This window comes from Bubalus bubalis, chromosome 22, assembly GCF_019923935.1.
Source record: "Bubalus bubalis isolate 160015118507 breed Murrah chromosome 22, NDDB_SH_1, whole genome shotgun sequence".
NCBI lineage: Eukaryota > Metazoa > Chordata > Mammalia > Artiodactyla > Bovidae > Bubalus > Bubalus bubalis.
In genome coordinates this window covers 40,291,258-40,362,454 of record NC_059178.1, presented here as the reverse complement: position 1 = coordinate 40,362,454, position 71,197 = coordinate 40,291,258, and the positions used below count along the sequence as shown (strand labels likewise).

Here is a 71,197-nt window from a genome sequence, read left to right as displayed (position 1 = left end):
ATTAAAAATCCTAGAGCTATCTGCTAAAAGCAGAACTAATTTTACTGTCTTTTAACTTATTTTAAAACTTATTGAAAAAGAAGACCCCCATGAAATAAAAATCAAAATAATAGAGAAAACAAACAAAGCCAAAAGTTGTTTTCCTGGAAGATTAATAAAATTGATAAACTTCAAGTAACACATATACAGAAAAATAAACAAGACTACCAATTTCAGGAATGAAAAAGGGGACATCACTACTGATCCTGTAGACAGTACATTAAGGGAATATTATAAACAACTTTATGCTAATACATCTGACAGCTTATATGAGTTAGATAAACTTTTTGAAAGACACTTTCCTTTATATCTCTGAAAAATAAACGAGACTACTTTCCCTTCTATCTCATTGACCATGAACTGAATCATATGACCATCTCTAGCTAGGCAAAGTGAGTTCATGGCAAAGGGAAACAGATAAGTCATGAATGGCTTAGCTCAATCACAACTTATTACCTATGGCTGAGTACAGTGTTGTTGTTGTTACTCAGTTCAGTTCAGTTGCTCAGTCGTGTCTCTTTTTGACCCCATGGACTGCAGCACGCCAGGCCTCCCTGTCCATCACCAACCCCCAGAGCTTGCTCAAATTCATGTCTATTGAGTCAGTGATGCCATCCAACCATCTCATCCTCTGTCATCCCCTTCTCCTCCTGTCTTCAATTTTTCCCAGCATCAAGGTCTTTTCCAGTGAGTCAGTTCTTCATATCAGGTGGCCAAAGTATTGGAGTTTCAGCTTCAGCATCAGTCCTTCCAATGAATATTCAGGACTGATTTCCTTTAGGATTGACTGATTTGATCTCCTTACAGTCCAGGGGACTCTCAAGAGTCTTCTCCAGCACCACAGTTCAAAAGCATCAATTCTTTGAAGCTCAGCTTTCTTCATGGTCCAACTTTCACGTTCATACATGGCTATGGAAAAACTATTGCTTTAACTAGACGGACCTTTGTCAGCAAAGGAACGTCTCTGCTTTTTAACATGCCGTCTAGATTGGTCATAGCTTTTCTTCTAAGGAGCAAGCATCTTTTAATTTCATGGCTGTAGTCACCATCTGCAGTGATTTTGGAGCCCCAGAAAATAAAGTATGTCACTGTTTCCATTGTTTCCCCATCTATTTGCCATGAAGTAATGGGACCATATGCCATGATCTTAGTTTTTTGAATGTTGAGTTTTAAGCCAGCTTTTTCACTCTCCTCTTTCAGTTGCTCAGTCATGGCCAACTCTTGTGACCCCATGGATTGCAATACACAAGGCTTCCTTGTCCTTCACTATCTCCTGGAGTTTGCTCAAACTCATATCCATTCAGTCAGTGATGCCATCCAATGAGCTCATCCTCTGTCATCCCCTTCTCCTCCTGCCTTCAACCTTTCCCAGCATCAGGGTCTTTTCCAGTGAGTCAGTTCTTGGCATCAGATGGCCAAAGTATTGGAATTTCAGCTTTAGCATCAGTCCTTCCAATGAATATACAGGACTGATTTCCTTTAGGATGGACTGATTGGATCTCCAGTCCAAGGGACTCTCAAGAGTCTTCTCCAACACCACAGTTCAAAAGCATTGATTCTTCGGCTTTCAGCCTTCTTTACAGTCCAATTCTCACATCCATACATGACCACTGGAAAAACCATAGCTTTGAGTATATGGACCTTTGTCAGCAACATAATGTCTCTGTTTTTTAATACACTGTCTAGGTTTGTCATAGCGTTTCTTCCAAGCAGAAAGCGTCTTTTAATTTCATGGCTGCAGTCACTGTTCATAGTGATTTTGGAGCTCAAGAAAATAAAGTCTGTGACTGTTTCCATTGAAAGTGAAAGTGTTAGTCAATCAGTCGTGTCTGACACTTTGTGACCCCATGGACTGTAGCCCATTAGGCTCCTCTCCCCGTGGAATTCTCCAGGCAAGAACACTGGAGTGCATAGCCATTTCCTTCTCCAGGGGATCTTCCCAAACCGAGGAATCAAACCTGGGACTCAGAGGATGGGGTTTCAAAACCGAGGTTTATAGTCCCTGCTCTCAAAAGAGTAAATTAGAGAAGAAAAACTCATTGTGATTTTATTTACTCTCTCAGAAAGAATTAGGAATGATAGAATGAATCCCAGGCAAAGGGTTTTGTTAAATTTTAACATTTTTAATCTGCCCAAGTACTTCTGTTCGATGTGTATGTTTTTAGTTTTCCAGCATTAATTAGATGTAAAAACACTTAAAGCAAAACAAAATAAAACAAAAATGCCTTGAGCTAGCTTTTATTTATTTATTGCTTTTTAAAACTTTATTTCGACATAGCTATACTTACAGAAAACCCACCTGCCAGTGCAGGTGACATAAGAGATGCAGGTTCAATCCTGGGTTGGGAAGATCCCCTGGAGGAGGGCATGGCAACCCACTCCAGTATGCTTGCCTGGAAAATTCCATGGGCAGAGGAGCCTGGTGGGCTGTGGTCCATAGGGTCACAAAAAGTTGGACAAAACTGAAGCCACTTAGCACGCATGCAAGCATACTTACAGAAATATACTCATATTGGTTAACAGATGCAATTTAACTTATCCTACACAATTTGGACCAAAAAACTTGGTACATGGCTTGCTTTTACAAAGAAAGAAAAAGGATTTTCAATCTGGTTTATTTTTTATCTATTACAAATGTATATACAAAATCCTCCATCAAATTCTGCTAAAGTACACAGCATGAACCTTGAGAAATTAAATTTTGGTTTGTCTCTGAAAAATAACATGAGCTAGCTTTTAGAGTCACCAAAGAGAGAACAGTTGGGAAGAGCAGCCAAGTAGGTTGGTGGCAATAGCCAAGTAGGAAAGAAAAAAGTAAAGATTTCAGAGACTTCCTAAATGAAGAGAGACGAGTCATCAGAAGTAGCAGGGGTTTTGGGGGGCAAAGCTCCAGTCAGAGAGTAGAGGAGTGCTATACCATCAGCTGCTAACTCGTGAGCTTTCTCATTCACCAGTCCAGCAGACTGAGGGCTCTTTGCAAAGGGAACTTTCCCGAAGAGGCAGAAAGCTGAAGCCTGAGGATCTTGGAATGCTTCTGAAAGGCTGGACCTGCACTTCTAACACAGACCTTAAACAACAGGGCTCTTTCTTTGTGGTTTCTGAGGCCTGACATGTGACCTAGCAAAAGCAGCAATCTGAGCAGCCCACACTTTATTCATTTATTCAACAAATATTTACTGACTTCTCTAGTCAATCCTAAAGGAAATCAACTGAATATCCTTTGGAAGGACTGACTTAGCTAAGCTGAAGCTCCAATACTTTGGCCACCTGATTCGAAGAGCCAACTCACTGGAAAAAACCCTGATGCTGGGAAAGATGAAGGCAAAAAGAGAAGGGGGTGGTGGAGGATGAGATGGTTGGATGGCGTCACTGATTCAATGGACATGAATTTGAGCAAACTCCGGGAGACGGTGAAGGACAGAGGAGCTGGGGTGCTGCAGTTCATGGGGTAACAGTCAGACCCGACTTGGCGACTGACCAACCACCATGTACCAGGCAGTCAATATTCTGGGATTACTATGTGGAGATACTGTGGTGAATAAGACAGGCACAGTCTCTGCCTTATGGACAAAAGGCAAAACAAACAAACAAAAAAACAGAGAAGTGAATAAATGAGATCACTTCCACCCAGTGCTATGAGAGAGGGGAGGCTTCCAGGAGGAAAGGTGGTCAGGAAGGCTGAGGATCCAGACCGCAATGAGCCTACAGAGCTGGAGAGTGGGGGTGGGAGCAGGGAAAAGACTAGTGGGGCCTTACAGGAAAATGTAAGGAATTTTTATGTCATAATTAAGGCAGTAGGGGAAGATTCCCCTGGAGGACGAAATGGCAACCCACTCCAGTATTCTTACCTGAAAAATCCCAGGGACAGAGCAGTTTGGCCGGATACAGTCCATAGGGTGGCAAACACAACCGAGCAACTGAGCACAAGCAGAGGTAAGGCAGTTAGGGATCCATTAAATGTCTTTACATAGGGGAATTAAGTTGTCTGATTTCTGTTTTTAAACGATCACTTTGGCAGCTGTTTTGTAATATAAACTGTCAAGCCTCAAGTCAGAAAATGACCACGCATTCTGCAAATTCAATGTGAGCTCACTGCCAAAGCTCTTGGTTAAGAGTCTCATCTTGTTTCCCTGACAAGTAATAAACTGGTCATAATAAAGTTGTATGGCATAGCAAGTAGTTGGCAAAGGTGAGAGTCATGCCTTGGTTTCAAATCTTGCTTCCCACTTACCAGTTATGAGCACTCGGCAAGCTATTTACTTGTGCCTCAATGATCTCAGCTGTGAAATCGGAATAACAAAAGTTCTTACTATCTCAGCGTTGTTGTGAAAATGAAATTACATGTAAAGCACGGTGATAGTGCCTGGTACAAAGTAATTAACATTCATAAATATTCATAATACTTCTTTCAGAGAACTACTGTGACGATCACATGACACAATGCATGTGAAAAGGCTTATGAAACCGTAAAGACTGTCTTAGTGGCAGAATTCTTTCTTTTTCTTGTCTTTCAAGCGGAACCCAGAAGGCTGGGATACCGGGGGAGGAAGGCGCGAGGCCAAGCGCAGCCTCAAAGCGGTCATTGTCGTTGGACAGCCCTTCCCCCGGCCCAGAGCGCATCTCCATGGCAACGTGGGGCTTCGCCTCCCCCCGCCTCCTGGGGCCCACAGACCGGAAGCAGTCCGCGCCGGGGGCTGCTGGGAAACGGCTTGTGAGCGGCGCTTCTGCGTCGGACGAGGACAGCGAAGCGGCTGTGGTTCCCGAGCCCGAGGTTTGCGCGAGTAGGGGGGAAGGGTGTGAGAGAGACGCTGGCCTGGGGGCTGCAGACTGCTTGACAAGAGTCAGCGAAGAAGCCTGGCGGGAACATTCCTCGGCTTCTTCCAGAGGCGCGGGGGACAGGCCGCGGTCTTCGTGCCCGGCAGTTGTGGGATGGGCAAGGGAAGACAGAAAGCCAGATAGGGCTTTCAGCACCCTCGAAGAGTCCTCCGTCCCTTGTGTCCTTCGCGACCCCCGACTTCCCCTCCCCCATCAGCCGGTTTTGTTCTATTTCGAGGCCCTGAAATCTCGCGGAGAGTTCTGGGATTCTTTTCGGGCGGAGGTGGGAGTGGGCGGGCTTCGCGCGGGGCCTGCCGGGACTTGTAGTTTAGCCGGCCGCGGGCGGAAGTGCCGCGGCTCGTTTGCTGTTGTGGCCGGGTGGCATTCGGTCTGAGGAAAGCCGCCGCCGCGAGTGCGGGAAAAGGGGGCTGAAGTTGTTGGGGTGGGGGCGCAGTTCACAGCGGCACTCTGCAGGACTGCGTGGGGAGGTCACCTGGGACGGGGCTCTCCGCCCAAAGACGGTCGGGACCGCGGGCCTGCGTTCGCCGCACCTCCTCACATCCCACTGCCAGGGTGCTGTTGGAGAACGTAAAAAGAAGAGAAATTTCTTTTCTATAGAATGCTTGAACCGTAGAAAGGTAGGGTCTTGGAATAGAAACAGATCTATAGGCCAAAGCTACATGTTTATAAGGCCGCCACACTCCAGAGTATTTAATTAAACTTGTGTGTATGTTACCTGGTAAGATCTTTTCTGATTCCTAGTTTTGGTAGGGTTACAGGAAGTTTTTGGAAATTGGCTTTCATATTCTGGGGCCTGTATGGGTGCATTGAGCAGCTGCGTGGCTCATTCTTAACGGGTGTTGTAGACAATGGCATGGGCATGACTGTGCAAATACCAAGGAAAGGGTTAGAAATAGCACAAGGTCTCCATGAAGGTAGTAACTGTGGAGATTGTGAGTCATTCAGTGTCAACGGAAGAATCTGCATCACAAAGGTGTTAGGAGAGTTCTTTCCCCTAGAATTTGCTGATTAATGCCTGTCGTTCCTAATTTAAAGGTATTTATGGTGTGGAGAGTAACTGAAAAATAATTAAATTTTATGGCACATAGTGGTTACTTTTTTCCAACATTATTATCTATTCCTGAGCAAGTGAATTTTTTTTAAACGTATATTTAAAGTCCTAGTAGTTCTTAAACATTTAAAAAATAACCCTTAAACGTTTTGTGAAAAAAATTTTTTTTAAACAGATAATAAAAAAGCAGTCCCTGCTTTTGAGATGACCTAAGTGTGTCAAGGAACACCAGTATTGAATTATAGATAATGTGTTCAAGGGTCAGATGCATTTAGATAACACTGAGAAGGGCTGGTTTTTAACTTAGATTCTTTTGATTGTTGAAATAAGTTGTGTTGATCATAGGTTGGCAAACTTTATCTCTAAAGGACCAGGGTAAATATTAAGTTTCTCATGCCCTATAGTGCCTATTGCAACTACTCAACTCTGCTATTGTAGTATGAACAAATGAATAAAATTATTTATGAGACAGATGATTTAATTTCATGTCATTTTCACATGTCATGGAGTGTTCTTTTGATTTTTTTCCCACCATGTACAAGTGTGAAAACTATTCTTAGTATACGCATTGTACAAAAATGGGCAGCAGGCCAGACTTGGCCATGAGCTGTAGTTTGCAAACTTCTGATTCAGGTTATTTATTGATTGGAATTTTTAATCTAGTAAAAGAATACATTTTTATTTCCTTTAATCATTCTGTGTCCAGGTTCTTAGAATATTTAGTCATTTATATATTTTTCATTTCTTGTGTCTCAGGAGTGCCTGTGAAGAAAACTGGGTATTTCCCTAAGGTATCTTGCCTTGATTGTCTTTCCTTGAAGTATTATAAATCAGGATGTCTGCACAGTCAGTGGAAGAGGATTCAATACTTATCATCCCAACTCCAGATGAAGAGGAAAAAATTCTAAGAGTGAAGTTGGAGGAGGATCCTGATGGTGAAGAGGGGTCGAGTATCCCCTGGAACCATCTTCCTGACCCGGAGGTTTTTCGCCAGAGATTCAGGCAGTTTGGATACCAGGATTCACCTGGGCCCCGGGAAGCTGTGAGCCAGCTTCGAGAACTTTGCCGTCTGTGGCTCAGGCCAGAGACACACACAAAAGAACAAATCTTGGAGCTGGTTGTACTAGAGCAGTTTGTTGCCATCCTTCCCAAGGAGCTACAGACTTGGGTTCGAGAGCATCATCCAGAGAATGGAGAGGAGGCGGTGACGGTCCTGGAGGATTTAGAGAGTGAACTAGATGACCCTGGACAGCCAGTAAGTTTCTTGTGTTAGGAGCACTGGCATAGCAGTATTCACAGCTTCTGGATTAGTTCTACTCAACTAAGTTAGAATTATGTTTATGCTTCCCCTCCCCGCCCTTTATTGTTTATGCTGCTTTGCCCTCTAGGCCTCTGCAGCATATGTTTTGTATGGTTTTCTTTGGTGTGTGTTTTAGTTTTGATTCTCATCAAATTCCTTCTCAACTGAACCAATTCCTATCATTTCCAGGTTTCTCTTCGGCGACGAAAACGGGAAGTGTTAGTGGAGGAGGTAGTATCTCAAGAAGAAGCTCAGGGATTACCGAGTTCTGAGCTTGATGCTGTGGAAAACCAGCTCAAGTGGGCATCCTGGGAGCTCCATTCCCTAAGGCACTGTGGTGAGGACCGGAACTCCGTATGGGCTGGAGAGTGAGAGTGTGGCCCTTTTGTCCAGAACTCTGCTTATTTTTACTGGGAGCAGGGAGGGGGAATAATCACCTTTACCTGATTGCTTAGACATAGACACATTGTAGGAGTTCTATTCTTATGTGATAACAATTGGTTTGCTAACCTTGAGTCTTTTATTCTTCAACATAACATCATCAACCTTTTCTTTGCTTTTATGTCTTTCTTTGAAGGCCTGCCCATTTCTGGTGGGCATTTGACTTACTCTGAGCCATAACCCACCTGTAGACCAGGTCCCTCTGTATTGCTTATTTGCCACCTGTTTCACATCCTTCCAGTTTCCTACCTAGTACCCTTGGTATAATAAGCTTACCTCTTCAAATCTAGTTTTTTGTTTGTTATCACCAAAATCTTTTAGAATTTTCAGCTTTTTTGGTTTTTCTTCAACATAAGTACAGAAAAATTAAATGGAAAGATTGTTCACTAATGCCATTCTTTCCCAGCATCTTGGCAGTTAATGCCACATATTTATTTTGATACAATCCTGTATATTCCTAAACCTGCTAGATTTCTTTTTCATATTTATAGGAATTAAAATGAAATTTTGTTTGCGACTGCTTTGGGCATCATTTCTTGAGGTAGTTGAAGGTAATGCTAGTGCGAGCCAGATGAGTCCTGAGTTCTGCCCCTTTGAATTATGGGGTGTTCTTCTCTGCAGTAAAGTTTGAGAACCAGCATCTTTGGTTTTGGAGGTGGCATCTTCTTGGGTGGCAAACTTCTCCCTTGCTTGAATTGTAGAATAGACTTCATTCTTGCCTCTTTAAACTGTAGAATAGAATAATTCCCGCCTCGTTTTAGCGTTCTGGTCTTTACCACACTTGGGGACTAAATTCTTTCTGTGCCATTTGTCACCTTCACACTCACTTCTCTGTTACTCAAGTCTCCAGACCTCACTCATCTCCTCTGACTCGTCAGTGTCTCTTGGTCAGCTTTCTTTTCTGTCTCTTTCTTAATCATTTGTTACAGACTTTCTCACTATGTACAAGTGTTTTGAGTGCTTCTGCTCACCCTTCAGTAACTATTCATCAAAGCTTGAAGTTTCAGGAAGGTCTTAAATGAGACTTACTCATACCACTCCTGCCTATAGGTAGATAATGGTATCTCATGTTGGCAATTCAGGCTGTTCTTTCATTGTGCATATCTAACAGGCCTAGAAGTCACAGCTCGTCTTAATACCATGACAAATACCAAATACAGCAAGTTGCTTTTATAGGAAAACTTCAGTCATTAAAAGAGCCTTGAATTTGTAAGTGTCATGTCCCAAGTTAACACAGGATGCTCCCGGCTTACCTTCAGCTGCTTCTTGTCTGGACTGCTGTATTCTCCTTATAATCTAATCTTGGCTTTGACCTGCTTTGTCTTGCTCATTTTAGAAAAATCACTGTCTGACAGATTGGTTACTTACACTTGTATTTTGATATAACTTCTCCCTTTTTCAAAGCAAAACAATGTGACTTCCTGATGGCAAATTTTGATTTATTTTTCTCCTGACCTTAGTTGCATCTCTGTGTCTCCTAACAAACTTAGACTGAAACATCTGTACTTTTTCCACCCTTCGATTTTTGACCACCATTGTGTAACCCACTCCCTGTGCTACCACTCACTAGTATACAGCCTTTTAATTCCTCATATGTTCTCATGCTCTCACCTCATTAACCTCATAATCAGTTGTCTTCATTTTTTTCTTTTTTGAGACTAGGCAGTATCATCACCAGTTTCATAGTGCTGTTTATAGACATATACAAGCTATTTACTTCTACTTCATTTTTTTAAACATTTTTTTTTTCTTCAGTTGTCTGTCCTCCCAGAATAGGAAGTAAGTGATAATTACATTTTCTGTTTATTTCAGATGATGATGCTAGGACTGAAAATGGAGCTCTAGCTCCAAAGCAGGAGATTCCTTCAGCAGGAGAATCTCATGAAGTTCCCGGCACTCTCAATATAGGTGTTCCTCAAATCTTTAAATATGGAGAAACCTGTTTCCCTAAGGGCAGATTTGAAAGAAAGAGAAATCCCTCCCGAAAGAAACAGCATATATGTGACGAATGTGGGAAACACTTCAGTCAGGGCTCAGCCCTTATTCTTCATCAGAGAATCCACAGTGGGGAGAAACCCTATGGATGTGTTGAGTGTGGGAAAGCATTCAGCAGAAGTTCCATCCTCGTGCAGCACCAGAGAGTCCACACTGGAGAAAAACCTTACAAATGTCTCGAATGTGGAAAAGCCTTTAGCCAGAATTCTGGGCTTATCAATCACCAGAGAATCCATACTGGGGAAAAACCTTATGAATGCGTTCAGTGTGGGAAATCCTATAGTCAAAGCTCAAATCTTTTTAGACATCAGCGAAGACACAATGCAGAAAAACTTCTCAATGTTGTGAAAGTTTAAGAAATTAAAAAAAAAAAGTCAGCACTCAGGTCTTTTTCTTCTGAAATGAAGACAAAATTAAAAACATGAAATGACATAGTTTTCCTATAGACTGTTAGAAAATCCACTGGGAAATGTAGAAAATCTTTACCCACTATTATCTTGAAAGGAATGGTGTCATACCTGCCTAGAAACTGAAATTTTAAACTTAATTCAGGTGTTAATGCCTAATCTTCCATGTGATATTTCTTATTATTTTTCCTAATGATGAGCTACCTGATCTTTGTCCCTTTGTTACAAAGTTTGCTTCTTAGACAGATATATTATTTGTGTTGGTCATCGAAATGTTCTTTGCAAGGATACATTCCCTTCTGCATTGAAAAGCAACATAAGAATTACAAAATCTGAAAACTGAAACCACTTTTTCCGGATTTACCTGTTTCCTTTTACCTAATTTGAATATGCATTTTTGAAAATAGAAGATAAAAGGTGACCAAAAACCAGAGTGAAATGAGCCTTAAAACTCAGATAAGAAGTGACAGTTGATAAAACATCAAAAAGTGAATGGGATACCTAGATTGGGGAAGACTGACAAATACTTTGATCCAATAATTGAAGTGTATCAGGAATTTATTCTAGGTATAATTATCTGCCTGCTGGAAAACTCAAAAATAGCTCATCCTACCTGTAATTGAGAAGCAACCTACTCATGAAAATAATGTCTTCTCATGTATCATTAGAAAGTGAACAGTTTAAACAAACAGCTGTAAAGCTTTGAAGGTAGAAATTATAACACTAGGGGAGGATCTGTAGTGAATGGCAGCATTGAAGGGCAAATGTAAATGAGTAATGGTCTGTCTTGGCTTTTAGAAAACAAAAGACTTGAAGATCTAAGTAAGTCGTTATTTTTCTTTCACTTTTGTTGAGGACAGGAAAATCCCTGATAGGTGGGGAACAAGGTATCAGGGTTTTGATTTTACTCTTTTGGTACAAAAGGGTTGAACACCAAGCTAACAGAGCAGCCATGGGTTTATTATTAAATTTTCTACCAACAAGGCACTGTGCTAGGTACTGTAACCCTGCCACGGGTAGGTAGGTATTCTTCCACTGTAAGTCACTGGGGGTTGGTATAAAGCTGTTTCCTGTGAGTTAGCCGCTCCCCCCACCCCAATCTAAGCAGTCTTGGGGTGGGGGGTCACCTCTGAGATTCCTAGAGCCATAGTTCTCTTACCAGGGTGTTGTATTGGGGAAAGGAGGACTCAGCTCAAAGAGCTAGCCAGCTCGTCAGCAGTCTTCAGAGGTGAGTCCAAGATAACTATCACAGTTTGGAAGTTTATGGGTCTTTTATAAAAAAAAAAAACTAATCAATCTCTAGTAGTATTGAGGTTGTACTTAACATATTAGATTGAATGGATTGTTCTATTTAAAAAAGAACTAGGCTATTAACTAGTTTATTAATCGTCAGAGTTGGTGGAGCTTTTTTTAATTTTAAGTCTTAACACATTTTTTTAAAAATGTATAAAAGTAATAACATTGTAGTAGTAGGATTATATACTCCTTGGTTGAGAATCCCAAATACTGTGGTTCTGTTTAGTGGAAAACTCTGGAAGTTAAAATATATAGATTATGAGAAAAGGCTTTTTTATAGTGGGCATAATTGTGTGGAAAATGACCCATGTGAATAAAAAATTACGTATTTCCAGAGTTATGGGTTACATCTGGTGCTTGGATCAAATTAAAAAATGGAAGGTGCGATTTGCATGAGCCTGTTAAAAAGCAGAGTAATAAATGCAAGGCTAGCTGGTGGAGAAGTGAGGCAGAATGGAGCTTGTTTATAGAATTTTTTGATAATTATAAGAAATGTGCTTTATAGATTAAGATTTATTGAAGTATAAATATGTAGTAATGATATAATGTATTTTAAGTTATACAAGAATATGTAGGGACTTTTGTTTGGGTCTTTTTCTCTTTGTGGCTAAGAGGAAACAAGTCAGAGTCCAATAAAGCTATGAATTCCTCTGCTCTAAGATAAAATGGTCTTGGGTTGATTGATTTATTTATAACTGGCTTCTTTCCAAGTAGGTTCTGAAGTGGCATATTTGGAATACTGCTGGGATGACAGAATTCTTTTATCAGAGTAGGTAAGAATGGAGTAACCTCTTGGTGGTTAGAGTTTCATGGTTTTTTAGATCTTCTGCTTTTCCTGTATACAAAGAAGCTGCCCTGTGGTACATTTGTCATAAATGCCAAAGATGTTTGGTGTAATGTGAGAACTTAGAAAAAAGTATTAGAGTTGGCAAATGTGAGTTTGTCTTGTCATCTCTGATACCTGTGTGTTGTTTAAGAAGGATTCTGAGACTAAGGCAAGGCTCGGGGGGGGAAATGGACTGGACCCCAGAAAACTGGGTGATGATACACATTAAAAGGAAATGATTGTGTACTCCCCATCTCTGGTTATATATTCAGTGCTTTGTGATTTCGTCTGGACTTTTCATTTATGTCCACTCAGATGATCATAGTTGGCAAATCTGGGGGGTGCCCAGCCTTTGATGAAGTGGTGATCTAGCATTGCCAAGCAGTGGCATCTGTTGGGTTAGCAAATGAGCAGTCATTATTAATGGCAAGCAGACTGCTTATGCCTGACCAATAGCCACTGACCACTTGCTCATTACTGCGAAATTTTCTTTTGATTTTCTTGGAGGTTGAACTCTCCACATTCACACCCAGTTGGCACTTGATCATTTAGCAGTAGGTCTGTCACATTTGTGTAAGTTGCAGGGAGGGTTCTATGTACTGAAATAATCTGCATGCCAGTCATTGGGTTAGACACTACCCATCTCCCTTAGATTTGTAGACTAGGAAAGCAAGATTTAGAGATCGCGTGACTTGCATGTGGCCAGTTAGAGCTAAAACTCAAATCTAGTTCTGTGAACTCCAGGGATGTATTTTTTTTTCACAGTGCAATGAATGATGGCTATTAAACCTTGATTGGTAAATTTTATGCTTTTATCTTATGGTTAGCAAATATAAAGGCTATTAAAACATACTTGTTTGACTTTTCTACAGTGCAGAAATACAAAATGAAAAAGGACATATCTTTTTATGGTCTAAATTGACAAGTAATTATTTGGTTTGCTCTTCTTCCAGACTTAGGCATATACATAATTAAGCAAAAACGTGTTAATAGCTGACAGTTGTCACTGTACACAGACACTGTTGGAAGCGCTTTACCATGGATTAACTCTTAATCCCCCCACCAACCATATGAGGTAGGTACATATCCCCATTTTACATGTACTGCACTGAAAATTGCCTCCTCTCCCTCCCACTTGGATGTAGACTTTTATTTTTTTATGGCTACATACTAACCCATTGAATCAATACGCTGTAACTGGGACTTCCCAGGCAGTCCAGTGGTTAAGACTCGGCACTCCCAATGCAGGGGGCACAAGTTCAATCCCTGATTGGGGAACTAAGATCCCACATGCCACAGCACAGCCTAAAAAAATGCTGTAACTCGTTAGACAACCCCTACTGGTAGGTAATTTCATTAGTTCCATTTTTTTTTTTTTTTATTACAAAGAAAGGTAGAGTTAACATCCGTATATATTTTGCTGCCTCTGTGGGTATTTCTGTAGCGTAAATAGCCAGAAGCAGATTTATTGGGTCAGGAAATGTACATATTTAACATTTGGAGAAATACCATGAGAAAAGATAGTACCACTTTGCAACTCCATCACTAGTTAGAGTGCCTCTTTGCCTACACTCCAAACAACCCTGATCCTTCAATGTGTTTGCTCTTTTTTTTGTTGTTGTTAATAAGGAGAATTATCTTTTTATACTTTATTTGCAATTTGCAAATATACTTTTTATTTCCAATTGTGAATTGCATTTTCCCATTTTTAATTATGAAAATATAAATGACTACCATCTCAGTGTACAAAACTTTTATATAGGAGCGAAGAGAGACCCTTTTCTCCAGCATTTCCTATCACATTCCACTGCCCACAGTTGGGTATGCATTCATCTAATCTCCTTTCCATAATTCTCATGTGAATATGCATATACATACAAATGCCATTTTTACATAAATAGGATATATATATGTATTGTTCTGCAGCTTGCTTTTTTTTGGTCTCAAAAACCAATCCTGAGGTCTTTAAACCTCCTTAATGGTTGGATAATATTCAATACTATGAAAATACCATTATTTAACTGTTCCCTTATTTTTTCTTTTGCTATTACATTGCCAAAGTAAACATCTCTTTCTTATCTTTATGCATGTGTGAGTATTTTTTTAGAATGGAGTAGAAGGTAGATTGTTGGGTCTATCAGATTGTTACCAGATTGTCTATCAGGGAACAATCTGATAGTAGACCCACCTTAGCCTTCCAAAAGGCCTTCATGACTTTCTGTTTTCACCAACTGTATGGAAAGTGCTCATTTCCCCATAAAGCTTTACCTGCACTTGATAATTTTTATCTGATGGGCAAAAAAGAGAAAAAGGATCATTTTACATTTTCCTGATTAATGGCAAGGTTGAGGTTATTTTCATATATTTATTGGCCATTTGTAGTTTTATCATGGATAGTTTGTATCCTTCACCTGCTTTTCTCTTGAGTTATGTGTAGATAAATGTTGTTTCTGTTCAGCATCTCTTTCCCTGTCTTGTGATAACAATAAATATTGTGGGGAGCCCATTCCCTGTGGCTTAGGAGAGTACATTACCAGGTCAGGCCTTTCTGAGTCCCACAGCTCCTTTGCCACAGTGATTAAAGAATGGGCGTGTAACCCAAGTCAGGCTAAAGAATACCTTCAACGGAACTTCTGCTGGAACTCTTGGAAAGAACGCTCATCAGAGATCCCACGAACTAAGGACTGTGTAAGCCTGAAAATTTGTACTATTTGGAAAGAGTCTGAGGGGAAACTCAGAGGCTAGCAGAAAGGAATGAGATCTAAGTTCTGATGTCATTTTTCTGGAGGCCCTAGATCCAGCTGTGCCTAAAGCCTGCCCTACCTCTGGACTTTAACGTTTTGTGAGCCAATAAAGTCCCTTTCTTGTTTAAAATAATTGAATTGGGTTTCTGTCCTGATTAATATAGGTTGTTTGTATTTTCTTACTGATTTGTAGAAAACCTTTGTAATTTTAAATTCTAGACTTATACTTTATGCACTACATAAGTTAATAAAATTAGCATGGCCTTCCATGATGTGGCCTCTGTCAACCTCTGCCATTTGTTACTCTACTCTTGTCTACATCACATAGCACATTCATATACTTTAAATTCCAACAATAACTGAACACATTGGGAATGTCTATAGATAAAAAACATCACACAGTCAAGTCCTTGGCATTTCTCTTCCCATCCTTCTTACAGATTGATTAACTTGGGACCCAGACTGGGGATTACACTGCTGAGTCTATGCTGTACCCACCTCCAGCCATCACTCTTAGGGTGTTCCCCGACAAACATCCCCTATATGTGACTTGGAACTCCTTCCCATGTCCTCCATTTCCTTATCTCCCCACAATGTGGTTTTCTGGGGTCCTTTTTAAAAAATTCTCAGGCCTGTGAATTTGAAGTTGCTCAGGCCCAAGACTGCCCTGGGGTTTATTGCTATTGGAAACTACAGATGGCATTCTAGGCATGGGAACAGCAAGTATGAAGAATTTGATGTAGTAGCATTGCCTGATTTGTTCAAGAGACAAGGCCAGTGGGGCTGGAGCAGAGTGAAATGGGTGAAGGTAGTGGGTGAAACCAGAGAAAGGAGTTAAGGGTGGAGAGTAGGGCCAGATCTTGGGATACTTGGTTAGCCACTGGCGAGAACTATGAATGAGATGGAAAGCTCAGAGGTTTTGGGCAAAGGAGTGTAATGAGTAGGTGCTGAGACTAGAATAAAGTGTCCCAACTAGTTTCTTTAAATTTGTAAAAAGTTTCTCTACATATTTTTATGTAAATCTGTAATAGACTATTAATATAAACTAATATATAGCTACATGAGAAAATCTTAGAAATAAAAAGCATTCCAAAAGTAACCCATGAGTCCATAATACTAGTATTACCCCAGTAACAATTTTATGTTGTGTCTACACCTATAAAAATGCACTCTGTATACCTGTCCCTGTCTCTACGTACCATACTGTGTTTACAACAGAAAGAAAAATCTAGAAAGCAGTAAACAAAGTCCGTATCTTGGTTTCTTAGTGCCACTTTCCCTTTTAACTGTGGATCAACTGTGCTTCTACCTGAGGCTGCCCTCTCTGTTGGGTCTAAGCCACCCTCTCAGACCTCAAAGGCATGCTCTAGTAATCCTTACCTCTTGCATTATAAAGTTTTCCTCTCTTTGAATTTTTTGAATTAGCATGCAAATATCCTTTTATAAAACCATCACAAAATCCTTCAGACCAAGATGACTAAATCTAACCTGCCTGAGCAAGTACAATATTAGACAAAATGTATCAGAAGCAAAGAATAGGAGAGAGGAGATCCCTGAAATGGGAAATGTGAGGCAAATTTGGGGCTTCCCTGATGGCTCAGATGGTAAAGAATCTGCAATGCAGGAGACCTGGGTTCGACCCCTGAGAAGGGAATGCAACCCACTCCAATATTGCCTGGAGAATTACATGGACAGTTCGATGGGATCCCAAAGAGTGGGACACGACTAAGCAACTAACACTTCTAACTTTCACTGCCTGTGGCCTTCCAGGCCACAGCACAGGGAGGGAGAACTCAAGCAACCTGGCAGTCTCCCTCAATGAGAAGATGGAGCAGGGGCCCTGAGAGGTCAAGGGACTAGCTTTTGCAGGGTGGAGTATCAAAGAGGAGAACTAAACGTTGGAGATCTGCAGAGGGTCCTTCACAAGCATTCAGCTGAGTGGAAACTATCTGAGGTAGAGGAAAGAACCATCCAGAAGAATTGGGGGGGATGGGGCGGGGAATCACTGGAACTCACAATGGCCAGGAATAGTACCATCAGGCAGAGCAGAAAGCCTTAAAAGTGGCAGGATATCTGTTAGAGCTGTGGTTCTCAAAAGAGGGCAGTTTTGGCGCATGCACACCTTCCCTGTCCCCCCACCCCCCACTCTCACAGGAGGCAATTGGTGACTTCTGGAGACAGTTTGGTTTTCACAGCCAGAGGAGATGAACCTATACTGGCATCTAGTGGGTGGAGGCCAGAGATGCTGCTGCTGCTGCTGCTAAGTCACTTCAGTCTCTGTGCAACCCCACAGACAGCAGCCCACCAGGCTCCCCCGTCCCTGGGATTCTCCAGGCAAGAACACTGGAGTGGGTTGCCATTTCCTTCTCCAATGCATGAAAGTGAAAAGTGAAAGTGAAGTTGCTCACTTCACTAAGACTTCACTAAGACTCTTAGTGACCCCGTGGACTGCAGCTAAACATTCTATAATGAATCATCTGGCATTAAATGTCAATAGTGCTGAGGTTGAAAAACTGGGTCCAAAATGTAGTCTTACCTCCATAGGAGAAAAATGAACCCTAGACAACACTGCCTGAAAGATATTTAATAGCAAGACCTAATAGGATAAAACTGTCTAAGTAATTTAAACACATCCAAGAACAAAGCTCAAGAATATACATTTATTAAAAATACTTAGCACCCAACAGCGTACAATACACAATGACTGGCAACCAATAAAAAATTGGGTAACTCACATCATGCAAAGAAGCAGGAAAATGCAACCATAATAAGAAAAACCACTCAAATTGATCCAGAAGTGACAATTAGACAAGCTCATTAAGACAGTTATTAAACTGTATTCCATAGATCAAGAAGCTAAGGAAATACAAAACATGCTCAGTAGCAACATGAAATCTAAAAACAACCAAATCAAGCTTTCGGAGATGAAAGCTACAATATCAGATTCTTTTTTAAAAAAAGCACAGATGGGATTAATTGTGGATTAAACATAACAGAAAAAAAAATTACCGTAGGTAAGACATAGCAAAAATCATTCAAAATGAAAAAAAGGAAAAGAAAATACTGAGAAAAAAATGAACAGAGCTGCAGTTCAATATTGGAGAATGGCACCCCACTCCAGTACTCTTGCCTGGAAAATGCCATGGACAGAGGAGCCTGGAAGGCCGCAGTCCATGGGGTCGCTAAGAGTCAGACACGACTGAAGCGACTTAGCAGCAGCAGCAGCAGCAGCAGCAGCAAGGTGAGGGGAGAAAGGAACAGAGAAATATTTCAACAAATTATTTCTGGGACACAGTTTTTACAGGTAAATTTTTAGCCATGAAATATATTAGAAAAAAAAGTCTTGATTTAATTACTTCAGCTTCCACTTTAAGAAACCAGAATAAGAATAAATTAAGCCCAAAGTAAATAGAAGAAAAGAAAGACTAGATTGGAAATCAATAGAAAACAAAAATAAGGAATCAATTTCTATACTCTATTTAAACCAAAAGCAACTTTTTAAAAAGAACAAGATAAACTTCAAAGCCAAAGTGATCAGGAAAAAAAAAATAGATGCAAATTATATCAGGAATGAGAGGTGTGACATTACTGAATATTAAACTAATTCTCCAAATAAAGGGTAGTAATCAAGTTTGCTAAACTCCATATGCTGGTTCCAGTACTAACTTATTGTTTGAGCTGTCAGCAGTATTTTGCATAACTGACATTTTCATTTGGCTTCAGGAACAACACACTTGGTTTTTCTCTACCTTGTGGGACATGTCTTCTCAGTCTCAATGCTGGTATTTCCTCAACTCTCTAGCCTTCACTATGTTGGAGTGCCTGAGGGGTCAGCATTCAAATCTCTGGTTTTCTACCTATGTTCACTTCCTAGGATCTCATCTGGTCTTCAGTTCAGTTCAGTTCAGTTGCTCAGTCGTGTCTGACTCTGCAACCCCATGAATCACAGCACACCAGGTCTCCCTGTCCATCACCAATTCCCAGAGTTCACCCAGACTCACGTCCATCGAGTCAGTGATGCCATCCAGCCATCTCATCCTCTGCCATTCCCTTCTCCTCCTGCCCCCAATCCCTCCCAGCATCAGAGTCTTTTCCAATGAGTCAACTCTGCATGAGGTGGCCAAAGTACTGGAGTTTCAGCTTTAGCATCATTCCTTCCAAAGAAATCCAAAGGCTGATCTCCTTCAGAATGGACTGGTTGGATCTCCTTGCAGTCCAAGGGACTCTCAAGTCTTCTGCAACACCACAGTTCAAAAGCATCAATTCATCTGGTCTTAGGTCTTTACAACTAGTATCTAGGATTCCAAAATCTATTCCAGCCTTGACCTCTTCCCTGAATTACAGGTTCATAAATCCCTTTGCCTACCAGATATCTCCATTTTGATGCCTACTTTAATCTGGGTTCCCAAGAAAACAGAGCCTAAAATTAAACTTTATTGTTAATTCTTTATTGCATGCCTGCCTGCTCAGTTGTGTCAGATTCTTTGCAACCCCCTGGACTGTAGCATGCCAGGCTCCTCTGTCCATGGGATTTCCCAGGCAAGAATACTGGAGTGGGTTCCCATTTCCTCCTCCAGGGGATCTTCCTGATCCAGGGATGGAACCTGGGTCTCCTGTGTCTCCTGCATTTGCAGGTGGGTTCTTTTCCTTTATTGGGGTGGTGCAATCTCAGAACATGATGACTGAAGGTAAATGGGTAGTGAGGCAGGGAAAAAGAAAGGTACAAAGAGGGTGTTACTCTGTGTCTACAGTCAAGGCACAGCTGTTTGCATAGTTTCACTATCTTCAGAGTACACGCGGTATGAACTAGGTCATCTCACCATGGGGTAGGAGGAGGGAGATGACTTTTCTTCAGGCTCCCCTCAGTTTCCACCACAGAACATCAACTTCACACTCCCAGGTGGTATCATTGAGCCCCTCCAGCAGCAGCCACTGGGAAGTCAGGATCCAAGAAAGCACAGCAGCACAGGGGGAGTGTCGGACCAGAGACCCAGGGGGAGTCAGTTGCTCCCTCCACTTGCAGCCTGGCATGGCAACCACAAGGGTGGATGGTGCAGGCAGTCTTTTTAGAGGGTCATCAATATCAAAGAGCAGAAACCCTAGGGCTTGGAACAGTGATTCATTAGGCATCTTCAACCTAACATGCCCCAAACTTTTAATTTCTCACCAAACATGTAGTTTTCTCGTATCTTATACTGCCATCTTATAAAGTGGCAATTTTATCCTTCCAGTTGCTCAGGCCATAGCCTCCCCATCTCCCTGCTTAACTCAGTTCCCCACAAGGCAGCCAGATCATAGAAACCAGACTATACCATTTCTCTGCTCAAAATCCTCTTTCTCCTTGCTCTGAATGTCAAAGGAACACTGTGCCTGCAACTTCAGTTCAGTTGCTCAGTCATGTCTGACTCATTGCAACCCTATGGACTGCAGCACGCCAGGCCTCCCTGTCCATCACCAACTCTTGGAGTTTACTCACTCATGTCCATTGAGTCAGGGATGCCATGCAACCATCTCATCCTCTGTCGTCCCCTTCTCCTCCTACCTTCAATCTTTCCCAGCATCAGGATCATTTCAAATGAGTCAGTTCTTCCCATCAGGTGCCCAAAGTATTGCAGTTTCAGCTTCAGCATCAGTCCTTCCCATCCTCTTTTAATTTTATGGCTGCAGTCACCATCTGTAGTGATTTTGAAGCCCCCCCAAATTAAGTCTGTCACTATTTCCACTTTCCCCATCTACTTGCCATGAAGTGATGGGACTAGATGCCATGATCTTAGTTTTCTGAATATTGAGTTTTAAGCCAACTTTTTCACTTTCCTCTTTCATTTTCATCAAGAGGCTCTTTAATTCTTCTTTGCTTTCTGCCATAAAGGTGGTGTCATCTGCATATCTGAGGCTATTGATATTTCTCCCGGCAATCTTGATTCCAGTTTGTGCTTCATCTAGCCTGGCATTTTGCATGATGTACTCTGCATATAAGTTAAATAAGCAGGGTGACAATATACAGCCTTGACGTACTCCTTTCCTGATTTGGAACCAGTCTGTTGCTCCATGTCTAGTTCTGACTGTTGCTTCTTGACCTGCATACAGATTTCTCAGGAGGCAGGTCAGGTGGTCTGGTATTCCCATCTCTTTAAGAATTTTTCAGTTTGTTGTGATCCACACAGTCAATAGTCAATAAAGCAGAAATAGATGTTTTTCTGGAACTCTCTTGCTTTTTCAATGATCCAGCAGATGGTGGCAATTTGATCTCTGGTTCCTCTGCCTTTTTGAAATCCAGCTTGAACATCTGGAAGTTCATGGTTCACATACTGTTGAAGCCTGGCTTGGAGAATTTTGAGCATCACTTTTTTAGCGTGTGAGATGAGTGCAATTGTGCAGTAGTTTGAGCATTCTTTGGCATTGCCTTTCTTTGGGAATGGAATGAAAACTGACCTTTTCCAGTCCTGTGGCCACTGCTGAGTTTTCCAAATTTGCTGGCATATTGAGTGCAGCACTTTCACAGTATCATCTTTCAGGATTTGAAATAGCTCCCCTGGAATTCCATCACCTCCACTAGCTTTGTTCATAGTGATGCTTCCTAAGGCCCTCTTGACTTCACATTCCAGGATGTCTGGCTCTAGGTGAGTGATCACACCATCGTGATTATCTGGGTCATGAAGATCTCTTTTGTATAGTTCTTCTCTGTTTTCTTGCCATCTCTTCTTAATATCTTCTGCTTCTGTTAGGTCCATACCCTTTCTGTCCTTCATTGTGCCCATCTTTGCATGAAAGTTCCCTTGGTATCTCTAATTTTCTTGAAGAGATCTCTAGTCTTTCCCATTCTACTGTTTTCCTCTATTTCTTTGCACTGATCACTGAGGAAGTCTTTCTTATTTCTCCTTGCTATTCTTTGGAACTCTGCATTCAAATGGGCATATCTTTCCTTTTCTCCTTTGCCTGCAAAGTAAGTTGTCTGCAAGTTACTCCTAAACAATGCAGGGAAAACATTAAAATATATAGAGAGATGTATCTGGGTAGATAGAGTAAGTAGGTAGATAATGATAAAGCAAATGTGATAAAATGATATTTGGGGAATCTGGGGGAAGCACATATAGGAATTCTTTGTACTCTTCTTGCAACTTTTCTGTAAGTTTGTTTGAGATAATTCTGAAATTATCTCAAAATTCAAATTTAGAAAAACAGTAGCCCTGAAAGAGAGAGAGCGAATTACTTAAAAGAAAGTCAGGTAAGGTGCTGTTATTGAGAAATTTTGGGGCAGGGTGAGAGAGGAGGAATAATGAGAAAGCAATTTTAAATATCCCTTACAGCCATATTTAAAATGAAGATGTAGAGCTATGTTTATGATCAGATCAGATCAGATCAGTCGTTCAGTCGTGTCCGACTCTTTGCGACCCCATGAATCACAGCACGCCAGGCCTCTATATTTCTGGTACAACAATGGAAAAATTTTCATTTGTCACTGTCAATATGATTTTTAGAACAAAGTACACATATATATAATATGGCACTCATCAAAATACTCTTGGTCTACTCTTCTCATTAGGTGGCCAAAGTACTGGAGTTTCAGCTTCAGTATCAATCCTTCCAGTGAATATTCAGGGTTGATTTCCTTAGGGTTGACTGGTTTGATCTCCTTGCGGTCCAAGGGACTCTCAAGAGTCTTCTCCAACACCGCAGTTCAAAAGCATCAATTCTTTGGTGCTCAGCCTTCTTTATGGTCCAACTCACATCTGTACATGACTACTGGAAAAACCATAGCTTTGACTATACAGACCTTCGTCAGCAAAGTGATGTCTCTACTTTTTAATATCCTGTCTAGGCTTGTCATAGCTTTTCTTCCAAGGAGCAAGTGTCTTTTAATTTCATGGCTGCAATCACCATCCTCAGTGATTTTGGAGCCCAAGAAAGTGTCACTGTTTCCACTTTTTCCCCTTCTATTTGCCATGAAGTGATGGGACCAGATGCCATGTTCTTAGTTTTTTGAACGTTGAGTTATAAGCCAGCTTTTTCACTCTCCTCTTTCACCTTCATCAAGAAGTTCTTTAGTTCTTCTTTGCTCTCTGCCATTAGAGTGGTATCATCTGCATATCTGAGGTTGTTGATATTTCTCCCAGCAATCTCGATTCTAGCTTGTGATTCATTCAGCCTGGTATTAGTGTAAGTTATAAATGATATTGTATAGATTCAGTCTGCCTTCCAGAGAACTGGATCCCAATTCTTTGAAAGAGACTGCTTTTAATGTGCCCTGGAGGCTCAGCTGAAGCTCTTTGACAGCTGCAATGATCAAAGGCCTGAAGGGTGTTCTAGGGAGATGTGGAGAGATGGGTCTGTCAACATCCCTGGGAAAGCTGGCCTCTTGTTCTAGTTTCAGAAAGGAAATCTTCCTCTGTAAGGAACATAATCCACAGCTTCCATAAAATTAGTTGGGTAATGTATGGTCTTTTTCTATTACCTTGAAGAGATTGTGTGAGATTGTTTTTTTTTTTTCATTTACTGTCTGGAAGTATTCCCTGCTGTGTCTGGCTTGGAATATTCTTTATAGGGAAAATTTAAATTACAGATAATGTCCTTAATAGACATAGAGCTATTCAAATTTTATATTTATTATGTTAATTTTAGATTAATTTTATTTCAGGTAAAATTATTAATCATCCTCCATATTACCCCTGTAATGACTGTAGATCTGTGCTGATGGCCACTTTTGCATTCCTTACATTGACATATGGGACTTCTCTCTCTTTCTTGATTAGTTTTTCTGGGAGAATATCAAATTTAATCTTTTCCCAAAAATGAGCCTTTGGCTTTATTTTCTTTTTAAAATGTTTGCTTTCTAGTTAATTCATGCTCTACTATTTCCTTCCTTTAAAAAAAAAAAACAACAACTTTATTTTCCCTCAACTTAATTTCCATGTTCTGTTTAAAATCTATGAGAGAGTGGTTTAAAACCATTCAGCGGTCTTCCCTCCCCATTCCTGAGCAGTGGGAGCTGCAGACCAGTCTTTAGGAGGGACCTGCTGAGTAGGCACCCAGGGCACCTGTACCCGCAGACCAGTCTGGGATCTCGGGTTGAGCAGCAGTAAACTCAGGAGCTAGAGCTGTCCATCTACACTGAAATACCTCCTTGGTCACAGCCTTTTCAGCAGCAGCCTGCTCCTCCTCTTCAATCTCTTCTGGGTCTGTGTGGAAGCTGAGATCAGGTGTGACCTCCTGTGGGTGTTCATGAGAGATGGTGCCACGCATGTGCACAACTTCCTAGGCCAGCACCCATCACCTCAGACCCACTGAGTGAGCTCCCTTGTTGTTGGAAGGAACGGCGATGCCCACAGGGTGCAGAGTTGAGTCAGTGTTACACAGAGCAGTGGTAGGCCTCTGTGAGAGGCTAGTGGGCAGCCCTAGAATCAGCAACCACCGGAAGTCTCCACTCCCAGAAGACTACCTGAATCTGGTGAGTGAAATCTCCAGGACTGAAACAGTCAGCAATAGGAGTGGCCTCGGGGCAGCAGCAAACTTCAGCACAGCTTGGTGGCCAGTATGTCTGGAGGACAGGACACTGACGTTAGCCGAGTTTTCACTGGCATCAATGGCATGGCACAAGCTGCTAGAACTTTCTCCCAGATACTCTTCAGATTTATGAAGTAGATGCCATCACTTTTTCCTTTTGTAGATTCACTGTTCCATTTGGAAATCAACCTAAGTGCCTCCTAAATGGGTTCCTTATGTAAGGATTTTTCTTTTTAAAATAGTTTAATTAATTTTTCTTTATTTGGCTGCAGCAGATCTTTGTTGCGGTGGCATGCAGGATCTTTAGTTGTGGCATGTGAGCTCTTAGTTGTGGCATGTGGGATCTAGTCCCCTGACTAGGGTTTGAACCCAGGCCCCCAGCATTGGGAGCATGGCATCTTTGCCACTGCACCCAGGGAAGTCCCTATGTAAGGAATTTGAGGACCTCTTCTTCCTTCTTTTGCAGGACATAAAGAGCTCTGGATATTGTGAGTATTTCTCTTTAAATTATGATGAGAAACCAGAACAACCCATATGAATCTCTCTCTACTTTCCTTCGGGGCTTCCCAGGTGGCTCAGTGGTAAAGAATTCACCTGCAAAGCAGGAGATGCAGGTTCAATCCCTGGGTTGGGAAGATCCCCTGGAGAAGGAAACGGCAACCCGCTCCAGTATTCTTGCCTGGGAAATCCCATGGACAGAGGAGCCCAGTGGGCTACAATCTATGGGGTCACATAGAGTGACTAAACAGCAATAGCTACTTTCTTTAGATTTACTTGATATTCTTTTTCTAACATCTGGTGATGGAGACTCAAATCACTAAATTTTAGCCTTTCCCTCTCCCCCTAATACATGCACTGAACGCTGTACATTTCTCTTTAATCAGGACTTTAGTTGTATCTTACTTTATCTCTGTGGATAAAGTTGTATTTCACTTTATCCAGATAAAAATACATTCTAATTTCCATTGTGTTTGTTCCTTTTACCCATGGGTAATTTAAATTGTTTTTCTTAATTTCCAAAGATTTGGGAATTTTTTAAATGTTTATGCTGTTGATTTCTAGCTAGTTTTATTGTTGCATGAAAACATATGCTAAGTCTATGCTAATAAGCAGTCACTAACCAGATGTAGCTATATAAATTAATTAAAATAAATATAATACAGTTCATTAGTCACATAATTTAAGTGTTCAGTAGCAGCAGCCACATGTGGCTAGTGACTACTGTATTGACTCTGCAGTCTACTGTATTGAACAACACAGACGGAACACAGAAAGTTCTGTTGCATAGCCCGACTCTAAGTGATTGCAATCTGACAAAGTTTGTCGAGGCTTGCTTCACAAACCAGCATACGCCCAGTTTTGGAAAATGTTCTCAGTGCACCTAAAAAGAATCAAGTTTCCTGCCATTATTGGTTGCACTGTTATCTATATGTCCATTAGGTAATTTTATTAATCATATTGTCCAAATACACTATATTCTTGGGCATTTTTTCCTGCTTGTTCTCTTTTACTAAGAGATTTGCGTAAGTCTCCTACTAAGATTGTAGATTTACCTTTCTTGTTTTAGTTTTGTCAATTTTAGCTTTATATACTGTGAAGCAAAATTGTTAGGTGTATACACATTTAGTGTATTTCTATTTTCTTTTTTTTTTTTTTTTGCTATTCAAAATTATTTAATTACAAGGCTTAGTAAACTGTTTCTGGCTTATTTCACGTAGTATGATGTCTTCAGTGTTCCTCTATGACATAGTGTGTATCAAAATTTCCTTTCTCTGTAAAGCTGAGTAATATTCTATTATATTTATATACCACATTTTGTTTATTCATTGTCTGTCAATGGACATTCAGATTGTTTTCAGCTTTTGGCTGTTATCAATAATGCTGCTGTGATCAGTGTACAAATATTTGAGTCCCTTCTTTCAACCATTTTGTGTATATACTCAGAAGTAGAATTACTGGATCATATTGTAATTCAGTGTTTAATTTTTTAAGGACCCACTATACTGGTTCCTACAGTGGCTACACCATTTTACATTCCCATCAGCATTGTGCAAGAGTTCCCATTTCTCACCAAAAATATTATTTCCTTACTTCCTTCTATCCCTCCTTCCTTACTTTCTTAATGGCTATCCTAACAGGCATAGAATGATATCTCACTGAGGTTTTGGTCTGCATTTCCCTAATGATTAGTGATATTGAGTATCTTTTTATGTGCTTTTTGACCATTTTTATAACATCTTTGGAGAAATGTCTATTCAAGCCATTTGATCAATTAAAAAATGTGGTTAATTATTGTTGAGTTGTAGGGGTTCTTTATATAGTCTGAATATTAATCCCTTATCCGTAAATCTATGGCTGTTTCATGTTGATGTTTGACAGAAATGAATACAATACTGTAAAGCAATTATCCTTCAATTAAAAATAAGAAAAATTTAAAAAATCCATCTGGATATGATTTGCAAATATTTTCTCCAATTCTATGGATTTCCTTTTTCATTCTGATAATAGTATCCTTTGATAAATATTTTAAATTTTGATGAAATCCACTTAATTCTTTTGTTTCCTCTTATGTTGTCATATCCAAGAAATCACTGACAAATCCAATCTCCTCCACGTTTTCTTCTAAGAGTTTTGTAGTTTTAGCTCCTATGTTTAGGTCTTTGATGCATTTTGAGTTAATTTTTGTACACGGTGTAAGGCAAGGGTCCAAATTCATTCGTTTGTCAATATGCATTTTTCCCATTGTCATTTATCAAGAAAACTGTCTTTTTACACATTGAATGGTCTTGACACACTTGTTGAAAATCATTTGACTATTTATGGGAGGGTTTATCTCTGGGCTGTCTATACTATTCCATTGGTCTATGCATTTGTCTTTATGCCAGTACCACACTGTTTCTATTACTGTAGTTAAGTTTTGAAATCAGGAAGTGTGGGACTTCCAACTTTGTTCTTCCTCGAGGTTGTTTTGGCTATTGAGGGCTCCTTGATATTCCATGTGAGCTTTAGGATGGATTTTTCTGGGTCTGAAAAAATTGTTGTTGGGGTTTTGATAGGGATTTCACTGAATCTGTAGATTTCTTTGGGTAGTATTTACTACTCTCTATTATTTAATGTATTTAACACCATGGAGTGTCTTCATTTGTTGGTGTCTAATTTCTTTCAGAATGTTTTGTAGCTTTTAGTGTGTAAGTTTTTTGTTTCCTTGGTTAATTTTATTATTTAATGTACTTAATACCATGGGATGGCTCTTCATTTATTGGTGTTACTTTCTTTCATATGTTTTGTAGCTTTTAGCATGTCTTTTGTTTCCTTGTTTAAGTGTATTCTTAAGTATTTTATTCTTTTTGATGCCACTGTAAATGGGATTGCTTTTTTTCAGGTTGTTTATTGTTAGTGTATAAAAACACAACTGATTTTTGCATGTTGATTTTTGTACCCTACAACTGTGCTAAATTGATTTCAGTTCTAACAAGTTGTATGTGTGAGACTTTAAGAATTTTCTGTATATAAGATCATGTTATCTATAAACAGATATCATTTTAATCCCTCCTTTATTTTTCTTGCTAGTTGCTGTGGCTTGGAGTTCCAATGCTATATTAACATGGCAAAAGCAGGCACTCTTATTCCTCTCAGAGGAAACATTTTCAGGTTTTCACCACTGAGTATATGTTAACTATGAGTTTTATATGTATGGCCTTTATTATTATCTAGGTATTATTCCGAGATTGTTGAGTGTGTGGGTTAAGTCATGAAAAGGTTTTAAATTTTGTTAAAGAAAATTTTTTTTGCATTAACTGAGATGATCATGTGGTTTTTACCCTTTACTCTGGTAATATGATGCATTACATTGATTGATTTTCATATGTTGAACCATCCTGGCATGTCAGAAATAAATTCCACTTGGTCTTGGTGTATAATCCTGTTAATGTGCTATTGAATTCTGTTTGGTAATATTCTGTTGAGGGTTTTTGCATCAATATTTATAGGAGATATTGATCTGTAGTTTTCTTGTAGTATCTTTGTCTGGCTTGGATATCAGGTTGATTCTGGCCTCATAAAATGAGCTTGAAAACATTCCCTCCTGTTTTTTGAAGGAGTTTGAGGTGGATTGGTGTTTCTTCTTTAAATGTTTGGTAGAATTCAACAGTGGCACCATCTGGTTCTGAGCTTTTCTGTGTCGGGGATCTCCTTACTAGCTATGGTTATATTCCGATCTCCTATTTTTGATGATTCAATTGGGAAGTGTGTGATTTAGACCGTGATAGTGGACATCTGAATCTTCCAGTGTCCTTTGGTTAGATTTCTTGGCCTTTTGTCTTGCCAGCTTGAGAATCAGCAAATGCCAGGGGAATCAACTGGCATAAAATAGCAGGCCTAATTCTGTTTCCCTTCCCTTTTTACTTTATATACTTCACTATTGTTTAAATTTTTACAATAAGTAGTGTTATTTTTGTAACTCAGAAATGACCTAGTGACCAAGTAGATTTAGAACACTGGGGGAGAATGAGGGATGTAGGTTGGCTACCAGTTATTTTATCTGGATGGCAAGGTGTTTAGTAAGGAATTCAGGAGGATATCATGAGTGTGTCAAGTTATGAAATTTAAGTTTATGAAATTTAAGTTTACCTGTAGGACACTAGATAGTAATGTGTAGTAAGCAGTTGGCTATTAGTGTTTATCCTCAGGAAAAATAGCTAACCTTCAGATATAAATTTTATCATTGTATTTTTCTTAACTGTTAAAATTCCCCCCAGACAATAATTGATTATATGATTTTCCCCTCCTACTCACTTCACCCCTACTCACTTCTCAACCTATCACCATGCCTATGCCATTTAGCTCCTCTACTTCTGGACCTCATGATTGTATTTCTAGACTTCCAAAATGGTTTTCCTTTCTGCTCTTTCTTCCTTTTTAGACTTTTCTGAAAGCAAGATGATGATCATGCCATTCCCTGATTCATAGATCTTAATAGCTTTCCACTGCCTTGAGAACAATATGCAGAAATATGAAATCTATTCCAACCATACCTAACACTTTTGTTTTACAGATGACACCAAACTCCAGAAAGTTGAAGTGTATGCTTATTTAGCATCACACTTAACCGTCTTTTCTCCTACTTCATTTTAATTTCCACTTTATTCTTACTCTTTTAAGTACATGTTTCAGTCATTATTTTCCTAAACACTTAAGCACAAGGGCATCGTTCTTTCTTCAGTAGCACTCACTGCAGTGTCTGACACTGAATATTTATTGAATTAGTGACTAAGCACTATACTCTACATCATTTCTTGTATCTTCTCACTTCTGTGCCTTTCTTGACTATTCCCTCCCTGCCCATATGCCTCTACTCCGATCCTTCAAAACTCAAATCTTGGGAACTCCACAAATCTTTTCCTTTCTTTCCAATCACAATTGAACCCTATCACCTTTGAGCTCTTATAAGCATCTTTTCTACCTTAATGATTCTATTGAGCCATGTTTTATGCATATGTCAGCCTTTATCACCATACAATTCATGATTTCTGGGGACAGTGTATTCTTTGTGTATACTAGAAAACCTAAAAAAAAATGTCTTGCACATAATAATTTAACAATGTGTATTAAAATATTAATTGGATGATTATGGGGGATAGTCAAAGTAAATAACAGTAGCAGAATTTTAACAAATGGTTAATACCAGAAACACAGGTATTCTTACTTTTAAAAAACTATTTTTCAGTTGAAAATATCAAGTATACATGGCCTATTATCAGTATGTATGTCAGAAATCAACAAACAAAACCAAGTCTGATGAATGTTGCCATTAAAAAAAAAAGATCAACAGATCTTTTTACTTGTAGACAGAATATGCTATATGAATTAGTCATGAAGGTTATTACTTTAACTAACATTTTGTTCAATCTATAGATGACAGGATAAACATAGTAGTAATCTTCATACTTTAACATATGGAATTTAAAACAATTATTTCATAAATTCAGAAGCTGCAATTAAATGGTAGTGTTGAAATAATTTCAAACCTCTGAAGTTTATGGATGGGCTGAATTATTAAGAGGAAAACAAATTCATGTTTGCTGTGAACATCACAGAAACTTGAAAACTCGTGCTCACTAGGAAGAACAAAACTTGGCCACACAAAAAAACACAAACTTTCAGAAAATGGGGCACTAGAGTTTTGTAGTTAACAAGTTTAATACCAGAAGAGCATAGCAAGTTCACACACAGGGACTTTAATAGCTAGCATTAGCATAACATAGAACTCTCCAGCTGTCAGGAGATAAGTGGTATGCCAATTAGCAGAGTGAATGACAAGATAAGGGAAGGGTTTAAGTTTTCCCTACATTCTCTAAAATAACTTCTCTGCAACTGGTGATCTGGGCTCACTAAAGGTGTGAGATTATAACACTAATACATTTCTTTTTGAGCTCTGATTATACATGCCACCACACTGATTTTTACAATATCTGGTAACATTCTGCATTATCATTGTTAGACATTTCTTGTAATGATAGAAAGTCTCCTCTTGTGGATTGTATTTGATTAAAAGACTACAGCTTTTCTTACATTACAGCAGAAATTTTTTTCCATTGTTGCTGACATTCAGTAAATTTTTTTCACATTAAAGATTTTCCCTCTACCCACAGGATTCATTCTCAGAATTTTTCTTTAGTAATATCTGAGCTCTGAGTTAAACTTTTCATTACAAAAATTGAATTACTATGTTTTCTCTCTAGTGTCTGTGTTTTTTTAATGTAGCATGACAGCTGAACATTGATTAAAACCTTTTTCATAATCAATAGCATTCCTATGATTTTTTTCTGGCAGAGCATCTCTAGTACTGAATAAAGTTGGGGTATACACTAAAGGTTTTCTCACATTCAAAGTGTCTTCCCCAGAATGAATTTTCTCATGATGATTAAGATCAGAGAGCTGGCTAAAACTTCTACTGCATTGAACGCACCTGTGGGGTTTCTCTCTCATGTGGATTCTCTGGTGTTCAGTAAGATCAGTGCGTGTGCTGAAGGCTTTTCTACACACATCACATTTATATGGATTTTCATTCGTGTGGATTCTTTGATGGTTAATGAGATCAGAGCGCCGACTAAAGCCTTTGCCACATTGACCACATGGGTATGGTTTCTCCCCAGTATGGATCCTTCGATGTAGGACAAGAGCTGAACACTGACTGAAAGCCTTCCCACACTCATTACATTTATATGGTTTTTCCCCAGTGTGGATCCTCTGGTGCTTGATAAGGTCTGAGTTCTGACTGAAACTTTTGCTGCACTGTGTGCACGGATATGGTTTTTCTCTAGTGTGAATTCTCTGATGAAGAACAAGGTCAGAACTCTGACTGAAAGCTTTCTCACAACAATCACAACGATAGGGTTTTTCTCCAGAGTGTACTCTCTGATGCTTAATGAGGTCTGAGCTTTGACTAAAACTTTTATTGCACTGATTACATGTGTATGGTTTCTCTCCAGTGTGTATTCTTTGATGTTTCACAAGGTCTGAACGACGACTAAAACTTTTTGTACAATCACTACATGGATAGGGTTTCTCTCCAGTGTGGATTCTCTGATGCAGAATAAGGTTTGAGCTTTGACTAAAGGTTTTCCCACATTTATCACACTCATAGGGTTTCTCACCTGTATGAATTCTATAATGTTTAATAAGGTCCGATCTTCGACTAAACATTTTACTGCACTGGTTACAGGGGTAAGGCTTCTCTCCAGTGTGAATTCGTTGATGATTAATAAGATCTGAAAGTCTACTGAAGGTTTTGCTACAATGATTACATGGATAGGGTTTCTCTCCAGTGTGAATTCTCTGATGCAGAATAAGAACTGAGCTCTGATTAAAAGCTTTCCCACATTCATTACATTTATAGGGTTTCTCTCCAGTGTGGATCCTTCGATGTTTAATAAGGTCTGAGTTCTGACTGAAACTTTTGTCACACTCATTACATGGATATGGTTTCTCTCCAGTGTGGATTCTCTGATGTAGAATAAGATCTGAGCTCTGACTGAAGGCTTTTCCACACACATCACATTTATATGGTTTCTCACCAGTGTGGATTCTTTGATGTTTTATAACATCAGAACTCTGACTAAAATGCTTGTTACACAGGCTACATGTATAAGGCTTCTCTCCAGTATGGATTCTCTGATGTTTAACCAGGTCTGAGCGCTGGCTAAAACTTTTACTACAATGACCACATTGATAGGGTTTTTCTCCTGTATGGATTCTCTGATGTATAATAAGATCAGAGCTCTGACTGAAGGCTTTCCCACATTCATCACATTTGTAAGGTTTTTCACCAGTGTGGACTCTTTGATGTTTAATAAGGTCTGAGCTCCGACTGAAACTTTTAATGCACCAATTACAAGGATAGGGTTTCTCCCCAGTATGAATTCTCTGATGCAGAACCAGGGCTGAGCTCACATTAAAGGCCTTTCCACACTGATCACATTCATAGGGTTTCTCCCAGTGGGTTCTTCGATGCCTAATAAGGCCTGTACTACAAGCAAAGCTTTGCCCACATTCATCACAGTTGTGCTGTCTTCTTTTAAAGAGGTTCTGATCCTTTTCACTGAATTTATCCCCAAGTCCAAAGAATTCTCTGCATTCAGAATCCTGGAGAACATCATTTCTGGGGTTGCCAGACTCTTCAGTCAATGGTTCAATTTTTGCTGTAATTTCCTCCTTGGAAGCCATCTCTCCAACACTGGACTTAGTCACACCATCTAAAACAGTAAACAAAATATAGATGGAAGATGTTCTCCATACTGTAAGAAATTTTAAGGTGAAAAAGATTAGTATTTTCCTATGAAATGTCACAGTATAGGAGTGCTCCAAAACACTGAAAATTAATAAATAATGAATAACTGTTTATTAAAGTGGCTTCTCAGATATGTTCTGTATATGTTTGTCACAAGAAGAGATCTGAGAATACTGAAATCTAATTACAGTAATTAGCAAAGTTTGACTATTTAGAGCTAATACATAAGCAACTTACTGATATATGTAAAGTAGGCAGTATGAATGAAAACTTCAGTGAGGGAGTTGGAAGGAGGTAAAAGGGAAAAAGAGAAGGAGGAGGCAGTGGCAGCTGTCACTGTGAGTGTATACCAACCAGACTGGTCATGTGCTGTCCAGGGGAAAGAAAGAAGCATCAAGCCCAGGAATGGTTAGGAAAGAAGCCTGAATTTCCAAAAATAGGTCTATGTAGTCCTCTACCTCTTTTGTCTTGATTATTAGAAGAAAGTGACCAAGAAAACATGATCCTTTTGAGAATAGCTATATTCAATGACCAAACTTCCTTACTAAGGTGTGTAAACCAGAAAAAGATTAGGGAGGTAGGATCAGAAATCTCTTTTGAGTTGATTTTTTAGGAAGTTATCCCTATGCTCAACAATACCAGATGTCTGTAATGGTAGAGAACATGAGAGCTCCACCGAAATTCTTGAGACTATCAGCCCATTCTTAAGAGGTGTTTACTATAAAAGGTACATCACTGTCAGACTGCAAATGGTCTGTAGAGCTAAAAACATGACAGAGGTTAATTTCAAGGGCTAAAATCCAAAATCCCAAGCCTCCAAGTGGAGGTTTATCCTCTTTGCCACAGGCAAAGAGTACTGGAAAAAGTGAAGTATTGGGGTAAATCTAAATGGGCATGAGTGTCTCATGGAGTTTATAGTATACATGTAGAATTAAAATATATGGAAAAAATAGCATAAGAGGAGGAAGATAAATGGAACCAAAATATTACAAGGTCTTTGGATTATCCTAGAAATAGTAACGGAGAAGGCAATGGCAACCCACTCCAGTACTCTTGCCTGGAAAATCCCATGGACGGAGGAGCCTGGTAGGCTGCAGTCCATGGGGTTGCTAAGAGTCAGGCACGACTAAGCGACTTCACTTTCACGTTTCACTTTCATGCATTGGAGAAGGAAATGGCAACCCACTCCAGTATTCTTGCCTGGAGAATCCCAGGGACAGAGGAGCCTAGTGGGCTGCTGTCTATGGGGTCGCACAGAGTCGGACACGACTGAAACGACTTAGCAGCAGCAGCAGCAGCAGCATAGTAAACTAAGATAAACTGTAATAAATTAAATATGTATGTTGTGATTTCTAAGGCAGCCTTTTTCAAACAGGGTTCCACAAGAAAATATTATGAATGACTATTTTCTTAATTCTCCCAAAGATGGTAGAGAGCTAGTACATCAATAGATGTATAGGAGAAACATTAATATGTTACTTACAGTGAATGCTTTAGAGCATTTTGGCTTAATTCTCTCACAGAATCACATTTGAGAAAGCCTATGAGGTGAAAGCTATAAGGTGACAGGTAAGTAACAATACAAAGATGTATAAACAATAAGCTGATAGAGAAAAAACGGAAAAACAAAAAACATGATAACATAAATAAATCAAGCACATGAAGAGAAAAAAGAAAAACAAAAAAGAAACAAAAGATGGGGTAAAATAAAAACAAAAAAATAAGATGGTATATTTAAATCCTAACATCAGGCATGTTACATGCAAATTAACTACTTTAATAAAAGGCAAAGAAAAGCTAATAGCTAACGTCATACTTAATGGTTAAACATTACATGGTTTTCTCCTGGGAAGAAGGGAGGAAAACAAGAACATGTTATCACTTTTATTCAACATTGTATAACTTCTATTCACTATTCATAGACAATGCAATATAACATGAAAAATAAATGAGATATACAAGAAAGAAGTCAAACTGTATTACAGATTATGCAATCATGTATACAGAAAATCCTAAAGTGTCTTTAAAAAGTTACTAGAACTTGTAAAAGGTTTTATTGCAATACACAAAACCTGATTGCATTTCTGTATACTAGCAATGAACAACTAGAACCTATAATTAAAAATATTTTATCAGGTGCACTAAAAAATGAAATACTAAGAAGCAAATTCAACAAGGTATGTGCAATATCTGCATAATGAAAACTACAAAACATTGCTAAGAGAAATTAAAGACTTAGAAATATATACCATCATCTACAAACAGGAAGATTTTATATTGTTAAGATGATAAATTCTTCCCAAAGTGATCTGTGGATTCAATGCAACCTCAATGAAATTCTTAGCAGGCCTTTTTGTAGAAACTGACAAACTAATTCTAAACTCTGTGTAGAAAGTCAGAGAAAGGTCTAAACAATTTTGAAAAAGAGCAAAACTGGACAGCTTATACCACTTGATTACAAGCTTTACTACAAAGCTATAGTAATCAAGGCAGTGAGATACTGGCAAGGATAGACATATTCATTAACTGAATAGAACAGAAACAGATCTAAATATGTACGTACAAATGACATTTAACAAAGTTGCCAAGATAATTCAATGGTGAAAAAGTAGCTTCTTTTCAAAAACAAGTGTTACAAGTGGATATCATAATAACCAAAATTAACTCTGACTATTCTTTACCTATTGAGCCACCAGGGAAGCCCCTCCTTATATTATACACAAAAATTAACTAGAGGGGCTTCCCTGGTGGCTCAGTGGTAAAGAATCTGCCTGCCAATGCAGGAGACACAGGTTCAATCTCTGATCCAGGAAGATCCCACATGCCACAGAGCAACTAAGCCTGTGCACCACAACTACTGAAACCTGTATGCCTACACCCCGTGCTCCACAACAAGAGAAGCCATGGGAATGAGAAGCCCATGCAACGTAACCAGAGAGTAGCTCCCGCTCACTGTAACTAGAGAAAAGGCTGTGCAGCAACGAAAACCCAGCATAGCCAAAAATAAATAAATAAAATTATTTAAAAAATTAACTAGAAATGTAATATAAACCATTGCAAGGAGATCCAACCAGTCCATTCTGAAGGAGATCGGCCCTGGGATTTCTTTGGAAGGAATGATGCTAAAGCTGAAACTCCAGTACTTTGACCACCTCATGCAAAGTGTTGACTCACTGGAAAAGACTCTGATGCTGGGAGGGATTAAGGGCAGGAGGAGAAGGGGACGACAGAGGATGAGATGGCTGGATGGCATCACTGACTCGATGGACTTGAGCCTGAGTGAACTCCAGGAGTTAGTGATGGACAGGGAGGCCTGGCTTGCTGCGATTCATGGGGTTGCAAAGAGTCGGACACAACTGAGTGACTGAACTGAACTGAACTGAAATATAAAACCTAAAGCTGTAAGACTTGTAGAAGCAAAGTAAAGCATAGATGACCAAAGTACATACATATAACTGAGAAAATACATTTGTGTTGTTTATGCCACCCACTCTGTGGTTTTGGTATGGCATCCCTAGCAGCAAATACAGCATGTTTTTGAACTTTATACATTTATGGAATCATACCACATATATTTTATGACTGTTTTTTTTGCTCAACATTATGTTTGGAAGATTCACCCACAGTGCATTCATGTTCACTGCTATAATGTGATATATACCACAAGTGATCTGTCTGTCCTTCTTCAATGGATAAGAACATTTTGCTATTTCAAACAATGCTGATATGAATATGCTAGTACGTCTATCTCAGTATACATATACAAGTGTTTCTCTTGGTTATATAAATTTAGGATCAGAATTGTTGGGTCTTCAACTAGATTTTTCCAAAGTGGTTAAGCTACTTCACACTTTGCTCAGGTGTGTATAGTTCACATAGTGCTATATTCTAAGAAACATCAAGTCTAGTCCTTTTTTAACTCATTGCAATCAGGCTTTTATCTCTGTAACTCCACCAAAACCATACTTATTAAAGCCCCTTATATGCTCTATCTTAACAAATCCAATGGTCAATTTTCAGTCTTATTCTTGATTTATTTGACATAGTTGATTACTCTCTTAAATCATTTGCTTTCTTTATGCTAACTTACTTTTCTCCTATTCTCCATATAATGGTTAGAGTGATCTTTACATGTTATCTTGTGTAAAGAGTTCCACTGGTTTCCCATTTCACTGGGAATAACTTATGATCTTGTCCCTTTTTTTCTCTCTGCCCTCATTTCATTCTACACCACCCCTATCACCTGTCTACCCCAGGCTTGCTCTGTTCCTGCTATATTTATGGGGCTCTGACTTTTGCTATTCCCTCTTCCTGGAAGACTCTTCTCTGTCACATGGCTTATTCTCTCACTTTGGTTATACCTCTAACCAATTCTTACCACCTCAGAGAGGCATAATGCTTGGTGGGCCTGCATTTTCTAGGGAACAGATACCATAGTAAATGAGCTGAAATAACCAATCTAAGAAATTTGTAAGGTTGCTACTTTTGAGAGAGACTCAGTACTCTTGCCTGGAGAATTCCATGGAGAGAGAAGCCTGGTGGGTTACAGTGCATGGGGTCACAGAGTCGGACATGACTGAGTGACTAACAGAATAAAAAAAAGGTTCTACAGTAGGACCATGTTGCGATGCAAGCTGTCCTGTCACATGACTTCATTAACCAGGATAACCAATGGTACTGGAAGTGTCAGGAGCAGTCATGGTTGCTGTATGGAGACTCTTTGAAAGCCTCTGTAAGAGAACCACAGTGAAGGTACTTCCCTGGTGGTCTAGTGACTAAGACTCCATGCTCCCAATTCAGGGAGTCTGGGTTCGATCCCTGGTCAGGGAACTAGATCCCCCATGTCGCAACTAAGACCTGGCACAGCCAAATAAATAAAAATAAATATTAAAAGAAGAGAGAACATAGTGGAATAAGGCCATACTTCCTTCTACCAACAATTTTCTAAGTGAAAAGCAGATCTTGGCTTGCTCTTGAGCACTATTAGAGACTTAATGCTTGACCACAGGGTACCAAATAACTATTACAAAGTGACCACTGTGTACCAGTTGTTATTTGATCCATCAATTCATAGAACTGAACATATAAACCAGTATTCCATTATAAAAGCAAATCTGAAAGACAAGTAAATTCCATGTGCTAGTGGCTCAGATTCCCATTCCTGTTCCTATCGCTCCACGACCACGCCTCCTCAACCTATATTCATGGTCCCATGGGAGTTCCCTATTACCGGTTAACAGAGGAGGAAAATGCAGAGATGGGTCTGCCCAGTGTATGGGCACCAGCTTATACCTCTACTCAGAGGTTGCCTCAAACATGCTGGTAAAGGCAAATCCTTCCAGTGGGCAGAATTTCAGGTATATACCTGGTTGTCTACTTAGGCAACATAGCCTAAGATACATGTATTGACAATTCACGGGTAGTAACTAATGGGTTATCTGATTACTCATTGTTGTTGTTTAGTCGCCAAGTTGTGTCCAACTCTTTGCGACCCCATGGACTGTAGCCTGCCAGGTTCCTCTGTCCATGGAATTTCCCAGGCAAGAATACTGGAGTGGGTTGCCATTTCCTTCTCTAGGGGATCTTCCTGACACAGGGATCAAACCCGCATGTCCTGCATTGGCAGGCAGATTCTTTACTAGTGAGACACCAGGGAAGCCCATCTGATTACTTAGGTACCTGGGAAGAATAAGACTGAGCAAGATGAGAAATAAAGATTCTGGAGGAAAAGTATGAGGATGAACCAAAGCATGAACCACTAATAAGTTAGTGGCCCATGTGAATCCTACCAAAGGGCGTTTTCTGTGGAGAAGCCTCTCAATCAGATGGACACGGCAATCCATATTATGATATCAATCAGCCTTTTTACCAACGCAGTGTTTGCCCAACGGATTCATGCACAAAGTGGTCACGGCAGCACAGACGGAGGCTATATAAGGGCTCAACAATACGGACCTCCACTTATGAAGGTTGATATGCCTAGAATAATTTCTATGTGCCCAAGAGGCCAACTGCTAAGGCCCTAATAAGGTACCATTCTCTAGAGAGAAAGTAGGTAGCCACTTGGGGACAGATTCACTATACCTAACCCCTTTTATTATGGAGAGGGCAACCATTTGTTTTCAAAGGACTATATACATCAGTCCAGATAAAAATGTACATTGACTTAAGAGAATGCTGTATTTCTTATCACAGTATTCTATATAGTATTATCGCCAAAAGAGTCATTTTACAGGGAAGGAAGTTCAGCAGTGAGTTCATACACACATAACTCATGGGCCTTATCATATGTCCCACCATCTACATTTAAGTGGATGATGATAATGGTGGAATGATTAAAAGAAGGTTCAATTATGGTACCAGCTGGGCAACAACACCTTGATAACTTTGCAGTTCTGTCATATGGGATGCAATATATGCAATAAACTACAGGATGATAAACAGCGCTATATATTCCCCATGGCCATAATACATGGATATAGGAGCCAAGGGCAGAAGAGAAAGTAATAATGTCTCTTACTCTATACCTCATAATTCACTTACATTATTTTTGCTTCATATCCCTACAATCTTGGGCTTGGTGGGTTTAGGATTCTGATTCGCAAAGGAAAAATACTTCTACCATGGAACAAACTCATAATTTTATTAAATTTGAAGTTGAGACTGTTTCCTGCTTCTGTATTTTGGGCTCCTCAAACTGCCACACCAGCAGGCAGAGATGGGGTCACTCTGCTGGCCAGAATGACTGATACCAATTACCAGTGGGGAAATGGTTGCTGCTACTGGAACTCAGAGGACTTCATGGGGGTGCCCATTAGTTCTCTCATGTCTAATAGGCCCTGTCAATGGTACACCAAAGGAAACTGAAAGAGACAGGGTCACCAAGGACTTAGATCATCTAGGAAAGAAGGTTTATGTTATTTGACTAGATAAAGAACTCTGTGCCACTGAGATGCTGGCAGAAGATAAGGGCAATGTGGAATGGGTGACAGAAGATAGTTCTATCAGCTTAGACTTTGTGTAGGCTCTTCTCCATCCCTTGTTGATTTCTATAATCCTTCCCGGCCTCTTCATGAAATCTGAATTATCCAGTTTGAATGAGCCATCTGTTTCCTGCCAGAATTCTGATACATTCTCCATAACCATTATCAGTATCTGATACTATACTATGAAAGTTAAGTGAAAGTGAAAGTCGCTCAGTCCTGTCCAACTGTTTGTGACCCCATGGACTATACGGTCCATGGAATTCTCCAGGCCAGAATACTGGAGTGGGTAGCCTTTCCCTTCTCTAGGGGATCTCCCCAACCCAGGGATCGAACCCAGGTCTCCAGCACTGCAGGTGAATTCTTTACCAGCTGAGCCACAACGGATACTATACTGTATATTTATATATTTCCTTTCCCCGCAACTAGAATGTAAACTCCCTGAGGGCAAAGGCTTCTTTGATTAGTTCACAGGTAGTATCCCCCGGGGAAATACAGAATACTGACAGCTTGGTGGTAAGGTGATTATAATGGGAAAAATGGAGGAGAGGAAGGAATGCCAGGAGAATTTACAATATGTAAATTTACATATGCAAGAATGTACAATAAAGCCAGGAGCTTGGAACACAAAAGAATGTTTTTTCTTTTGTGAAAAAAGAGATGGTACTGCCTAATACAGGGAAGGGTATTGGCAATGAGAAATACCAACAGCACCGGAAGATACTAACATAGTAAGGTAACCCCAAACCGCCCCCTCCCCTAACCATTAAAAAAGATACACACTGCTTCTCACCTGACAGGTGTTCTTAAGACTCATAACTGAACTGAGTCTCCATAGATGGCAACTGGACATGACATCTCAGGGAGCAACTGAAGAACTACCATTTCCTCAGTGAGCTTTTCTTGTTCACATAGAAGTCTGGGGCCTGGAGGCAACTGGGCACCAGTGGACTTGGAAGGGAATCATTGCAGAGACTGAAGATGTAATTTCTGAGACTAGACCAGCAAAAACATCCTCTGGATATAAAAGACGTTAAGGAGAAAGTAAAATCTCATTTAACTTTCAAGTGCTTTTCTTTCAAATTTACTATGCTTCCTCCCTCATCCTCCAGCAGACAGGGTTAGTTAGTGAAGTCCCTTTTGGACTTCCTTTCCATATGGGTTACCACAGAACATTAAGGAGAGTTTGCTGAGCTATACAGTATGTTCTCATCACACCTAATTTTTTTTTATTAGTTATCTACTTTACATAGTGTATACCACCCGTCTTGGACATGTAGTCTCCCTTCCAAGTCTAGAGATTTTAAAAAAATAATCCGGGGGGGTTAATGCTACCAAACTAAGGATATAATGGGAAACATAAGGCAGGGGAGGGAATTTCAGAATTCTGCCCTAGTGGTTAGCTCTATGTCATTCGCTGCCCTTCCTACACCCAAATGACACTACTGAGACATCTATCATCATCTGTTCCTCCCTCCTGTTCTCACACTCACACCTTCGTCGGCTGATTCGTGCGGCTGCATCCAAGCTTCTGGATTCCACTTGCTTCCAAAGTTTCTAATGTTCATTCAGTAGAACCCAAGCCGGTCAACGACTGGCCGGGTACCCAAAGCACACCAGGCCAAGCACCGACCAGCTTGCTCCCAGTGCCCAGGGCCGAGCCTGGGGGCCACGGCGGCAGCCTCGACTCCCTATAGACTCAAGGAACCGTACACGGTTCCCTGGCGGCGCTGCGAGGCCGCTGGGCAGCCCAGATCGCCCGAGTTCCTCTGCCATCCGTGAGCCGACATCACCCATACCTTGATGTGTTCTCCAGATCGTCGTCAAGCCTCCCACCGGGTAAACCCGCCATCGCGCTGTCCGCTCTAGGAATCTGGGAGGCTTGCTTAGCTCTATGGCCCGAGGCCTCGCACGCGCGCACGCGCGAGGCGGGAGCGGCGAGGTGGGGTGGGGTGGGGGCGGGGAGTTGCCGAGATTTAACCCCTGAACATCCGCGGAACTGGCCTCAGCTAGGGCCCTGTCTGCCAGTTCCTGGCGTAAATGTCGGAAATCATCTTTCGAGAGAGCTCTCTGGGGCAGGGTAGATTTTCTGACTACATAATGAGCTCTTCCTTAATTATCTTTCTCCTTTGTTAATGTCTCTCCACCCACCCCACACCCTGTCTCGAGTCCCCAAATCTGTCAATCAGATACACACGGTAAGCTTCCAATCTTTCTTCCTGTCTCTCAGGTTTCCCTCCACCCCAGAACACTGACATGCCTCTATTTAAATTGATTGCTGGGCCCCATCCCAGCTTCCGACTCAGTAGGTCTGCCGTGGGGGCACAGGTTCTCAGGTGATCCTGGGGCCACACTTTGAGAACTGCTGCCTTAAAAATAGTGCTCAGGAATTCATCCCTGACTTGCTAGAAAGCTGGATTTGCATCTACTTTGCTGTTAAGAAAGGCCATGGGTGTCTCTTTCTAAACTGTTTGTTTGCCAATACACTCCTCGTTGTGGCTGAAGGATCAGGGTGAGAAAGACCTGAAAAGGGGCGGGAGAGGGCATCAGGGTACGAAAGGATATTGCTGTGTCCTTGGAAATATCTTGGGAAGTAAGGGTGAGGGCGGGAGGAGGGGGGATATAGAAATAGTAAATAATAGAATTATTGAGACCGGTAAGACATGTGAGTTAAGATGTCAGAAGAAAAGGTATAGGTTTGGGAAAATGGTGGTTGGCTGAAGTGATGATTGAGATAGAGGAAGAGGACTTTGTCTTTCACGCCTAGAACCTGTTCCAATTAATGAAATCTTAGGGATGTGAATGAGACCCTGATGAAGTGTAAGAAACATTATGTAAGAACAAATGTAAGGACTCCTTTTTTGGGTCCAGCACTTCCAAGTAGGGAGTGCAGATGCTTTTTTTTAAAAAAAAAAAAAAAAAAAAAAAATTACAAAAACACAGTGAGGTATAACAGGCACACAATAATCAGCAAATATTTAAAGTATACAATTTGGTGAGTTTTGTCCTATGTATACAACCATCACCATAATGAAAATTATGAACATATTCCCAAAAGTTTCCTCCTTCCCTTGGTAATCCCTCCCTTTGTTGCCACAGCCCCCAACCACTATTCTGCTTTCTGTGATTATAGTTAACATTTTCTAAAGTTATTTACGTGGACTCAAACAGAATGCACTCTTTTTTGCACTCAAACTTCTTTCACTAAGCATTATTATTTTCAGATTTAGCTATATTGCTGTATCAGGAGCCCACTCCTCCTTTTTGTTGCTGAATGATATACCATTGGATGTACACACCACAGTTTGTTTATCCATTCACCAGTTGATAGGCATTTGGGTTATCTATAGTTTTTTTCACTATTAGGAATAAAGGTGCCATGAACATTTGCGTACAGGTCTTTGTATGGACACAATCTCTTCCAGGCATCCTAGACTTGGTATCATCAATCTCAGAACTCCAGCTTCTGGTCATTTCCCAGTTTGAAAGCCACATCTACATTTTTAGGTGTTTGTTCAGCACCCCATTTCTAGTACCACAAACTGAGTGGCTTAACCCAATAAAAATTTATTCTATCACAGTCTGGAGCTTAAAACCCCAAATCAAAGGTGTTAGCAAGGGCCATGATCCTCTGAAGGCTCTAGGGAAGGACTGGTTCCACCCCAGTCTCCTAACTTAAGATGGTTGCTGGCATTCCTTGGCCGTGCCATGCAGCATTCAGGATTTTAGTCCCCTGACCAGGAATGGAAGCCATGTCCCCTGCAGTGGAAGGGCAGAGTCAACCAGCAGACGGCCAGGGAAATCCCAGTCCTTGGCCTTCTCTCCCTATAGAGATTGTTGGTAGAAATATGGACATTAACGGTGACTCTGGCAAGGGCTCAGAGGAAATGAAAAGCTCAGAAGCGGAATCCTCTGTCATCCTAGAGAATACATATATTGTCATGAACAGAATTTTGCTAGAAATAACGAGCATTAAAAATACTTCTGGTGGGGGCAAATTCTCTGGTGGTCCATCCGTTAGGACTTGTCACTTTCACAGCTGAGGCCTGGGGTTCAATCCCTGGTCTGGGAACTAAGATCTCACAAGCCATGTGGCGTGGCCAAAAAAAAAAAAAAAAAACCCAAACAAACAAACATAAAAACTTTTGGTGACATCTCAGAAATGAAGAAAACATTATTGGAAGCTGGAGAAAAAGGTGATGCTTTTTATAAAGTAGCAGGAACTTGACTGAATCATATTCTGCTGTTGGACAGAAAATAGAACTTGTAAGTGATGAGCTTGGATAGTTAACTGAGGATATTATCAAGCAAAAGGTGTAAAGTATAGATGGATGATTTTCTCTTGCTGATTACAGTAAAAATCTGAGAGGAAAGAGATAAATCGAAAAGGAGTCAGTACTCAAAGATTTGGAAGATTCTCAGCTTACACAGATTGCATGCTCCAGAGACAAGGCCTTCGGTGCAGCTGGACAACCTTTCGGTGAAGAGGTTAGATGGGTGATTCATGGACCCAATCAACCATCTCAACAGAAACCAGGAATAGAAAGGGGGTTATCCATAGGAAGGATCCATGGAAGAGCCTTGTATCCAGCTGTGTGTATCCCTCTGATATCCACAGAAGACCAATATGGTTCTCACCAGAAACACTGCTAGCTTGGATTGAATTTGATAGAGACAGGACAAAATAAAGAAAGACTGTCAGACTTTTGGGATTCTATTGGGATTCTACACACAGACAATGGAGTGCCCAGGGGGTGGGTCCACTACTGAGGGTTGAGACACCAAGGCCACCTCAACTGAGAGCAGCTCCAAGGCCAATGGGACCTATGCAGCCCAGAGACTGCAGTTGATAGGGATTCCACTGGCCCAGTAGCTCAGCTGGTAACTCAGTTGGTAAAGATTCCCTGATAGCTCAGCTGCTAAAGAGTCTGCCTGCAATGCAGGAGACCCCTGTTCGATTCCCAGGTTGGGAAGATCTGCTGGAGAAGGGATAGGCTCCCCACTCCAGTATTCTTGGGCTTCCCTGTTGGCTCAGTTGGTAAAGAATACACCTACAATGTGAGAGACCTGGGTTCAGTCCCTGGGTTGGAAGATCCCCTGGAGTAGGGAAAGGCTATCCAGTCCTGTATTCTGGCGTGGAGAATTCCATGGACTGTACAGTTCATGGACTCGCAAAGAGTTGGACACAACTGAGCTTACTTCTCTTCACTTCCACTGGCCCAGAGAGCATTCCAAGCTACAGAGTAATTTGGAAACTCTAAGATATTTGGAAATTAAACAACCCATATCTAAATAGCCTATAATTCAAAGAAATCACAAGAGAAATTATGTTTCATACTGAATGAAAATGAAATGCAACATTTAAAATTTTGTAGGGTGTAGCTACAGCAGTGCTTAAGAGGAAATTTTTTTAGCTTTGAAATGTCTATCTTAGAAAGGAAAACCTCGTATCAGTAATCTAAGCTTCCATCTTGAGAAACTTGAATGTCAAGAGCAAACTTAGCCAAAAGAAGCAGACGGAAGGAAGTAATGAGTCGCGTAGTAATTAATAAAACCGAAAGCAGGAAAAAAAAAAAAAAAAAAACCAAGGGACTTTTCAAGTGGTTCAGTGGTTAAGACTCTGCACTCCCAAAGCAGAGGGCCCAAGTCCTATCCCTGGTCAGGCAACTAGATCCCTCGTCCGGTAACTGAAGACCCTGCTCCATCAAAGAGCTTGTGTGCCACAACTAAGACCTGGCACAGGCTGCTACCCGCTCCCCCCAAAATACCAAAATTTTGTTCTTTGAAAATATAAACAAAAATTGGTATTTTTGTTAGTATATAGCTGGCCTTTACTAGGTCAACTAAAGAAAAAAGAGAGATTAACAAAAGCCAAGAAGAAGGGACATCGCTACTAACCCTATAAAAATTTTCCTCATACCTCAGTCGGTAAAGAATCTGCCTGCAATGCAGGAGACCTGAGTTCGATTCCTGGGTTGGGAAGATCCCCTGGAGAAGGAAATGGCAATCCACGCCAGTATTCTTGCCTGGAAAATCCCATGGACAGAGGAGCCTGGTGGGCTACAGTCCATGGGGTTCCAAGAGTCGGACACGACTTAGCAACTAAACCCAACCAGGGATTATTATAAACAACTTTATGCAAACACATTATACAACATAAGTGAAATGGACAAACTACTTAGAATTATATAAATTACTAAAACTGAAAAAGAAATAAAAACAATAAATGTATGAAAAGTAAAGAAATTGAGTTCATAATAAAAATTTTTCTAACAAGGAAAAGCACAGGCCTAGATGGTTTCACAAGTGAAATCTATCAAACAGTTTAAGAATATTGAAAGTCACATCCAAGTCTTTGGGACCCCATGGACTATACAGTCCATGGAATTCTCCGGACCAGAATACTAGAGTGGGTAGTCTTTCCCTTCTCCAGGGGATCTTCCCAACCCAAGGATGGAACTGGGGTTTCCTGCATTGCAGGTGGATTCTTTACCAGCTGAGCCATAAAGGAAACCCAAGAATACTGGACTGAGTAGCCTATCCCTTGTCCAGGGGATCTTCCTGACCCAGGAATCGAACTGGGGTCTCCTGCATTGCAGGTGGATTCTTTACCAACGGAGCTATCAGGGAAGTGAATATTAATCCTTCACAATCTCTCCCAGAAAATAAAAGGGGCCATTAATTACTCTGATACCAAAGTGAGACAAAGATATCACAGGAAAAGAAAACTACAGACTAATATCTCTAACAATATGGACACAAATATTCTCAATCAAATATGAATAAATTAATCCATTACTATATTAAAAATTATATATCATGATCAAGTGGAATTTATCTTAGCAATACAAGGTTAGCTTAACATCCAAAAATAATGTATTTAGAGAGTTTAATACTTCACTCTCAATAATGTTCACCAATAATAGAATGTCTGAGTATTGGCATAATCACACAATATATTCTTACTAGAAATGAGAATGTACAGTGTACATCTACAGAAAGCAATATGAATTTCACACACAGTGTTGAATGAAGGCTGAATTAAGAGAGTGCATATTGAGTTCCATTTACATAAAGTACAAAAATAGGCAAGACTAACCTATCATGTTAAGGGTTTAGTGTATGTATGCTATGCTGTCGCTCAGTCGTGTCCAACTCTTTGCAACCCCATGGACTGTAGCCTGCCAGGCTCCTCTGTCCATGGGAATTCTCCAGGCAAGAATACTAGAGTGGGTTGCCATGCCCTCCTCTAGGGTAGTTTCTATCTTTTAGGGCCAGAGGAGGGTAGTGGCTTGATGAGACTGCAGTAGGCACTTCTGAGGATGGATAATATTGTTTCTTCATCTGAGTGCTAGTAACACAAATGTGTTCAGTTTGTGACAATTCAGTAAACAGTGCACTTATTTACTTATAAAATGAGCATCACCTACTGATACTACTTGGTTGGTCTACATTCAGAGCATGACAACATAGATTAATGTACCATTTTTTATTATAGTGTTTCATCTTACTTCCTGAGACCTATCCAGTCTTATTCTCTCCCTATCAACTATTCCTCTATTCTTCTGTCTTCAATTTTTCTCCCCACTCACTCTTTATCTTTATTCTACAAATATAATTAGGTCTCTAATCTCCTTAGAAAACAAACTCCTTAAAATTCTGTTGTCTCAACCAATGAGTTTCCTCTCTTTTTCCTTCCTGCATTATCACATTTCTTGAAAGGAATTATTATCTATTCTCAGGGTCTTACCATACACTTCTTAACCCCAGGCAAGGACATTCCATAGGTAACATCTCTCTGGCCCTTCTTCTGCCCTTTGCCTTAATTCTAGCATCACCTTAGTTAGCATCTTCTCCAGCTCTCTGTAGCATCTCCTAGTCACTTCTTCCCTCTCCCGAGAGCTCTCCTGGCTTTTATGATGTTTGAACTAGCTGGGCCCAGCTTCCCTGAGAAGCTCCTTTCCTCTACCAGCTCTACCCCTTCATTCCCTCAGATACTAGTATTTTATAATTCCTTGTTTCTTTTTCCACAAGATCTCCCTTGGTAATGTCTTCCCTATCTTTAGTCATATTTTCAGATACTCGCAAATCTTGCTGAGTTTACATTTTTAACCGCCTGTCCTCTTTCATCTCTTTTGTCCTTTAATCCTGTCTACAAAGCACTGTCAGATACTGCCCCAGAATTACAATTCTGGCCATGTCACATGTAAATGGCCTGCACCGCTAACTAAATGCATTCCTGATTCCTTAGCAGGGCATTTGAAACTCTCCAAACCTGATCCCAACCCATCCCTTAACCTAGGATCCACCCAGCCAAGATGCTGGGCTAATTCCCCAGCGGGCCCTGAGCTTCCCACCGCTGTGCTCTCGCTCCTGCCGCTCCCTACGAAACACTGCACTCCTAAATCTCCATTTTACTCCGTCTGCGGCAAGGCTCAGCTTGAGTACCGCAGTCTTTGAGAAAATTAGTGACCTTCTACTGCTGGGTCCCGGATCCCCAAGCCCTTGCAGTCGACGGTGGGGTGTTTCTGCACATTACACTCTCGCCACGCTGGGGTAAGACCCCTTCCCCTATTCTCCGCCCTGTAGCTTCGAGAACTGTCCTTGCAGACAGCGTGTTCGTGGTGTGCGAATGTAATATGGTCCTCTGCCCCAGATTTACAGATGGTCGGTTCTATTTTTATCTCCTTGATGCTACACTAAGCTCTATCGCTATTTCTATTTTCCTGTTACAGTCTCCCGTCAACCGTTTTCGACCTGGGGCAGTCCCCACCAGGTCGCACCCAGAGACCCCTCCTTCTCCCGGTCCCCTCAATGGTCCTCTGAACCCCGCCGCGCCCCCGCCACAGAGCTGCAGTCCTCCGGGCGGCCTAGAGGGGCGCGCCGCCCCCCACTTCCGGCGCGCTCCGCCCGAGGTCATTCTGCCCCTCACCTGGGGTCAGTCCTCGCCGCCCGCGGAGCGAAGGGTGAGTGAGGCGGTGCGGCCCCGCGGCTCCGGGGCCCCGGGTGCTTCCCAAAATGCCGCTGTGCGGCCTCGGCCTGCCTAGGCCCCAGGCAGAGCATGCGGTTCTAAGTGGCCGCCCCTCAATGGTACCGTCTGGCCGCCCGCCCTTCTGTCGGTCGGCGCATCCGTCCGTCGGTCCATTCTTTCATGCTTTCATGTTTGTCCGCTTGCGGTTCATCCACCTGCCTTTGCATCCCCGGACTCCGCGAGCACTAACCGGGCGCTTCCTGTGTGCCTGGCCGCTGACGGAGGAGTCACAGGGGCACAGATGGAATCCTTCCTCCCATTTCACTCGCCCAGAGTTCGTTCTTGTGTCCTATCTCAGCCATCCTTCTTGACTTCCCCAGTCTAGGTTAGATTTATAGGTTAGATTTTTTTTTTAAACCAGCCACTCTCAGAGCACTTTCTACTCTCCCCCTTGTAGTTCTTTCACAATTAAATCAGGTAATTCCGTGCTTTTTTTCTTTTTTTCCCCTCTTTTTTTAAACATCTGCCTCTCCCCACTGTTTTTCAGTCCCTGGTGGCTCAGTGGTAAGGGCTTCCCAGGTTGGGCAGTGGTAAGGACTCCATCTGCCAATGCATGAGGTGCAAGAGACGCTGGTTCCATCCCTGGGTTGGGAAGATCCCCTGGAGAAGGAAATCCCATGGATAGAGGAGGCTGGGGGGCTACAGTCCATGGGTGGGGTGGGGGCGGGGACTGGTCACAGGAGTTGGCAAAAGTCAGACACGACTTAGCAACTCAACAACCACAATGCAAGGACATTGTCTTGTTTGTAACTCTTTCAGTGCCTAGCCCAGTGCCTGCACAAAGTAGGAACTCAATAAATGTTAGAGAAATGTATGAAAACACAGGCTTTCCTCAAAAGTGCAGTTGGTTTAGTGGAGAAGGCAGATGTGAAAGGGCAGTTCATCAGGGTACCCATCTAAGAGTATGGACTCTGGAGTCAGACCATTTGGTTTCAAAACAATCCAGACTACTTACTAGCCTTGTGACCTGAGACAAAGTACATAACATCTCTGTTTTTCTTCTGTAAAACTGTAGAATATAGGGTGCTATAAAGATGAATGAAGACACTTAGAACAGGTAGCTGATGCTTGACACTACAATGAAAGCTCAGTTAGTGTTTTCTGTTAAAGTTTAAGCAGACAAGGTAGATACTTTATACTGCAGTAGACAGGAATGTCCAAAAGTGCCCTGGACTTCCTTGGGTGTCTTGGACTAAGAGCTACCTGGGACCAGGATCTCATCTCCCAGAGGTGCTTCCAGCCTGCACCTGGGTCCCTTAGACAACTCCATAAACAGCTAACACTTAAATTCACACTTCTGGTCCAAAGCAGTCAACTTATGCCCCTTGGTGACAAAGCTGCTTTCTCATATTCACACAGTAAGAATGTAGAAGGAGCACTCCCTTGAATTAACTTCCATAAATTCCCTGGTGGTTCAGTGCAGGGGGTATGGATTGGATCCCTGGTCAGGGAACTAAAACCCTGCATGCTGCACACAGCCGGAAAAAACACAAAAAACAAAAGCCCAAAACGAAAGGAGAGAGGAAAAAAAAACACACAAACACACACACACACACCAGAATTCCTTTCTATGGGATAATGGAAGAATCAGGGGACCTGTGCTCTTTTTACTCACCACTCAGTAAGTTTCCCCAATAAAGCCTGTTCTGTAACCCATGCCTTCTGACGTGAAATTTGCGTTTCCCTTATCCACTATGTTGAGTGCTGTATGCATGATGTGTTGAGAATCTCCTCTGGGCCAAGTGTTTTAAAATGCAACTTTTATTGTTATTTAGTTATGGGGAGGTCAACAGATCAGGAGATGATTGGCGAGAAAAGGTAGTTTGTAACAGGTCCCAAAAGAGCAGGGGCATGCCTGGCGCACAGAGCCACTTGGGGAAGCCCCAGGGTCAGTTAGGAAGTGATACGAGCGGAAAGTGGGCAGGAGCCTTTATTGTGTCTTGTGTGGCAAGAAACAGGGCAAGGTCATCATTTAGGATTGGCTACTTTGAATAATTTCTAAGTAGGGACAGGGCTCTGAGGCATAGAGGTTGTCCCTGGTTGCTGATACCTGGTCCTGGGGTGATTAGGGCAGGGGAATGGTGGTCCTGGATGAGAAAGCCCCCTGGAGGAGGTGGTAGGTGTATGGGACTCTGGATTGGTTGCTTGGTATGTAAAAGGCATACCTGCAGGCAAGTTTGCTATCTCTTGAAATCTGCTAGCCCTGGAAAGAGCAGTCCCTCCTGTGTTGACAAGGCCCTAGATGTCAAAGCATCAGAATTTAAAAAATGCTTAATATATCAAGCAAAACTAAATATGTTATTCCAATTCCTGTAATAACTGATGAAAGCATTGTTGACTCCATTTTTAATGGAGAAGAAATGGAATCTCAGAAAGGTTTAGTTGGTGACTAATGTCATAGCTTTTAAGAGGCTGCATTATGATTCCACATTGTGGGGTCACCTGATTCCAAAGCTGGTGCTTTTCCTGGGAGCTAAGCCATCTCCTTGCAGTATGAGAAATTGGGGCTTTTTCAGACCTAATTAGGCATTCAACAGTGTTGACCACTGCCTGTTTTAAACTCTCCTTTCTTAACTGTAGTGCACTCTTTCTTTTATATATGTAACACCTACTATGTACCACACATTGGACTGGGTGATGGAGACACAGTGGGAGCAAAAATCTTGATGTGGCTTATAATCCCATTGTGGAGGATGATAGGTATTGCTTGAGCTTCTCTGGTGGCTCAGTAGTAAAGAATCCACCTGCAGTGAAGGAAATGCAGGAGATGCCACTTCAATCCCTGGGTCTGGAAGATCCCCTAAAGGAGGGCATAGCAAAGGAGCCTGGCAGGATACAGTCCATGGGGTCGCAAAGAGTTGGACACGGCTAAAGCAACTGAGCACACACGTATGGGTATTACTCAAATAATCCACTGAAGTATCAGTTCAGTTCAGTCCCTCAGTCATGTCTGACTCTTTGCAACCCCATGGGCTGCAACACACCAAGCTTCCTGTCCATCACCAACTCCCAGAGCTTGCACAAACTCGTGTCCATTGAGTCGGTGATGCCATGCAACCATCTCATCCTCTGTTATTCTCTTCTCCTGCCTTCAATCTTTCCCAGCATCAGGATCTTTTCAAATGAATCAGTTCTTTGAACCAAATGGCCAGAGTATTGGAGTTTCAGCTTTAGCATCAGTCCTTCCAAAGAACACCTAGGACTGATCTCCTTTAGGATGGACTGGTTGGATCTCTTTGCAGTCCAAGGGACTCTCAAGAGTCTTCTCCAACACCACAGTTCAAAAGCATCAATCCTTCGGCACTCAGCTTTCTTCACAGTCCAACTCGCACATCCATGCATGACTACTGGAAAAACCATAGCCTTGACTAGACGGACCTTTGTTGGCAAAGTAATGTCTCCGCTTTTCAATATGCTATCTAGGTTGGTCATAACTTTCCTTCCAAGGAGTAAGTGTCTTTTAATTTCATGGCTGCAGTCACCATCTGCAGTGATTTTGGAGCCCAAAAAGATAAAGTCTGACACTGTTTCCACTGTTTCCCCATCTATTTCCCATGAAGTGATGGGACCAGATGCCATGATCTTCGTTTTCTGAATGTTGAGCTTTAAGCCAACTTTTTCACTCTTCTCTTTCACTTTCATCAAGAGGCTTTTTAGTTCCTCTGCACTTTCTGCCATAAGGGTGGTGTCATCTGCATATCTGAGGTTATTGATATTTCTCCTGGCAATCTTGATTCCAGCTTGTGCTTCTTCCAGCCCAGCGTTTCTCATGATGTACTCTGCATATAAGTTAAATAAGCAGGGTGACAATATACAGCCTTGACGTACTCCTTTTTTCTATTTGGAACCAGTCTGTTGTTCCATGTCCAGTTCTAACTGTTGCTTCCTGACCTGCATATAGGTTTCTCAAGAGGCAGGTCAGGTGGTCTGGTATTCCCATCTCTTTCAGAATTTTCCACAATTTATTGTGATCCACACAGTCAAAGGCTTTGGCATAGTCAATAAAGCAGAAATAGATGTATTTCTGGAACTCTCTTGCTTTTTCCATGATCCAGCGGATGCTGGCAATTTGATCTCTGGTTCCTCTGCCTTTTCTAAATCCAGCTTGAACATCAGGAACTTCACGGTTCACGTATTGCTGAAGCCTGGCTTGGAGAATTTTGAGCATTACTTTACTAGCATGTGAGATGACTGCAATTGTGCTGGTAGTTTGAGCATTCTTTGGCATTGCCTTTCTTTGGGATTGGAATGAAAACTGACCTTTTCCAGTCCTATGGCCACTGCTGAGTTTTCCAAATTTGTTGGCATATTGAGTGCAGCACTTTCACAGCATCGTCTTTCAGGATTTGAAATAGCTCAACTGGAATTCCATCACCTCCACTAGCTTTGTTTGTAGTGATGCTTTCTAAGGCCCACTTGACTTCACATTCCAGGATGTCTGGCTCTAGGTGAATGATGTCACCATCATGATTATCTGAGTCATGAAGATCTTTTTGTACAGTTCTGTGTATTCTTGCCACCTCTTCTTAATATCTTCTGCTTCTGTTAGGTCCATACCATTTCTGTCCTTTATTGAGCCCATCTTTGCATGAAATGTTCCCTTGGTATCTCTAATTTTCTTGAAGAGATCTCTAGTCTTTCCCATTCTGTTGTTTTCCTCTATTTCTTTGCATTGATTGCTGAGGAAGGCTTTCTTATCTCTCCTTGCTGTTCTTTGGAACTCTGCATTCAGATGCTTATATCTTTCCTTTTCTTTGCTTTTCACTTCTCTTCTTTTCACAGCTATTTGTAAGGCCTCCCCAGACAGCCATTTTGCTTTTTTGCATTTCTTTTCTATGGGGATGGTCTTGATCCCTGTCTCCTGTACAGTGTCACAAACCTCAGTCCATAGTTCATCAGGCATTCTATCTATCAGATCTAGTCCCTTAAATCTATTTCTTACTTCCACTGTATAATCATAAGGGATTTGATTTAGGTCATACCTGAATGGTCTAGTGGTTTTCCCTACTTTCTTCAATTTAAGTCTGAATTTGGCAACCTGACTTGGCTCTTGAGAAACCTATATGCAGGTCAGGAAGCAACAGTTAGAACTGGACATGGAACAATAGACTGGTTCCAAATAGAAAAAGGAGTACATCAAGGCTGTATATTGTCACCCTGCTTATTTAACTTATATGCAGAGTACATCATGAGAAACGCTGGGCTGGAAGAAGCACAAGCTGGAATCAAGATTGCCAGGAGAAATATCAATAACCTCAGATATGCAGATGACACCACCCTTATGGCAGAAAGTGCAGAGGAACTAAAAAGCCTCTTGATGAAAGTGAAAGAGAAGAGTGAAAAAGTTGGCTTAAAGCTCAACATTCAGAAAACGAAGATCATGGCATCTGGTCCCATCACTTCATGGGAAATAGATGGGGAAACAGTGGAAACAGTGTCAGACTTTATCTTTTTGGGCTCCAAAATCACTGCAGATGGTGACTGCAGCCATGAAATTAAAAGACACTTACTCCTTGGAAGGAAAGTTATGACCAACCTAGATAGCATATTGAAAAGCGGAGACATTACTTTGCCAACAAAGGTCCGTCTAGTCAAGGCTATGGTTTTTCCAGTAGTCATGTATGGATGCGAGAGTTGAACTGTGAAGAAAGCTGAGCGCTGAAGAATTGATGCTTTTGAACTGTGGTGTTGGAGAAGACTCTTGAGAGTCCCTTGGACTGCAAGGAGATCCAACCAGTCCTGGATGTTTATTGGAAGGACTGATACTGAAGCTGAAACTGCAATACTTTGGCCACCTCATGTGAAGAGTTGACTAATTGGAAAAGACCCTGATACTGGGAGGGATTGGGGGCAGGAGGAGAAGGGGATGGCAGAGGATGAGATGGCTGGATGGTATCACTGACTCGATGGACATGAGTTTGAGTAAACTCCGGGATTTGGTGATGGACAGGGAGGCCTGGTGTGCTGTGATTCATGGGGTTGCAAAGAATCTGACACGACTGAGCGACTGAACTGAATTGAACTGAACTGGGGCTGTATATATACTGACAAAATGAGAGAAGTGCTCTGATGGAAAGGAACATGATTCTCTTTCATGACTTCCTGAATGGTCCAGGGTTCTCAAGCCTGCCTACACATCAGAATTGCTTGCAGACTGTTTTACAGATCTAAAACCCCATCCATGAGGTTCTGGCTCAGGCTGGGGTATGGCCCGGGAATCTGTAAAGTGACATGAGTACAAAGACAGACTCACCTGGGCTAAAGTGAGTTTGGAGTTTTAACTCCAAAGCTAAAGGGCTTTGGAGTTTTTTTGTCTTTAATTTTTATTTTATATTGGAGTATAGTTGACATAGGACTTCCCTCATAACTCAGTCGGTAAAGAATCTGCCTGCAATTCAGGAGGCCGTGGGTTTGATTCCTGGGTCAGGAAGATCCTCTGGAGAAGGAAATGGCGACCCACTCTAGTATTCTCACCTGGAGAATCCCATGGATAGAGGAGCCTGGCAAGCTACAGTCCATGGGATCGCAAGAGTCGAACTCGACTTAGCAACTAAACCACCACCTCCATAGTTGATTAGTGGGCTTCCCTGGTGGCTCAGATAATAGAGAATCTGCCTGCAATGCGGGGACTTGTGTTCGATCCCTGGGTCAGGAAGATTCCCCTGTAGAAGGGAATGGCTACCCACTCCAGTATTCTTGCCTGGAAAATCTCATAGACTGAGGAGCCTGGTGGGCTATAGTCCATGGGGTCACAAAGGCTCAGACAGGACTGAGTGACTAAGCACGTATATATAGCTAATTAACAATCTTGTGTTAGTTTCAGGTGTACAGCTAGGTGATTGTTACACGTGTTTGTATTGTATTTCAAATTCTTTTCCCATTTAAGTTGTTATAGAATGTTGAGCAGAGTTCCTTGTGCTTTACAGTAGGTCCTTGTTGATTATCCATTGTTTTTTTTTTGCTTTTTTGAAACTAGTTGAGGGAACAAGATCGGATCTGCAACTTGAAGAAGTCACTGTGGTTACATTAGAAGCAGACTTCGTTCTCATACAGTGTGACAAGGATAGTTGCTGAAATGAAGATGGTGCTGGTAGTGATGGGGAAAGGTAGATTCTGGAGATAGGAAATAAAATCAATAGGACTCAATTTGAATTAAATATAGGAAGAATATGTTAGGCATGCTTTCATGTTTCTGGCAATACAGCCAGATGGTTATTCCTGCTTTCTGAGGGGGATCTTCCTGGGAGAAGAGCAGGTTGCGGTGGGAGGAATCATCAGTTGATCATGGATGTGCTGAGTTTGAGGTCCTTTTGAGAAATTCAAGAGGATTTATGATGGGTGTGAGTCACAATAGGCAAAGAGAACTGGAGCTCAGATGGGAGCTCTAGACTAGAAGTGGATGGTAACTGAAGGTCAGGATGAGACTCCCGGGAGAGACTAAGAGCAGTGGTGGTGGGCTTAAGGCTGACCTGTGGAACTCTGATGTAGAGGAGGGTGGGCCTGTGAAGGAGATGGAGAAGGAGCAGTGAGAGTGCTTCAGCCACCCAGTGGAAGACAAGTTGGTGAGGGATAATATTTGTGCATTGTCATGGAATTTCTTAAATGTCAATTGTAAGAAGAACTAAAGAAATGTATTTAATATTTTCCAAGTACCACAAAATTAAGAAGAAAAATGTCCCTGAATTTCTCTTTGTTGAGGTCTCTCCTCTCTCACTATTCCTTACCTCTGCCTAGGCAGAGGTACTCTGTCCAGTACTTTTTACCCTGGCTGCACATCCGAAGCATCTATGGTGCTTATTGGAGTCCCACCCATGGAGATTCTGATTCAACAAGTCTGTCCTGATGTCTGTGTTCCATGGTTGATTCTAAGCCAATGCGCTCTGAGCCTGGCCTTTCTGAATTACCTGCATTTTCCTCAATGGGCCACATCCTCTTACTTGCCATCCCACTGCTTGCCTGAATGACCTTCTTCTACGGCTTTACCCAGCTCACACATATCAGGCTATGCTGAGATGATTCGCCCAGGCAGACAGTTCTTCCTGGTCTTGGTTATCTTTCTGGGCTACCTTGTCTGCTTCTCTCGATCTTTGGGTGTATTGCACTGTGTTTGTCATTTTCCTGTACTAAACTAGGAGTCCTTGAAAACAGACCTTTGTACCCTGAGAATCCTGATCAGTATACTGCCTAGCACAGAGCTCAAGTATTGTTGAGATAATGGATGAAGGAATCCATTCCTCTTTTCTTTGTGTTGTCTCAGAACCTTGTGACTTAAAGTCAAGAATAAACCTTCCTTTTATGTACATCACCGTGGCCATTCTCCATGACCTTTCCTTAACAGTTTCACCCTCATTCTTAATTTAATTTAGTATCAACCTAGATTGTCCTGGGCATTAACCCATTCTGTAATTTTAAAAAGCCAGTGCATCAGAGTTGGGCTACTCCTAGGTTCATGTCTTGACTTTGCTGTATACCAGTTTGCGACCTTGGGCAAATTATTTAGCTTTTGAGAACCTCAGTTTCCTCATCTGTAAAGTGGGGATGATAATGCATACCTGCTAGTGTTATTTACACTTTCTGATAAAATTGTATTTGTAAAGTGCCTTGCCCAAGGTAGGTTTATTAAGTGCAGATTCCCTTCTTTGGAGAGTTGTTGTTTAGTCGCTAAGTCGTATCCAACTCTTTGTGACCCCATGGATTGTAGCCTGCCAGGCTCCTCTCTCTGTGGGATTTCCCAGGCAAGAATAAATGGAGTGGGTTGCTATTTTCTTCTCCAGAGGATTTTCCCGACCCAAGGATTGAACCCAAGTCTTCTGCATTGGCAGGCAGATTCTTTACCACTGAGTCACTCAGGAAGCCCCTCTTTGGGGAGAACCCATGACTTAATAGAAAGAGCTAATAAATACTCTGGTTGCTGAGCACAGTTGTGCTGCTTACTGGCTGTGTGTCTTGGGTCCCTTTATGATTCTCAGCAGCCTCATTTGGAAAATGGGCACAATTATGATTGTCCTTACAGAATTCATAGGGAAGTTATATTAAATTTATGTTAAGTATCTCGCAGGTGCTTGGCATCTAGTAGGTGCTCAGTAAAATGGTGCTTGTTATTCTGAGGAGTAATAATACACTAGAGTGCTTTTCCTGCTTTCCATGATTTTTGAGCACTACTTACTGTCTCCCATGTTGTCTCTAACATGGTCACCAAAAGTTGAATTTATTTCAGTGATACTTAAACATTTTCCGTTTCACATCCTGAGAAAAATCCTGAATCATCTATGAATGTATCATTTATATGAAAGCTCCCATCTCGTCAGTTTCTTTACAGCGCTATGCTCTGTGTCACCTTGTCTTCAAACAGCTGAATTTATATTCTAAACACATCTTTTCCCCCTGTGTGACACTAGCATCGTCCACCTCAGGAGCTCCCTGAAGCATCAGAACTCAGAAGAAATCTCGTAGACACAGACCCATCTGCTCAGCACTTTGGCTAGGCAGCCTCTGAATTCAGATTGTCTCTGCCCAGAATGGCAGGGAAGTCTGCAGCCTTGGCCTACTGTGCTCCAAAAGGGCAAGAAAGACTCATCGTGGTGAAGGTCGAAGAAGAAAACTGTGTTTGGGGGCAGGACTTTGGCCGTCAGGGAAACGCCTGTAGCCAGGAGGCCTTCCGTCAGCGGTTCAGGCAGTTTGGCTACTCTGACTCCGCGGGGCCCCGGGAGGCGCTGGGCCGGCTCCGTGAGCTTTGCTGTCAGTGGCTGAGGCCCGAGGTGCTCAGCAAGGAGCAGATCCTGGAGCTGCTGGTGCTGGAGCAGTTCCTAGCCATCCTGCCCGAGGAGCTGCAGGCCTTGTTCCGAGAGAACCGACCAGAGAGCGGAGAGGACGCCGTGGAGATGTTGGAGGAGCTGGAGAAGGAGCTCGACGAGCCAAGGCAACAGGTAGGGAGGTGTTTTGTTGGCTTGTTTAACTGTTTGTAGGTTAATGAGAAAGCCATTCTAAGTGACTTGACTGGGCTACCAGAGAACGATAAAAATTTTTGTCTTTTGGCTTATTATTTGTCCACTAGGATCAAGTCACTAGAGCTATTAGCCTTATTGTTCTCTATCTAATCATTTGCTTGAGTTTCTGACTCTGGTTGGCCTGCCCTGTTATTCTAGGGGTTTTCCTCTTGGGTGTCCTCAGAATCATAGTGTTGGTACTTGATTACTCCTAGGACACAGCTCATGGCCAGGGAATGACCTGGAAGGAAATGACATCTGTGGGAGCACTGAAGTCACCGAGTATCCAGCTCCAGCCCTTGGAAAAGCGGGGCAAGAATGAGACTCAGGAGTGCCAGGCTTTCTGTGAGAGAGGTGAGGAGCCACGGTCCATGTGGGGTTGAGGATGGAGGTGAAGGTGTAAATGCGTGGCATGGGGCATTTTCTTAATGACTGCTGCTTGTGACTGTCATTAAATGTTGTGGAAAAGCCCCCTTACCTAGGAATATTCTTCCTTTGGCTCTGCCTAGAATCTGAAATTCCAACATAATTTCTAATTCTGGGTTAAGAGTTAAGGTCTCAGCACTTCCCAGATGGTCCAGTGGTTAAGAATTCGTCTGCCAATGCTGAGGACACGGGTTCCATCCCTGGTCAGGGAAGATCCCACCTGCCTCAACTAAACCAGTCCAGCACAACTACTGAAGCCCATGCTCCACCACACGAGAAGCACCCCAGTAAGAAGCGTGTGCACTGCAAGTAGAGAGTAGCTGCCTCGCCGCAACTAGAGAAAGCCTACATACAACAGCGAAGACCCAGCATAATAAAAAAAAATTAAAATTAATTAAAAAATTTTTAAAAGAAACTTAGAAAAAATTAAGGTCTCTAATAGAATTTTCTAATAATACCCATAATATTCAAAGACCAGTATTCTGTTTTTTAATATTATGGTCCTACTGTCGAGGCAATCCCTAAGATGAAGACGAATAATGTATCAGTAAGAGAAATTACATGGTAGCTTGAACAGGGAAAGTTTAGCATTAAGAATTATTAACTATGACAGGGGATTAATTACTAACTAGTTTTTAAAATCCCCATTAAGTATACAGAAATAACACATGTAGGGAGTCTCCGGGATTGAGGTGGATCACCCCAGAAAGGAACCAGTCTGCAAGAGGGTGCCACATCCTCTCCCTCCCCTGGCAGAGCTGAGGTCCAGACCTTGTTGAAGAGGGCACAGCTGTGGCCCGCTGAAATGTTCCCAGAAGTGCTTGCTGGCAGACTTGCTGGGAAACTGCTCTTTGGGGTTTGAGGATAGCCATTCATGGGTCAGGGGAGAGTGTTGTGTTCTAGGGGGCAGAATTCACTAAGAAGCCACCTTTTTGAGTGCCAGGAGCCCCCCATGGGGAGGTGCCATGACACGGAACTTAGTGGAAAGCCATGCTGAGGGATGGTGCCCTGCACCTTGCAGGGAAACAAAGAGAGCACACCAGAACCAGGAAGGGAAGACCTTCCTCCTCCAGTGTCTGTTTGGCCCCTATTGTTAGAGCGCACGTCGTGTCAGCGGCCAGGAGAAGTGTGTCACAGGCAGGGCATCGAAGCGTGGGCTTGAAGCTGACCAGGGGGCTTTATGTTATTGGCAAAGTCATCCCTATGGGCAGCACATACATCAGGCTTATTAACTTGTTTTCATGAACGAGTTTGTTACACCCACCTACCCTTCTGATTTCATCTTTACCAAACAATCTTATTAAGTTCCCATGAAACTTAGCTATAATAAAAAAGTACATTAGTCTAGTCTGGTCTGTGTGACGGTTACATTACTCATTCATTCTTATTGTGGTTTTCCTGCTCAGTTTCATGAGCTTGGCTAATGAGAGTTGACCCCAAGAGGTAAATCTATTCATTGTATGATGATAAAGTTAGGTTTATGAGGCCACAAGGTCAAGGGCTAGCTCTCAGATTTTGGCAGTTCACCAAAGGAACTCATGCATCTGTACGTTGAGACCTCCTGAGAAACTCCCTTCCAGCTCTCCTGACACATCATTTGCCAAGTGAACCATCTTCTGCATCCAGTAGGAGCTACATTCAAGTGGATTTTAACAATCATTTCCTCAAGTCCTCTGCCTTAAAGTAGGTAAATATCTAAATCAGTTAGAGTAGATTATTTCTATTTTAAGGTCTTAAGGAATGAGAGTGTCCTGTAATTTTTTAAGTCATTCTTGGTTTTTTCATTCTGATATTTGTTGTGGGCTGAATTATGTCCCCCTGCCCCCAATTTCTGTGTTGAAGCCTTAGCCTCCAGTACCTCAGAATATGACTGTGTTTGAGATAGAGCCTTTAAAGAAGTAAATAAGTTAACATGGGATTGTTAGGGTGATCTTGAATCCAGTATGATGGTGTCCTTATAAGAAGAGGAGATTGGGACATAACACAAATTGAGGGACAACCATATAAGGACACAGTGGAAAGAAAGCCACTGCAAGCCACAGAGAGGTAGACCTGGAGGGGGGAAAAAAAACCTGTCAACACATTGATTTTGGACTTCCAACCTCCAGAACTGTGAGAAAGTAAATTTCTGTTGTTTAAGCCATCCAGTGTATGGTATTGTGTTATGGCAGGCAGACTAGCCAACTAAAACAATCTTAAACTTCTTTTCTGGGTCGATATGAACTACTTCCAACTTTAATTCCATTTTATTTTATTTGTTCAGCAGAGTCCTCATAAAACACAACCTATTCTTGAAGGCAGTGAGTACACCACCCTTTAACTTTGTTTTAACTAAGCATCTCACTGCCTCTGACTCTGTGTTCCATCTCTCTGGTCATTCCCCTGGACATGCTTCAGGTTCTCCACATTCATTTGAACCACAGGGATAAAAAAATAAAATACTCTAATAAAGATCTGATTAGTTTATAAGGTAGATTCACACCCCTCTTACGTGTTGCACTTTGCATCTTTTTATTGTTCACTCTTTCACAGTGGTATTACATTTTTGACTCAATCCAGCCATCCTCATCCTCCGTTTATGCCTGGTTCCCTAAGTATATGGCCTTGAATGGCCTTTACTGGATTCCTGATGAATCTCGTTATGCTGATCTCTTTCTTAGTCATGAGGGTTTCACCTCCACTTCTGAAGGATTAATGTGGATCATTTCACATCTTTTACCTAGGTCCTGAGGTTTAAATCATTGGAGGAATCCACTCTGACAGGATTGTAAGAGCCATCACGTAATTTTTACAACCTTACACCCTCGTTATATAATATATAATATAATTTTCCTGTAGCTTCTTCACTAGCCTAATAGTATGTCTTGCAAGAAGAAAAGTCTGAGTTGAAGATTTGAGTGCAGGTGGTTTGCTGAGAACATGCTCTTCAGGAGAACTCTGGATGGAGTGAGAGAGGTAGGGTTAGGAAGGGGCAAGATCAAGAAACCTAGCTTTGGCTTAATCCATGTGGTGGGGCTTTGCAGGGATCCCCCCTGGAGCATAATTGTACTGCTGAGTTGTCCCTTCTTGAGTTGGGGTGGAGGGTGGTGAGGGTGGAGTAATTTCCTAGGCCGGGTGGCTTTCATCTGCCAGGGAAAGTCTCCAGAGAAGGGGACAGCTGTAGGTCATTAGGAGCCAACAGTTGCAGCAGCTGAGGGAAGGAAGCACCATACTGGTGAAGGTGATTTGGGTGGGCAGTGGAGCATCATCTTTATAGTGTTATCCTGTGCAATTAAGGCTGAGTCCCTAGGTAAGAGGATTTTAGACCATACAGTGTATTGAAAAGGTAGGGAAGTAGTGGGGTGGGATGAAAATGAAAGTGAAATCACTCAGTCGTGTCCAACTCTTTGGGACCCCGTGGACTGTAGCCTACCAGGCTCCTCCCTCCATGGGATTCTCCAGGCAAGAGTACTGGAGTGGGTTGCCATTTCCTTCTCCAGGAGATCTTCCTGACCCAGGGATTGAACCCGGGTCTTCCGCATTCCAGGCAGACGTTTTAACCTCTGAGCCACCAGGGGATGTTATATAGAAGAGCTTTTCTACAGGGAAACCTATGGCTTATTTCTCTTCCAGAGTGCCTCCTATAATCTTTACTCTGCCCTCCAGCCTCTGGACTTTGGGCTTGGTTGTGAATTATCATTCATTCTTGGGAGATATTAATTAGATTATTTGGCTTATTTTTGTACAAATATTTCTAAATACTCAAGTAGTCATTTGTTATTCTACTTTCAGTCTTTCATTTCCATAAATTATTCTAGTTAACTGTTTATCCTAATATTTTTATATAATAAACATATATAGTTGAAAGAATACAAGTCTTGATATTTTCCTGATCTATACATCTAAGGTCAGGATTTTTACTGGTCTCATGATTTGACTTCATGTAATTACAGAATTTGAAGAGGTATTTTCAGTTCAGTTCACTCAGTCGCGTCCGACTCTTTGCAACCCCATGGATTTCAGCAAGCCAGGCCTCCCTGTCCATCACCAACTTCCAGAGTTTACTCAAGCTCATGTCCATTGAGTCAGTGATGCCATCCAACCATCTCATCCTCTGTCACCTTCTCCTTCCGCCTTCAGTCTTTCCCGGGACCAGGGTCTTTTCAAATGAGTCAACTCTTCACATCAGGTGGCCAAAGTATTGGAGTTTCAGCTTCAACATCAGTCCTTCCAATGAATATTCAGGACTGATTTCCTTTAGGATGGACTGGTTGGATCTCCTTGCAGTCCAAGGGACTCTCAAGAGTCTTCTCCAAAACCACAGTTCAAAAGCATCAATTCTTTGGTGCTCAGCTTTCTTTATAGTCCAACTGTCACATCCATACATTACTGCTGGAAAATCCATAGCCTTGACTAGATGGACCTTTGTTGGCAAAGTAATATTTCTGTTTTTTAATATGCTGTCTAGGTTGGTTATAACTTTCCTTCCAAGGAGTAAGAGATATTTTAAATCCTGTAAATTATGTAACTGTTCTAATGTTCACAGCCCTAATTTTGTCCCTACAAAATTTTATTGCCACTTTATATACTAATAATTTGATCTATTTACTACTTTCGGAAAATTTCTCATTGGGTTGTTACTTCTCTGACTTTAACCAAGTTGGTGCTTATTATTCTTCAGCCTTTTTTATATATTATGCTTTTATTTATAATTTTTCCCTTTTCAAACAAGCACAGGCTTGATTAAGTTTCTGTCTAAGATCCAAGAACAGTGTGAATTTGAGTGTTCCATCCTAATCTAAGAGGCAGTGTCGTCCATCTGTGATTTCTGGTAAGGAGTGAGGGAAAGAGAAGCTGGATAGCCCTCTGCTTTGGTCAGGTAATCATTGTGAGACTTTATTGTTGTGTTTGAAGTATCATAAACTACAAGAATTCAGAAAAGGTATTTATTTTCATATAAAAACATGCTTTTTTACAAAAATAAAACAAAAATGTTAAAAAAACTTTTTTTCCCCTTAGTGCAATTATAGCCATGCTTCCTTCCAATAAGGAAGGCAGATGACATGGAGGGAAAACTGTAAACCTTGATGTGAAGCATCTTTGGTTGAATCCTAACTCTACCAACTGTTTATTCTGTGACCTTACATCGGTGATCTTCGGTGGTGGGTCAGTGATAAAGAACTTGCCTGCCAAGAAGGAGACCTGGGTTCCATCTTTGGGTCAGGAAGATCCCCTGGAGAAGGAAATGGCAACCCGCTCCAATAATCTCATGGACAGAGGAGCCTTGGTGGGCTACAGTCCATGGGGTCACAAAGAGTCAGACAAGACTTAATAACTAAACAACAGCAACAAGAGATATCAATGATATAGCCTCTCTGAGTCTTCATTTCCTGATCTGTAGAATGTGTATAAGTTTAGAGGACTTTGAGGAGGTGGAAAGTAACTTAACAGTTTTTCAGATTTTCTCCATGCAAAATAATTCAAATTACCTTAGCCATCATTTAGTAGCCTCCTGTTTTGAGTTACTAGAAATGTAGAAATGAGAGGGGCATGTTGTGTGAGAGCTGAAGGTTTGGCACCAGGCAGTCATATCTGCCTCTCCTTTCCAACCTTCTTTGACCGTTTATCAATAAAAAAGTGAACATAGAAGACTCCCACCAGACCCTGAATAAGTCAGGAATTCACAAGATTCCTTTTATTATGCTCTGCATATCGTATTCTATTTGCTTGTAATTATTTGATCAACTAAGAACTTACCAGAATCTGCCATTTACCTTTGCACCCCCTGTGTGTGTGCGTGCTAAGTTGATTCAGTCGTGTCTGACTCTTTGGGACTCTAGGGACTGTGGCCCTCAGTCCATGGGATTCTTCAGGCATGAATACTGGAGTGGGTTGCCGTGTCTTCCTCCAGGAGATCTTCCCAACCCAGAGATCGAACACACGTATCCTGCATTGGCTGGTGGGTTCTTTACCACTAGCACCACCTGGGAAGCCCTTGTACTGCCTACCTCTGTTCAGTTCTAAACCTTGAAGTGTTTTCTAATTGTATCTTCTGCTCTCCTGTTTTTCTAGAAGGACTAGATTCAAGACTCAGACATCTTTCTTTAGCCTACTTGTTCCTAGTTGTTCCTCTTTTCCTTTCCCTCATTACCTAAAAACACACCTTCTCCTCTAACCCAGGACTGTCTCCCAGCTTCCTGCTCTGTCACTGCTACCCCTGTTTACCACCATCTCCTTTAGCTAATGTCTTTCACTGTTCACTATCTCTCTTTTCCCAGGCTGACTCTCATTCTAGTCTATATTACTGTCTGGGGACGGGCTCCTCTCACAACCCCAAGTCACTTCTCTCTCTCTTTTTTTTTTAACCATTTTTATTTTTTATTTAATAAATAAAACTGAAACCAAGTCACTTCTCTTAATTGTAGATTTGGAAGCTAATTTTTAATAGTTTTCCTTCTAATAGGTAAATACCTATTTTACTTGATTTCTTTTCTATTCTCACTATAGTAAGTTTTTTCTTCCAGCATGGGGAGCAAATGACACTTGCATATTCTATTCACATTTTTAGATGGCAAGCTGGTGGCTGACAGAGTATTGACAGCAAAGCAAGAAAGTATTGAATGTGTTGCATCAGCAACCACAATACCTCCAAGACGACTCCCTGGGGAAACTCCTTCAGGACAGATACTTGAAGAAGCTTTAGGAGGTCTGGACAATTTTGAGAAGCTGAAAGGCAGTGCTTCTGGGAACAAACTGAGTCAGTTCCCTTCCCAGGAAAAACATTTTAGACTGGCAAGCTTCACCAAGAAAATCGCCACAGAAAAGCATTTCCTGGAAGGTAATGAAAGTATAGGAAGCCTCAGCCTGAACTCAAACTCTATAACACAACCGAGAATTCTTTCTGGGGGTAAGCTCTATGAGTGCTTGGACTGCGGGAAAGCCTTTTGCCAGAGCTCAAAGCTGATTAGACATCAGAGAATTCATACTGGAGAGAGACCTTATACATGTCAAGATTGTAGCAAAGCCTTTAGTCTGAGATCAGACCTTGTTAGACATTGGAGAATTCATAGTGGTGAAAAACCCTATGGATGTTGTGAATGTGGAAAAGCCTTCAGGGGCAGCTCAGAGCTCATCCGGCATCAGAGAATTCACACTGGAGAGAAGCCTTATGGATGTGGTGAATGTGGGAGAGCTTTCAGCCGGAGCTCAGCCCTTACTCAGCATAAGAAAATTCACACTGGAGACAAAGGCTATGAATGTACTGAATGTGGTAAGGCTTTCAGTAGAAGCTCTATCCTTATTGAACATCAGCGAATTCACACTGGAGAGAAACCTTATGAATGTAATGCATGTGGAAAATCCTTCAATCAAAGCTCAGCCCTCACCCAGCATCAGAGGATCCACACTGGGGAAAAGCCTTATGAATGCAGTGAATGTAGGAAGACCTTTAGGCATAGATCAGGCCTCATGCAGCATCAGAGAACTCACACCAGAGTGTAACTCTTTGGGTAAGAGTTGTACGATTGTGAAATGCTAGGAATTCACTTTGGGGGTGAGACTCCACAGAAGATAAAGGTTTTCTGAGAGCAGAATTCTTGTCCTTCCAGTGCAATGAACTGTTGTAAGAGCAGATCCACAGAAGGATATTTGTTGAAGTGTTGAATGGGTACCTTCACAGTAAATCTGGGGTTAGGGAAGAGATCCTGAGAGAGGTCCTTATAAGATGGTCTAGGAGGTGATGCCTCCAATGGCAAGGATCCCTGCCCAGGCAAGAGCATTTGTATTTGGCAGGTGAAGGCACATGCCAAATTATCCAGTTCTCTGAAATGTTGTATTGTGAGGTTGTGAAACGTTGAATTATGCCCTGGATCAGTTTAGTAGTATCTGGGGAATGGTGACTCATTCTCCTCCCACATCAGTTCTCTCCTCAGCCCTGGCCTTCCTGCTGAGGTCTGCTTATTTACTGAGCGCCTGGTATGTGCCATTCATCAGGGGCAGACATGGCCATTGCATCTTGAGTTAAGGGCTAGTAAGTTTTATATATATATATATGTATGTGTGCATGCTCAGTTGCTTCAGTTATATCTGACTCTTTGCGACCCCAAATTCCTCTGTCCATGGGATTCTCCAGGCAAGAATACTGGAGTGGGTTGCTATTTCCTCCTCCAGAGGATCTTCCCGACCCAAAGATCTAACCTGCATCTCTTGCAGCTTCTGCATTGCAGGCGGATTCTTTACCACTGAGCCACCACGGAAGCCCTTACATATATATGCATATTCAGAAATATATATACACATATTCATATATGTGAGTATATGTATATGTGTGGTGTGCATGTATGATTCTGTTGAAATGCATGGATGGCAAGGGATACCTAACCTGGTCCATGAGTCACCAAAGGCTTCCTGGATGTGATGAAATCTCAGCTGAGACATAAAAGGTGGGTAGAGGTTAGCTAGAACAAAGCGAGAAGGAAGAGAATGTTACATGCAGAGGTTATCGCATGCTGCATGGCATGAAGAGAGGATCTGGAACCATCCCTTCTTCTGACACTTCTCTCTGGCAACAATTTGTTCTTGTGGCCCCTGGTTCAGAAGCCAGGAGAGGTGTTGGTTCCTCGCTTCCTATTTAGTCACTGAGTTGGGTAGCCAATCCCAATCTCTTGAAGTACTCAGAGAATTAGTGTGATGGGAGACTTGGCTGTGATGCATGAAAAAGACATGTTTGTACATTTAGGAAGGAGTACATATTGGATGCTAGAGGGACAGTGTGGACTAGAGTGCTTGTGTCTCATGACCCTGGGGCCCATAAATGAGAAGCTGACAAGAACACGGGAGTAGGAGGTCTTCCCAGGCTCCACTATGTCTCATTCCCTGCTTGCCCTCCTCTTCATCAGACTCACAGATGCTAAGCTACTTGAGGGCAATGAGTATTTGTTGAATTACCCTCTCAGAGTCCTCAAAACTCAACTTTTCTAATTTTTGTCAGTTTTAATTAACTCACCAGTAATTGTTGAGGGCAGTTAATACCTAAGAGAAAGTCTGAGTCCTCTTCTAGGATACTCCAGTTTCCCTTCCTGATGCTGTCACTTCTGAAGAAGACATGGTGATCAAAGCTGTTGTGGGTAACAGGGGAGGTGGGACTGGGGGACCAGCCTTTGTGTCCAGAGGCCGTAGGATCACTAGTGAGGTCAATCAGATATCTAAAAAGATTTTTCAGATGGATAGAGTTGCCTTTTCCTGTAGGTGACAATCAAATGATTTCATGTTTTTAATACCATTGAATATCTTTTCCTGATTGTGAACTATAAATGTTGATAGTATAGAAAATGAGAAAGTATAAATCACCCAGGATCCCATCATCCATAGAAACACTGTTAACATTTCAGAGTACTTTCTATTCATTTTTTTAACCCATCAACCCTAATATATATAATATACACACATATATATTTTTTCTTGGTAATAATCTTGTCTGGTGAATCATTCTTAGTAACTGATTTTTAACATTTATACTTTTGAATATATACTTCAACTGTTCATTAAAAAAATTTTGGTAGTTGATTTACGATATTGTAAATTTCTGCTGTAAGCAGTGATTCAGTTATATATCTATATATTCTTTAACATACTTGTTTCCATTATGATTTATCTCAGGACATTGAATATAGTTCCTTGTACTATACAGTAGGACCTTGTTGTTATACTTCAGCTATTTAGTGTGAGAATGTAATGCAAGATGTCTTGTAATAAAATTTGAGTTTTAAGTTTTGCTTTGAAATTGATCACTCAGTAATAAGCACAGTAACACAAGTGGAGACATGTTGGGGGAACAGGGGAAGGAGCTGTGGAAGGCTGGGAGCTGGTGATCTCAGCTTTGATTCCATGGCCAAAATGTGTCTGAGATGCTAGCTAGTCCCTGGGGATGCAGTTCATCGGGTGAAGCCACAAAATTGAGGGGCCTTCTGGGGCTGCACTGTGGTTGAAAGAACCTGGGAATCAGAGCAAGTCCCCTCTGAACACACATGCCCTGCATCCACCAGAATCAGGACACTTCCCCACCCGTCTTGAGAGCAAGAGTCTGGGAGAATGCCACAGCTTTCCCCTCTCCTCTCAGCAGGTCCTTAATACAATCACATGTGAAGGAAAACCCCATGACCCTCTAGATCTGCCATCGTTCGTGCCTGCCAAGGAGACAGCCGCGAATGGTAAAGTTACTGAGCAGCGGTGTCTGGTTCCGGCCCATCAGAAAGCAGGGGGTGGGTCTGTCTACTCACCCTCCCTCTTGACTTTGCAGAAATGCTCTCCAGATGAGTTCCTTCTGCACGGAAATGACTGGCAAGTCTCCCTGCTCTGAGGATTCACTTCAAGGGGCAAAAGAAGCAATGCTGTTCACAGGGGAGTTAAGACCAAGGTCAGACGTGTTTAAATTTCTAATTCTCTCATCTAGACAGTGTTAACTAGCCTGTGGACGTGAGGGAGAGGTAGAAAACTGGTATTAAGCACTGTGCCTACATCCCACATCTTTTAAAATCCAAGAATTTGTGCAGGATCCGTTTAGGGTAAACAGTGCACTGCCTCTCCACCCCAAGAAATGAGGGCTCTGAGCAGAAAAGAAAGATGGGTTACTTTTCCTCCAGCAATTCTGGTGAAGGAAAAAACAATTACCTTTGGCATCTACCTTATTTGGTGCCCATTCCCTCCCCCCACCCCCCCATCTCATAAACATAAGACTGTTGAAGCTTTAACTCTTAAAGAGATCACCTACTTCAGCTCCTTTGGACTGAGGGTCCAGAGTTCTGTGACTTGCTTGTGGTGCAGAATTCATGGAAAAGCACCAATGAGAACAGAAGTCTTCCTGTCAAGGCTACTGTTCTTCACAAAAATTTATAATTTGCAGACTTTTTTGTACACTAGTGAGGTGAATACATCTGCATTGTCATTTACCAGTGAGGAAGTCACAGATAGTTAATGAGTTAACTGACCTCCTAGGACTCAGAAGGGACAAAGATGCTATAGAACGCACGTGCTTTTCTTGGTGTTTTTCAACTATCCTAGGCTTCCATTCCCTTTTAAACCTTTTGTTCCTCTAACTTTAGAAGTTTGAGGTATTTATTATAGGAAACGTTGGAAGACACAAGCACAAGAAAAAAAATTAAATCACCTATAATCTTATTACTCAGATGTAACCAGTATGGCAAATCAACATATATATTTCCAGTATTTTTAATGCATAAATATATTTTTTAAATGAATCATATTGTATGCAGTCTTGTGTTTTTACTTAAGATGTGCTTTGTCATTTATTATTAATCAGCATCACTTTTTAAAACACCTTTGTATACATTCACGATGGTTTCTGAAGCATACATTTCCAGGTAGAATTTTAACAAAAGGCAACATTTAAGGCTTTTGGTGTTGATTGCCAGACAGCGTCTATTCACACCTCACCAGCAGCATCAGAGTCCCAATTTCCCTGAATCTTTGTCAAGTTTTATGAGGGGGGAAGAATTGCCACCTCAACTCTTGCTTTAATATACATCTTTAATTCTAGCAAGGCTAACATTT

The 71,197-nt window shown here is 41.4% G+C and overlaps 3 protein-coding genes and 1 pseudogene across 6 annotated transcripts; 2 read left to right on the top strand and 2 right to left on the bottom strand.

Annotated features, from left to right (window-relative positions):
* The first annotated feature begins 4,658 nt into the window (after positions 1-4,658).
* ZNF24 (zinc finger protein 24) lies at positions 4,659-15,068 on the top strand. 2 transcript variants are annotated; one of them, XM_006059140.4, is made up of 4 exons: positions 4,659-4,810; positions 6,683-7,181; positions 7,416-7,563; positions 9,480-15,068. In XM_006059140.4, the coding sequence occupies exons 2-4, from the start codon at positions 6,762-6,764 to the stop codon at positions 10,016-10,018; spliced, it is 1,107 nt and encodes a 368-aa protein (XP_006059202.3). In that variant the 5' UTR covers positions 4,659-4,810; positions 6,683-6,761; the 3' UTR covers positions 10,019-15,068. The 2 variants fall into 2 exon arrangements, with proteins under 2 accessions (XP_006059202.3, XP_025129038.3); XM_025273253.3 differs by lacking the exon at positions 4,659-4,810 and adding an exon at positions 5,215-5,492.
* Positions 15,069-22,972: 7,904 nt separating this feature from the next.
* On the bottom strand, positions 22,973-25,424 carry LOC102392092 (annotated as a pseudogene).
* Positions 25,425-30,610: 5,186 nt separating this feature from the next.
* Positions 30,611-42,308, bottom strand: LOC102416345 (zinc finger protein 271). Its single transcript, XM_006059141.4, has 2 exons — positions 42,007-42,308; positions 30,611-33,189 (listed from the first exon to the last, which is right to left on the bottom strand). Exon 2 carries the CDS (start codon positions 33,158-33,160, stop codon positions 31,190-31,192), a length of 1,971 nt encoding a protein of 656 aa, XP_006059203.1. The 5' UTR covers positions 33,161-33,189; positions 42,007-42,308; the 3' UTR covers positions 30,611-31,189.
* A 5,535-nt stretch (positions 42,309-47,843) lies between these two features.
* On the top strand, positions 47,844-67,782 carry ZSCAN30 (zinc finger and SCAN domain containing 30). 3 transcript variants are annotated; one of them, XM_006059143.4, is made up of 4 exons: positions 47,844-48,763; positions 58,637-59,164; positions 59,440-59,578; positions 66,198-67,782. In XM_006059143.4, exons 2-4 carry the CDS (start codon positions 58,757-58,759, stop codon positions 67,127-67,129), a joined length of 1,479 nt encoding a protein of 492 aa, XP_006059205.3. In that variant the 5' UTR covers positions 47,844-48,763; positions 58,637-58,756; the 3' UTR covers positions 67,130-67,782. The 3 variants fall into 3 exon arrangements, with proteins under 3 accessions (XP_006059205.3, XP_006059204.3, XP_044790617.1); XM_006059142.4 differs by lacking the exon at positions 47,844-48,763 and adding an exon at positions 48,790-49,173; XM_044934682.2 differs by lacking the exons at positions 47,844-48,763; positions 66,198-67,782 and adding exons at positions 48,790-49,173; positions 59,773-63,717.
* The last annotated feature ends 3,415 nt before the right edge of the window (positions 67,783-71,197 follow it).

Coding starts and splice junctions, on each gene's coding strand:
- ZNF24 (XM_006059140.4), top strand. CDS start 6,762: ATGTCTGCACAGTCAGTGGAAGAGGATTCAATACTTATCATCCCAACT. Junction 7,182..7,415: donor TAGATGACCCTGGACAGCCA/GTAAGTTTCTTG, acceptor TATCATTTCCAG/GTTTCTCTTCGGCGACGAAA. Junction 7,564..9,479: donor CCATTCCCTAAGGCACTGTG/GTGAGGACCGGA, acceptor TGTTTATTTCAG/ATGATGATGCTAGGACTGAA.
- LOC102416345 (XM_006059141.4), bottom strand. CDS start 33,160: ATGGCTTCCAAGGAGGAAATTACAGCAAAAATTGAACCATTGACTGAA.
- ZSCAN30 (XM_006059143.4), top strand. CDS start 58,757: ATGGCAGGGAAGTCTGCAGCCTTGGCCTACTGTGCTCCAAAAGGGCAA. Junction 59,165..59,439: donor TCGACGAGCCAAGGCAACAG/GTAGGGAGGTGT, acceptor GATTACTCCTAG/GACACAGCTCATGGCCAGGG. Junction 59,579..66,197: donor CCAGGCTTTCTGTGAGAGAG/GTGAGGAGCCAC, acceptor TCACATTTTTAG/ATGGCAAGCTGGTGGCTGAC.